This window comes from Theobroma cacao, chromosome 3 (assembly GCF_053813885.1).
Source record: "Theobroma cacao isolate CCN51 chromosome 3, ASM5381388v1, whole genome shotgun sequence".
In the NCBI taxonomy this organism is placed as follows: Eukaryota; Viridiplantae; Streptophyta; class Magnoliopsida; order Malvales; family Malvaceae; genus Theobroma; species Theobroma cacao.
The window spans coordinates 6,791,068-6,863,156 of record NC_142641.1 but is presented as its reverse complement, the minus strand read 5'-3'; the positions used below and the strand labels follow the sequence as shown (position 1 = coordinate 6,863,156).

The window sequence follows — 72,089 nt, the reverse complement described above, 5'->3', positions numbered from 1 at the left end:
AGCCCATTCTCACCGTAAGAGTTGGCCAAGCAAGAAAACAAGAGAGGAAAGAAAGAAAATAAGGAAAACAAACCCTAGCCAAGGAAAATTCAAGAGAAAGTGTGAAAATCCAAGGAATTAAGCAAGGTAAAGTGAAAATTCTTTATTTTTACTTAAGATTTACAATACCCATGCTTTATTTTGTTATTTCTATGGTTGAGAAGCATGATTTCATAGTGAATAAGTGGTAGGCCGAATGGGTATGGTGAGAGAAATGATGTTGGAATTGATTGATTTTAAGTTATGTTAGTGATTAAGGTTAGTTTAGCATATTTAGAAGCAAAACAACAAGAAAAGAATCCATTTTCCCCATGAATCTTCATTAGCCGAATCTTCCTTTATGTGTGTGGATGATGGATTGTTATTATTTCAAGAGAAATGGCTTAGAAAATGATGAATATGGTGAGAAAATTAAGTAGGAAAAATCACGGTGTTAGTGCACTGTAATGGCCGAATTTTTTCATGAAGAAATGGGAGGGGTTTAATGCTAAAATTGGTGTGATTTGAATAATGTTTGGTGAATTGAGGTATTAGAAAAGAAATGAAGTAATTTGTGGTTAAATTGGACGCGTTAGTAATTTAATCGGGTGATAGGCCGAATTAGGTCAACATCGCGTTTAAGCAGTTGACTGAGCATTCCATGCATTCATTTAGATTTAGAGAGCCTGAAATAGTTTATGACAAATTAACACAAATTATTGAATTTTGTGTCATGTGTGATGTATAGGTGGTGAGCTATTTGATAAGGATAAAGAGATTACACCAAAGACCGGGACTAAGAATATTTCTACTCCTAATACTGTGAGTAACCTTACTATCATCTTAATTATCTAGAGTGATTTTTATCCGATTTTGTGATTTTATAGGGAAATGAGTTTAAATGGTAAATCCTTATGTTTTATAAGTAAAATGTGTTTAAATAAAATGATTTTATAAATTGTTTTGAAATTGAATTATGGTTTTGAAAATAGAGTAATTGGAGACCACTTGATGTGTTGTAATTTTATGGTTTTAAATTGAATGGCTTATGACAATATATGAGCATGAATGGCTAAACTGATTTTTGGTGTTAGAATTATTTGTACTGTGTATTCAGCCTTGAGAGGCTAGGTTGCGATAAATTGCCATGTCATGCAAATAAAGATTTTATAAATCAAGTGATAGATAAAATAATCCATAATCTTTGCAGTGGAGGTTTTGTGGACCAGCCTAAGAGAGGGAGCACAGAATTAGATATACCTTACCTCGATCGGAGAGCCATGTGGAGGGTGTCTCTGGAGGTAAAGATTTGAGTGCACTTCACGTGGACCACTGCGTGAGAGTGAGACTCAGCCAACGCCAAGGCATGGCTAGATTTTTGAATGTAAAAATATGTTCATGTGTGTACTACACTGAACACTCGTGGCGGTCTCGATCAGATGCCTAGGCCAAGGCATCCCTGGGAATGATATTGGCAGGAGCCAAGTTTTGTGAAATACATAAGCCAAGTTGATTATTTGAGTAAATTGATTATTGATGTTATGAAAAACATACTGGAATGGAATATTTTACTTGTCTCTATTTACTCGACTTTAGATGGTTTAGATGGTATCTGTTTACTCACTGAGATTTTATAATCTCACCACCCTCAATTCCTCACATTTCAAGCTCGGGATAGCCGGTAGATAGCCGATTGCATCAAGGACTTCAGTTAGCCTTGCATCGACAAAATTGTAGGTTCACAAACTTGCACCTTATTGGTTAGTTGGGGGCCCACATGTCATTGTAAATTTGAATTTTATACTTCAGTTATCTACTTTAAAGTACGTATGAATATATTTAGCTTTTACACTACAAAAATTATTTATGGATTTCTCTATAAATATTATTTTTTTAGAAAATAGAATATTTTATTGAATATTATTATTTTATTCAAACAATTATAATTTCATTTCAAATAATTAGTTTAGATATCTAAATTTACTTTTAATTATGAAACATGTGTTTTTCCACCCACACACCATGTTTTTGGCGGGTTTCGGTATTTTCAAAGAAAAATGATGAAAATACCCTTGTGAGCCAGAAAATAATATTATATTATTTTGATTTGGAAACGACTTATGATTTCTTGAAATGTAAGATTTAATAATTGTCGCTCACCAGGGAGATGCGGAAGCTGATGCTAAGCCTTGCGGGGTTTCGATCGGCATTTTGGGTAATGAGTGCCTATCGAGACATCGCGACAGTTGTCATGGGCCCGATGGGAGTTTCGGGTCACGACAATAAAGATGTTCAATAAGCACATAAGCCATATTTCAACTCCAATACCAAGTGTTAAAGCTCAATAAACCAATTGATAGATGTAAGTTAAATCTCCTCATTTGTAAAAGCACAATATCAATTATGAGAGATGGAATCATTTTAAAGCTCATTATACCAATTAGTAAAGCACTAGTAGAGACTTCACGTATCACTAAGCATTCCAAGCATATCAACTTCAAGGATCAAAACATTTAAGAAAGATATGATCAATTTAAAGCTCAAGAGAGAAGAGACAATTATAAAACTTGATACTAATTTTAAAGCTAGACACTAATTGAGAAAACTTAAGGCTTGATACCAATTATGCATTTCAACATTCAAGTTTAAGTGAGAAGCAATATAAGGCACAATATCTATTTTGGTGTTTAGAAAGATGTTGCTGGTAGCGAAGAACACCAAATGTTGAATCTATCCAAACCTTGTTGTTGAAGATCTTAATTCCTTATGATATCAAGGACAATGATTGACTCCCCTTTAAGAATTCATAAGCTCAACACAAATTGTTAGAGATCCTCAATAGATCAAGTATTAGGAAAGAAATCATGAGCCTAGAATAAATGAGCATTCAAATTGATATTTCAATTTATTTTCCTAATACTCAAGTATTCATGGAACCAAAAAAAAGTACGAGCATTTGAATAGATGTTCAACATATTCATCACATACTCATATTTTCAAGAAGTATTTGCCAAGTAGTTCCTAGGCATGTCTAAGGTATCATTAGTCAAGAAGTTTCACTCAAGCATTTCCAATAAATTCCTTATTTCATATATGAAAATAGCAACTCAAGAAAAAAAATATTATCATTAATTATTTTTAGCAAGTATTTTCCCAAATCAATTTCAAGCGGTCATTTATCCAAGTCATTTTAAAGTAAGCATTACAAGATGTATTCGCCAAATTATATATGAAATTGTAAATTCAAGGAGAACTTTCACAAAAGGCATATCATTATTAATAAAGCATGACTAAAGCATTTTGCATTTATTTCAATCATGTATAAAAGTTATGATCAAATAAGCACAAACATGATTACAAGAAACAACATGGCTATCTTCCTTAATCATGATTCCAATTTTGTTCATCAAAATGCAAGCATGAGTTCAATATAGACATATACCCATTGAAAAGATATGCAACCATGGAAGTTCAAGGTACATGCAATTTCTCAATAATTCATGATTCATGAGTGATATCAATTGCTATAGAATATTGAAAGCAAAGCACTCAACTCATGAATATATTCAAAGTGAACATTCAATCATCAATGAATACCAATTATCAAGATTCAAGAAAGAGATATTTAATCAAAGCACATTAGGCATTCATTGCTAACTAAAGCTATAGGCCATATTTTATTTGACATGTCAAGTTGTTTATGGTGACCTATAACCTAAAGTTGGATGCACACAAAATCTTTAGATCATGTAAACATCAAGGCTCAATGAAGACATAGGTAACATTTAAATGCATATTCAAAATAAATTTCAACTATGTCAACTCAAACTTGACAATTAAATTCATATTCAAATGCATAGCTCAAGTCAAGTTTTAGATTTCAAACCTTAAGGTCAAGCATAAAGAAAAATCATATAAGCATGTCACGACCCGGAACTCCCATCGAGCCCGTGACAACCGCCGCGAAGCCTCGATAGACATTCTTCCCCCTAACGCCTTTCGAGACCTCGCAAGGCTTTTGTACCAGTTTTTCCATTCCTCTCTCTCTTTCCTTTTCTTTTTTTTTTTTTGAATAATAAAATAAACTAAAAATATTAATTAAAATAATCTATTTTCATGTAAAACAATATATATATATATATATGTATATTTTTGAAACATAAAAAAAAAATTAATTTTCTGCACATAAAAATAAAATAAATTTATACATACTATAATATAGAAAACTAGAGTATGCAATTTAAATTACAATGACACGTGAGCCCCCAAATAACTGAGAAGGTTTAAGTCTATAACCTTGCTTTCTAGGATGCAACTCCGAAATTTACTTCTCGATGCAATTGACAGTCTATTGCCTATTCTGAGCCTGAAAAATGTATAGGAAGAAGGGGTGAGATTATAAAATCCCAGTGAGTAGACAAACATCATCAAAATAATCTAAAGCTGAGTAATAGGAGACAATTAAAATAATTCATCTCAACCCATATAAATAATTGGATTTCATCTAATTACTCAACATGGCTTATGCACTTTTCAAAAACTTGGCTCTTGCCAAAAATCCATTCTCGGGGATACCTCGCGAAAGCATCTTACCGAGACCGCCAAGGCTGTTTATTGTCACACACACAAACACATTTCACCTCTGACAACACAGCCGTTCCTTGGCGTTGGCTGAGTCCCAACTTCACGTGGTGGCCAGCGTGAAGTGTACTCAAATCCTACCTCGGGAGTTATCCTACGCGCCTCTCCAATCGAGGTAAGCTCAATAATTGGGAACCGTGCCCCTCTAATTAGGCTGGCCCACGGAACCCCCGTCACTGCAGTGCCCACTTTATAATCCACCAACCAATAAAATCACAATAGTATGACATAGCTCACTTAACACATTCAAGGCAAATAAAGCAGTTCACATATTCTTAAAATCATAAAAATAACCAGTCATACCCACATTTGTCATAAGCCATTAATGTAAAATCATGGATAAACAACACAATCATAGTATAGGTCTCCAATTACTCTATTTTTGAAATCATTATTAAATTTTCAAAAATATTATAAAATTATTTTATAAAATCCCATTTTACCATAAAACACAATAATTTTCCAATTAAACCATTTTTCCATAAAATCACACAATTATATAAATCTACTCTAGATAATTAAGACGATAGTAAGTTTACTCACTGTACTAAGAGTAGATATACTCCTATTCTCGGTCCTCGGGTGTAGTCTTTTACCCGTATCAAATAGCTCACCACCTATCCACAATACATGACACAAAAAATTCAATAATTTGTGTCAAATCAATATATATTATTTCAGGCTCTTATCCATGCGTATGCACTAGATAGGGTGTGAAATGTTTGGACATTTGCTTAATCACAGTGTCCGACCTAACTTGCCTATATACGGTGTAAATTTCTAAAATCTCCAATTCAACTCCAATTCCATCCATTTCAATTTCAATTATCCAATTATATCCACAATACCTCAATGACTATGAATGTGGTCCAATTTATCAGTTCGGATCACAAATTACGCTTTTACCCCTAGTGGGTAGAAATTTCAATTTTTTTTTTTTTTTTTGCACCAAAAATTCCCATTTAATTTCCAACCTCATAATTCATCATTTTTCCATCTAATTCTCTTAAAATAAAGTCAACCTCATCCTCACACACCATTGGCTAGATTCAGCCTAGAGAAATTCATGGAGAAAATGAATATTTTTCTTGTTGTTTTACTCATAAACATGCTAAACTAACACTAAACACTAACATAGTTCAAAATCAAATTAATCTAACAACTTTCTCTCTCTAAACCCATATGATCAGATTTGAATCCATCATCAAAACACATAATTTAACCATAGAAAATAAGGAGAAATGCATGGAAATGATAAATCTTAAGCTAAGCTTGAAAAATCATACCTTTAAACACTTGATTCCTTGAAAAATCACACTTTTTCTTTGAATTTTCTCACTCTAGGGTTTGTTCTTATTTCTCTCTCTCTCCTGCTGGTTTTGGCTAACCCTCCCAATGAATAATTCTGGAATTTTCAAGCCTTTTAATAGGCTTAATAAAATATTATTATTTTATTTACCTTTTGAATATTTTATTATTATTTTTTTTTTCTAGCCCTCTTTTTGACTTTCTTTTTCTACCACTCAATCCTCTTCACTTATCCATGTCTTCCATGAAATTTCTAGACTTTTCCAAAGTTTTGGTGGGGTAAATTTTTAAAAATTACACTTTTACCCCCGTAAAGTGAAAAATTACATTTTTGCCCCAAAAACTGAAAAATTGCCCATAGGCATATTTTTCATCCCTTATACTCATACCATTCTCCAATTTGTCAAATGTGATCTAAATTCTCTCAAAATCTCAAAATTTATCCGTGAGTGAAAAAAATTACGATTTTGCCCCTAGATAGTGAAAACTTCGATTTGACTCCGAATTGATCCTCGAACTCCGAATTACCATTTTGAGTCATTCCTGAACTGTGAAACTCTTAATTTCACCTTAAAATTCCTATTTGAACTAGTTCGAGGCTTAATCGACTCAATGGTACCATTAAGGGCAATATCGTCTTTTAACAATTTCTCGAACTTCCTAAATATACAAACATTCTATCGAGTATGTAAATGGAATTATAATTATTTTACAAAGCAGGGTTTGACAACACTACCCCCCTTAAAATAAAATTTTGTCCTCAAAATTTCACTTATCAATTCAAAGAAAAGGTGGGGTATTATCTTTTTATTCGATGCTCAACTTCTCCTGTTATCTCCTTTATAGGGAATCTTGATTTGCTCCTCGTATTTATTCCCAACTCAACTTGAATACTTCACTTATATCTATTATTACCCTTTAGAATTTGATCAGCAATAATCCTTTCGATCATGAGTCTTTATGTCATTTAGGATTATACTAAGTGGTTTCCCAAGATAAAGAGTCTACGCAGCCTCCTGTCTATAATCGGTGCTGCAGTCACTGACTATAAACAAGACTCTACGTCAACTCCACTATTCCGCTGTTTACCACAAGAGTTGTTTCATTCAATTTACTTTTCATTCAACTGAGTTAATACAAGAATTATAAATCCTTATAGTAATCCTTTACAATACTCATTTTCTATGCCACCGTCGTAATCCTTTATTCACAAATTCGTTACTTAACATTGATGTCCCTTCTCATTAATCTCTCATCCTCTTTATTTCTTAAGATTTGACTTTGATCAATACATTATTGATCTTAATGCTCCACAAGGTAATTTATTTCAATGTAGCCGTTGGAATCTACTTAATTAAAACAAATCTTTTACTTTTGGAGTTACTACCTTAGTCATTCTCAACGGCTTGGCTCCTTTTTGAGTCCATACCACAATTAGCAAAGTAAATTTTCTATCACAGATGCATGATCGGTATACTGACCCCAACATATCTATATTATCTATGTTATATGCCACCGTCATCCCTTAGGGCATATTTCATTACCAATATTCACATATCTTTACCATGATAATTTCTCAAATAAATTAAAACTTGTGGGGGAAAACATACTTTGCAATTTATATCTCCCTCTATAAGCATCTCCAAAAATCCTCATGTCCTATGTCCCACCTTAGGACAGTCTTCCCATATGGTTCAATAGATCACAACTTCATCACACGCCTAGTGATTCATTATTGATAATATCCCACTATTCTCATAGTCGTAACCGATTATATTCCTCATCTTAAAATTTTACGGTATTACCTTCTAATTCCCTCCATACTCAAATTTATAATCTTTGACTTAACCCCGTTAACTGGTGATCAATTCATAGTACTGTAAGGTTTAATCATTATTAAATCTAATTATTGCTAGAACCATTAATGGCTTCCTATTTCAACCTTCAATACTTATTTAAAATAATCGATCTTGCTACTAAGATAATTATTCATCCTCAATACTTATATTACTAATCTACCTTTGTCATACTAAAAGATTTTTATACTCCTTCTCATACTGCATCTGCCTAGGATTACAGTATTACAAGCTTCAACAAGGCACTAAACATCTTTAGGATCATTATCATCTTGATCCTTTTTCGAGTCCGTTTCAAGTTTTTCCTTTTTCTTCTCTTGCCATTTACTTACATTGCTCCCACAGCCTGGGGGAGAATGTCTAACGACAATAACTTAATCTCTTACACACCTTGAAAACAAATAGGTCTCTATATGCAGACTCATGCATTCTATTCGACTTAATTTAACTTAATCCGGGGCCACGCAGTGTCAGTGTTGATTTCTTAAAACAACTTTAAAACCAAAAACTTTAAAATCCATATCTTTAAAACCAAAATTTTTTATCTTTAAACCATGCTCTGATACCAATCGAATTGTCACGACCCGGAACTCCCATCGAGCCCGTGACAACCGCCGCGAAGCCTCGATAGACATTCTTCCCCCTAACGCCTTTCGAGACCTCGCAAGGCTTTTGTACCAGTTTTTCCATTCCTCTCTCTCTTTCCTTTTCTTTTTTTTTTTTTGAATAATAAAATAAACTAAAAATATTAATTAAAATAATCTATTTTCATGTAAAACAATATATATATATATATATGTATATTTTTGAAACATAAAAAAAAATTAATTTTCTGCACATAAAAATAAAATAAATTTATACATACTATAATATAGAAAACTAGAGTATGCAATTTAAATTACAATGACACGTGAGCCCCCAAATAACTGAGAAGGTTTAAGTCTATAACCTTGCTTTCTAGGATGCAACTCCGAAATTTACTTCTCGATGCAATTGACAGTCTATTGCCTATTCTGAGCCTGAAAAATGTATAGGAAGAAGGGGTGAGATTATAAAATCCCAGTGAGTAGACAAACATCATCAAAATAATCTAAAGCTGAGTAATAGGAGACAATTAAAATAATTCATCTCAACCCATATAAATAATTGGATTTCATCTAATTACTCAACATGGCTTATGCACTTTTCAAAAACTTGGCTCTTGCCAAAAATCCATTCTCGGGGATACCTCGCGAAAGCATCTTACCGAGACCGCCAAGGCTGTTTATTGTCACACACACAAACACATTTCACCTCTGACAACACAGCCGTTCCTTGGCGTTGGCTGAGTCCCAACTTCACGTGGTGGCCAGCGTGAAGTGTACTCAAATCCTACCTCGGGAGTTATCCTACGCGCCTCTCCAATCGAGGTAAGCTCAATAATTGGGAACCGTGCCCCTCTAATTAGGCTGGCCCACGGAACCCCCGTCACTGCAGTGCCCACTTTATAATCCACCAACCAATAAAATCACAATAGTATGACATAGCTCACTTAACACATTCAAGGCAAATAAAGCAGTTCACATATTCTTAAAATCATAAAAATAACCAGTCATACCCACATTTGTCATAAGCCATTAATGTAAAATCATGGATAAACAACACAATCATAGTATAGGTCTCCAATTACTCTATTTTTGAAATCATTATTAAATTTTCAAAAATATTATAAAATTATTTTATAAAATCCCATTTTACCATAAAACACAATAATTTTCCAATTAAACCATTTTTCCATAAAATCACACAATTATATAAATCTACTCTAGATAATTAAGACGATAGTAAGTTTACTCACTGTACTAAGAGTAGATATACTCCTATTCTCGGTCCTCGGGTGTAGTCTTTTACCCGTATCAAATAGCTCACCACCTATCCACAATACATGACACAAAAAATTCAATAATTTGTGTCAAATCAATATATATTATTTCAGGCTCTTATCCATGCGTATGCACTAGATAGGGTGTGAAATGTTTGGACATTTGCTTAATCACAGTGTCCGACCTAACTTGCCTATATACGGTGTAAATTTCTAAAATCTCCAATTCAACTCCAATTCCATCCATTTCAATTTCAATTATCCAATTATATCCACAATACCTCAATGACTATGAATGTGGTCCAATTTATCAGTTCGGATCACAAATTACGCTTTTACCCCTAGTGGGTAGAAATTTCAATTTTTTTTTTTTTTTTTGCACCAAAAATTCCCATTTAATTTCCAACCTCATAATTCATCATTTTTCCATCTAATTCTCTTAAAATAAAGTCAACCTCATCCTCACACACCATTGGCTAGATTCAGCCTAGAGAAATTCATGGAGAAAATGAATATTTTTCTTGTTGTTTTACTCATAAACATGCTAAACTAACACTAAACACTAACATAGTTCAAAATCAAATTAATCTAACAACTTTCTCTCTCTAAACCCATATGATCAGATTTGAATCCATCATCAAAACACATAATTTAACCATAGAAAATAAGGAGAAATGCATGGAAATGATAAATCTTAAGCTAAGCTTGAAAAATCATACCTTTAAACACTTGATTCCTTGAAAAATCACACTTTTTCTTTGAATTTTCTCACTCTAGGGTTTGTTCTTATTTCTCTCTCTCTCCTGCTGGTTTTGGCTAACCCTCCCAATGAATAATTCTGGAATTTTCAAGCCTTTTAATAGGCTTAATAAAATATTATTATTTTATTTACCTTTTGAATATTTTATTATTATTTTTTTTTTCTAGCCCTCTTTTTGACTTTCTTTTTCTACCACTCAATCCTCTTCACTTATCCATGTCTTCCATGAAATTTCTAGACTTTTCCAAAGTTTTGGTGGGGTAAATTTTTAAAAATTACACTTTTACCCCCGTAAAGTGAAAAATTACATTTTTGCCCCAAAAACTGAAAAATTGCCCATAGGCATATTTTTCATCCCTTATACTCATACCATTCTCCAATTTGTCAAATGTGATCTAAATTCTCTCAAAATCTCAAAATTTATCCGTGAGTGAAAAAAATTACGATTTTGCCCCTAGATAGTGAAAACTTCGATTTGACTCCGAATTGATCCTCGAACTCCGAATTACCATTTTGAGTCATTCCTGAACTGTGAAACTCTTAATTTCACCTTAAAATTCCTATTTGAACTAGTTCGAGGCTTAATCGACTCAATGGTACCATTAAGGGCAATATCGTCTTTTAACAATTTCTCGAACTTCCTAAATATACAAACATTCTATCGAGTATGTAAATGGAATTATAATTATTTTACAAAGCAGGGTTTGACAAAGCATGTGTCTTGACCAATATAGTAGATGAACTAAGAATATTTACATTAAGTTTAATGAGTTCATCTTAATCAAGTTTGTATGCATAATCAAGAAATCAATTTTGAAACAATCATTTAAGCACAAACGTAAAATATATTTCAAGAATTGTTCCTACGTTAGCATTTGAACATTTTAATTTTCATGAGAAGATATTTTCTATATAAGCACATGAAAATCCAATCGAATTAACAAATTCAAGAATTTATGAACAATTTCTCATATTTCTATTTTGTCATTGCAACTACATGAGAATTTATGGAATCAATATGAGTGTCATGCTTAGGAATAGATAGATTTATTTCATCAAAAAGGATTTCCCATTTTCAGCAAGTTTTGCAATTTCAAGAACATGTAGTTGCACCAAATGATCATGAGAGTATTTCATGTTGCATGTTTTTAAGAGTTAATAATCATCTTTGAAAAAGGAAATATAGGGAAGAAAATATTGTAATGGACAAGATGTAAAGTAAAAAGACATTTTGGAACTCAAAACCTGTCCATTTTGGCTTTAGAGCACTCAAGAGTCAACTACATATCCTTTGGGTCCAGCAGCATTGTTTGCATTTTGTTCTACAATAGTCGACTAGCAATGCTGAAGAGTCAATTATGCTTGATTCTTGCATATTGAAAATCCAAAGAAAGGTGCAAAAAATGCAATATTCTAAGGTATAATGATCTCAAAACATGGATTTGTGTGAGAACAATTTAGAATTTCATTTCAACCATGTTAAAACATCATTTTAGACATGCATGATCAAAGATTCTTCAAGAAAAATACGTGAACTCAAATTTTGGCTTTTATTGCTCATTGGTCACAAGTGTAAAAAGTTGAAATGCTCATTTGAAGAATCATGCCTTTAATATGCTCAAACATATTCAATTTACATCATGATACATGACTATGACTTATAACATGTATAACAAGTATTTAAACAATGTTTAAGCATAATAAGCATCAAATTTAGCATTTTTTATAATTTTTTAGCATATGGACAAAAATGCCCTTGAGGTTATTCAAGCAATCATTTGTAACAAGAACAAGATATAATGGCATTTTCAACACAAGGTATGCTTGTTCAAGTTATATATCATTGAAATCATTATAATCTCAAGGATTACAAGAAAATTTGTTCCTTTGCTTGAAAAATGCCATCAATGCCAAATTACCACACTCAAAATCATGCTTAAGAAATCCTTTTCAATCAATTGCACCAATCATGAGAGAAAAACCAAGCAAAATGGGATTTATGCAATTGATGTATCAAATCAATTTTGCTCAACCATGCTATATCATCAAAAACAATGAATCAATTTCAATCAAAGAGAATAAAAAGATTTTGCAAGAAAATCAATTGATAAAGATTTAATCTTTCTTTGCAAACTTTTTAACTTGAAACATTCAAGATTAGACATGCTTTGTGAAAAATCATGAGCTTAATATCACTCAATTTTGTTCAATTATGCTTTAAATGATTTATGAAATGTGTAATGATCATAATGATTCATGTTTATGCATGTCAAGTGTCATTTGCAAATATCTCACAATTATGTTTCAAAAATGCCATTACGACTATTCAAGCTTACAAGCAAATATGCACATCCAATAAGAACAAGTCATAAGTATTTTTCATTATGAAACAAACTTGTTCAATTCATATATCATTCCAAACTTAAAGGATGGCAACATTTTTCTCATATAAGCTCATTTTGCTTTAAAAGTACCAATTCAAGTAGTCAAAACTTTCAAGCTCATTATCAATCATCTTGAACTATTCAAGAAGTTCTAGAATGTAAATCAAGATTGTTCAAATGGTCGACTTATGTTAGGTACGAGGAAATCAAGGACAATTTTTTTAACTCAATTTTCCTTGTTTTAGGCTACTTGAATAAATGTGAGTGCAAGTCATCAAGTATGCTCATATTTCTATCACATTATCCAACCTTTTATGTTTCAAAATTATGAGCAAAAATCATTTTTCCTCAAAGTAGTATGGAAACAAATTCATAAATCATGAGGAAATTGTATTGAAACAATTTTCCATAATCAATCAATCTTAATAAAACAATTTTCTCAAAATAAGGATGATGATATATTTAAGATCAAATATAAGTACATACTCAATCTTTAGATTCATACTTCCTTGCAACTTATAGCATGTATCATATCAAATCAAGTTGCATAGCCAAGATTGATCAATAAAGCTCAAAGAATTATGCACTTAATATTCAAGCAAGAATAGGCAAGTAAAATTTTCAATGTTACGAACAATTTTAGAAACCAAGCCATTCAATAAAAAAGCAATCAAGATTCTCATTAAAAAAATATTTATCATAGAGATCACCCATATTCCTTTATGTGTGACTCAAGAGCACTCATTCTTCAAGAATTGTTTCTCCTTGCTCTAGCACACCTACAAGAGACATTTTTCATTTGATCTTTGGTATCCAAATTGCTTTGGATCCTTGAAAGTTAGTCTTGTTGCATAAAGTTCCTTTTGGAACCCAAATTCTTCTAATTTTTTGCACATTTCTTTTCCCAAAGCAATCATAGGATAAATGTCCAGTTCTATCACAAACAAAGCATCTAGGGGAGAAATCATTAGCATTTCTTATGAAATTTGTGCTTTTTCTTGATGATTCATTTCTTAAATTCTTAAGAGCAGTATTTTTAGCAATTGCAGCTTGTAAAGCATCTGTTCTATTTTTCAACTCAAATTGTAGATTTTCAAAATCTGTTTTTGAATGTTCTAATTCAATTTGCAAAAACTTTCTTTGCTCAAAAACAGAGTTGAAATCATGTCTTATCTTTTCCAAATCATTTTCAAGAGATGCAGCTTTTCTTTTCAAAGTTTTATATTTTCATGGAAGCTTTTCAAACTCATCATAGAGACATTCATATTCATCTTGTAGCTCATCAATTTAAATATCACAAGAAGTAGAAGACAACTCAGATTCATCATCTCTAGCCATCAAGCACAAGTTTGATCTTTCTTCCACTTTCTCGTTTAATAAATCTTCAAATTTTATTGTCACGTCTAAATTTCCTTTTTCCAAAAAATCAATTTGCTCTTGGTAAGCTTTAAAATCCTTTTCCAAATTTTCATTTTCTTTTTCCAAATCTTCATTTTCTTTTTCCAAATCAATTTTTGTTTTCATCAAAAATTCATTTTCAACATCGAGTGTAGAAATGATTTTCTTGTTCTTTATATTCATTTTCTCAAACTCAAAAGCTAAATCCTCAAAAGCATCATGTAATTCATTGAAAGCACATGAATTAAGTTCACATGATGAAGAAGTTACCTTTAACTCTTCAAGAGCCATGAAGCATAATTCAATTCGATTTGAGGATACATCTTCACTTGATTCCTTGTCTCCATTTGTCATTTTGCTTGTTGAGCATTAATTCTCGCAAGAGTTGTCTTCCAATTCCTTTTTAATATTTGTTTCTCCATGTAACTCTCCTAATTTTTGCTAAATTTTCTTGGCACTTTTACACATGAACATTTTATCATATTCTCTATAATCAAGTGCACAAATAAAAGTAAGCATAGCCTTAAAGTTGATTTGAACTTTCCTTATTTCAGCTTCTGTCCACCTACTTCTATGTTTGGGAGTTTTCTCACCATTTACTGAATTTCTAATCATCGGAATGAAAGGATCATCGGTAATGACATCCCATATCTCATAGTCAATTGCCCTAATGTATATTGACATCTTAGTACTCCAATATGAGTAATTTGAGCCATCAAACAGAGGTGATCTGTTTGTTGATTGTCCCTCAGCAACTATGGATTTTTGGAGAGCCATTTGGATCCTCCCAAAGGGTGTTAGACCTTAAAAACAGGTAACTAGCTCTGATACCACTTGTTGGTCCCAATAATATGTGCTAGAGGGGGGCTGAATAGCACAATTTGACTCTTTCAAATATTGTCTCAAAGTCTAGATAAGGGCGAGACAAATGAAGGAAAGAAAATGAAACAAAAACAGAGTAAAGATCATAGCAGAATTTAGAGTGGTTCGGTCTAAGACCTACATCCACTACCTTAATTATCCAACCAAGGATTTTTCAAATAATCCACTAAGAATCCGATGAAATTTGCAAGCTTTCACCAAGCTTTACAATGGCTTTTACAAGGTTCAGTCAAAACCTTTTACACTAGTTTTTCACGGGCTAAACTAAAACCCAAAGTGGTTTTCCAAAGGCTTAACCACAACCTACAACAATGGTTTTTCACGGGATCAACCAAAACCCAACAACTAACTTTTCAAGGCTAAGTTAGAACCTTAACACATTCAAGCAAACCTTGCTTGAAACAAACACTTAGAGTGACTCCCTCACTCTAAGAATATAATAAGAGAAGTAAAAGAAAGTACCTATGATCACAAGTTGATCTAAATGGTACAAGGTTGAGTGCAGAATACAAGTACAAAGGATGGGCGTTTAAGTGTAGTGAGGTGAAGAGAAAATTTTCTGGTTTATTAGCTCTTAACTGCTCAAATATCTTCCAAAACTTCCAAAAACTTATTTCTAATTGTTGGAATACCCTTTTATACTTGCAGATGTAACTCTGATGGCAGTTTGGCAGTTTTATGTCCGTTGGAAACAGTTGAGGATGAGTTCTAGCCGTTAATCTGTCTTGTAGTGCTCTGGTTCAATTTACAAACATAGAGCTCTTAGTCGACTAAATTGGTTCTGTTTCAGGTTGCAAATTATGGCAAAGAGCACTTAATCGACTTACTTGGTCGACTAAGTTGGTTCTGTTTCTCAAACTCTTCAGCCCGTCGTTCCTTCAATTTGAAACTTGGTCAACCAACATTCTTCCTTATTTTACCAATAAGCTTCCTCCTTATTAGACAGTTACATCTTGTTATTTTGATCCTTCTTTTTCTTCTAATATACTCTTTGAAGAGTTAAATAATTAATTTCATATATTAATTTTCTGCACACTCAAGTAAAGATATTAGACACAAATAAATGGGAATGGTTTATTATCATCAAAAACTAATGGAGCCAACACCTTTGAAATTCACAACGGAAGGGGGGAGATTTTTTAGAGATTGAAAAACTAGCAAAAAAGCCCTTTAAAACAAAAAACCTTAGCCTAAGAACCTTAAGAAATCAACAGCGAAAAAATTTAAAAACCTTGTAAAAAGCCCTAGAAATCCCTAGAACAAAAAAACCAAAAAACCTAGCTTTGATTCTATTAACCAAAACACCTAGCCACAATAAAATCTAAACAAAAAAAATGAACAAAACAAAAACAAGAACAATGAAAAAATAGAGACATATGGGGCGGCAATAGGGTAAAATGATTTTTTTTTTTTTTTGGGTTCAAAGGAGTTTAGGTTCGGTGGTTTTTGATAGAGTTGAGAAAAAGAGAAGAGATCAAAAGCTTGGGGCTAGGGTTTCATTTGAGAGAAAAATGAGAGATTTTTTTTTTGTTTAGAGAGAAGTGAGAAGGAACCAATGGTAGAGAGAGAAAGTGAAGAAGAGAAATAGGGAGAGAAGATAGAAAAGAAAGAATTTGTACCTCGGTTACTAGTCTAAGTGGTGCTGTTTTGAAAGAGTGAAAGGAAGACAAATCTTTTGAGAAAAGAAAGGAAGTTGCGTTGTGGGCATCGGACTGTGCGTTTTGGGGTGAGGCGAAATGAGTTCGTGCAGCAGACTTGGTCGCCCCTTTTCTTAGACCGATCACCTTGGGTCGTTCCTAACCCAAGCAAAAGAAGCCCTTTTTCCTTTGTGGATTTAGTTTGGTTTGGTTGTATTCTGTTTGGCCCAATATTTTGTTGGAAGATAAATCAATTTAGAAATGTGATTAATTAAAAGGAGAGGATAAAAATATATAGAAAAATTATATAATGTTAGGGTAGGGATATTAATTAAAAAAAGGTAAAAAAACCAAAAATAGAAATTAAATAAATATTTAAGTAACAAATAAGGAATAGGTTTAGACAGATGGATGAAATAGAAATACAATAAAGAATAATAGATTTATGTAGGAAAATATATAAAAAAGTATATAAATATTTAGCTAAAAAAAACAAATTTCAATAGGAAGGAATAAAGAAATATTTAGGTATAGAGAAATAAAATTAAATAGATAAAAGGAAATAAAATATATACATATGTTTAGTCATAAGAAAAATGGACTAGGTAAGAAGTAAAAATGATAATAAAATATTTAGTCATAACAAAGTGAGTAAAGTAAATGAAAAAGATAGATTTAAAATATATTTAATCACAAGAAAATAGGTTAAGTGAGCGAGCAAAAATAAAATTTATTTGGTCTTAAAATTAAAATATATATTGAGATATTTATTCACAAAAGGGGTAGGTTAATTAAAATATACATATAGATAGTAATAGAGTGGTTAATTCTGGATTAGTTCCGATGATAGAATTTCACCCAGAAAAGCAAAGAGTTACTATTTTCGAGATGGCTTTCTTAGAAATGGAATTCAATTAGGGTTTTCTCCGAAGTGTCGTGATAAATCATAATTTTATATTCTAAAATTCCATTAATTCAAGCAATTATCTTAAATTCATATAATATTTCATCTAAAATTAAAATTTGTATGGGTATTAATTAATTCAAACAATTGGTGCAAATAAAAGACTAGTTGTTTATTCAATAAAACAATAGTTCAATAAAATAAAATAATATTAACACATAATAGTAATTAAAAATTATCAATTTAAATAAAATGTTTCATTAAAATATATATAGTAAAAATAAATGAGGTATTTAATTGTATTAAACTATTAAATATATAGAAATTTTAATGAAGAAAATTATATTCATAAATGCACTCATGTGACATCATTCATAATTTTATTTTGGCATAGCATACGATATGTTTATTTTGTTAATGGGACGAGAACTCCGATGATGGGATTTTCTCGAAGGAATTGTAGAGATGAGTTCTTCCGGAGACATCTCTAGGTGAGGAAAACTTCAAGACTTCAACAAAGCATTGGGATGGTCTACGAATAATTTTTCGATACAAGGTTTTCGCTTCCTATTGTTTGAAATTGGTAAATCATGACATCATTTCATAATTGCATAATGGGCACTCGTAAAACCAAATAAAATGTTTAAATTTGCTAATAAAATAAAAAATAAAATATACAAACAACAATTAGGGAAACATAAGAATAAAATTAAAGTTAAGGTTAATATAGGGTAACATATGATTAATCCTTCCCCGTACGTAACCTTACTCTCGAACCCACTCTAAAATTTGCAGACCAATTTATTATTCTTTCAACGAACTTAAAATCAATTTAGGAACTCGCCGACTAAAATAAAATCAATAGGTGGTCAATCGCACCTATATAAAAAAGATTGGTGGCAATTCCTAAATTTTCTCACGTCTAGCAGTCGGGTTTTTGGACCCGCATGTGGCGACACTAAGTTTTTTAGATTTTAGATTTTGAATTTCATGTTGTCATTTATTTTACTTCTTGTGTCGTTTTACAAATGCCTTTACTATTTGATTTTTTTTTATTTTTTATCTTTACTATTTCTACTTTACTCTTTAAATTGGTTAGGGATTTGTTCTCTTTCCTTTAAATCAATTACAGCATATTGCTGTACACGTGTAGTTGCCTAGGGAGCGTAGAGAATATTTCTCTTTGTGGCACGGTATTTCACTACGTAACCTTCGGTGTTTGTGCATCTTTTTTTGCTATTGGCTTAGTGTGATTTTTCCCTTGCTTGTATATATGTTGTTGGTTTTAATGAAACGGTGTATTTTGCACCATTTCCAGCTATTGCACATTTTCTCTCTCTTTTCGCTCGATTTTCTTTTCCTCTATTCTTGATGAATAAGCTTACGCTCTTCAAGTTTTCCAAAAAAAGCTCAACTATTCCCAGTGACTTAATTCCATTCACAAGAAAACCACTGGTGGAGGATGCATGAGGCTCTATCTCTTTGTTTCTTTTTTTTATTTTGTATTTTCATTTTTCATTTTTAGAGTTTAGGGTTTTTTACTTTTCATTTAACAGAAAAAACTTAGAAATTAACAGAGAATAGATCATAAAGGCAAAAAGAAAAAAGAAAAGAAAAGAGTTAAGATCGTAACTTTTCTTTTACCTTGTTTTTACAAGTTGATTGGCAATTCTTTTAGAAAAGGTGGATTCTCTAACTTCTTGATCAAGTGAAAACTTTAGAAATTAAAAAAGAATAGATCATAAAAATAAATGTTTTCTAAAAATTCTGAAAATTTTTAGAAAAAACTCAACATTAAAGACAATAATAACATCAATTGAGGAAAATAAAAATAAATACGAAATTAAGTCTTATTTATCAAGATTAAAAATAATGTAATGCATAATTAATTTGATACTATTCTTTGAATGGACATCGTGGGTGTTAATCTATTCTCAACACATAATCATTCTCTTGAATCTAATTGGTAAGTAAATATTTTTTCTTCAATGTGATTATATTATGCCTATTTTATTATGTAAATTTATTGTTTTTTTATTAATCACATAAACGATCACATGCATGTTAACAAACCTACCATGTTATGAAGAAATTAATTAAGAAACTTGTTTCATATAAAGAATAAAAATGTTTATCTACTAAACGTTATAGTCATGATTACTCATGAACCACAAAAACAATATAGTCATGTTGAAATTCTTTTAACGGATATATCTGTTTTGGTTGAAAAAGACGAAATTGTAAGAAATAACTTTTCTCGTAATCTCAATTCAAAAATATCATTTTTTATAATTTTAACTATTTTTAGCCAATTTTTTATATGAGTTGACAACAATACTTTTTAAACAATTTCAGACAAGTTATAATGATTTCAGTTTTCTCTATCCTGTCATCTAGACAAAAATTTTAAAATTAAATCTTGATTTCTCTCTCTGGTCAAATACTGTCTATCTTGCCATCTAGAGATAGATCAAGCTCTTCCTTATTTTGTTTTATTTTTTAAAATGGTGGATCTTGGGGTTTTCAAGAATGATGAATAGCGATTTTGCTCTTCATGGTGATTGTAGGCAGCATGATGAATTTGGTAATCGGATGCTTTCTGGTGATGACTTGTTTCGAAATGTGTGCTGCAATGGAGATGCCTGTGTTGATGAGTTGGATTAGATTGGTTTAGATGATGGGCTCAGGGAGAAGAAACAACTAAAGTATGTTTGATGGGTTTTATGGTGGTTCACGATTTTGTTGTGTTTGGGATTAGGATGATTGTTAAGCATGTTTGCTGGGGATTTTGATTTTTTTATGGAATTTTGAATTGAAATTGTTCAAGGAATATTTTGTAAAGGGAGTATATTTGGTTTTTACATAAGAAGAGTGAGCAAGGCCCTCCTGATAGGGGTTTATTTTGTCTTGCTTTGGAGGGTTATGGAGTTTTGTGACCTATCTTTTATGAAATGCACAATTTCATGGCTTAGCAAAAAAAAAAGTATGTGTTTTAGGTTTTTGAGTTTATTGGTTTATTCATAGAACCCCAAAGTTAAGGAGTTGAAATTGATTAGACTGGTTTTTAAGTATTACAAGACTGATTTTTAGGCATTACGTGACTTAATCAATGCATGATTGGCTTTTAGGCATTACGTGATTGGTTTTAGGCATTGCGTGACTAGTTTTTAGGCATTGCGTGACTGATTTTTAAGTAATGTCTAAATCACACAATGCCTTACTAACTAGTCACGCAATGCCTTAATAACAAGTCACGCAATGCGTATCAACTAGTCACACAATGCCTTATCAAAAATTAGTCACGCAATACCCAAAGTCAGTCACGCAATATCCAAAGTCAGTCATGCAATGCCTAAAAACTAGTCACGTAATTCTAAAAAATCACCAAAACTACTGAATTCCATTTAAAAAGATCAACAACTTCAAACGATACACCTTATTCCATTTAACAACATAATTAACGAATATGCCTACTTGACAAAGAATGCTCAAAATATTCAAAAGTTTTTCTTCATATATCAAAAATCACTCCAAAATGCTTAAAAATGCTCAAAACGCTCACATGTTTTCTTTGTGTATAAAAAACTACTCTAAAATGCTCAAAATGTTTAAACGTTTTTCTTTTTGGTAAGAAATACTCCAGAGATGAATAGTCTGGCAAGGAAAGCTCAAAGAATATAAGTCGGTTTGAGGCACAGACCTAAACATACTTGACCCATTAATAGGTTTCGGGTTGAGGCGATGAGCCAAATAAATGGATCGATTTCATTAAGGGCAATTTTATCCAAATTTTAATTCTCTTGGCTAAAAATAGTTAAAATTATAAAGAAGTCTATTGTCAGAAACACCTTAAGCATGGAGCCCATTTTAAAAAAAAACTCATTGAAAAATACGAAGTAATATATCTTTAATCTTACACACGCAAAATTCTTCATGTTTATATAGTTGACGATGAAATTGAAAATAAAGTGGCATATGAATATTTTGATTTTATGTTAAAAAATTGGAAATTAAGGTGACATTTTATTATGTAAGTTTATTATTATTTTATTTTATAAATAACACAATTGATTACGTGCAACTTACGTGTATCACTTCGTGAATTGTCATCCACACTATATGTGGAAGAAACAAGCAAAAACTAGAAATAAGACCAGGACAAACATGGTAGCACAATGTTTAATCTTGTTTTTAACAATCGTTACATAATATGTTGCTGCAAGGAAGGGAAACTGTAACATAATCTCTTACTAGTTTTCAGTTAGGAGGTTCTTGAAGATGGAGCAAAGCTAAAGAGGAAGAGGAAAGAACAGGTAAAAGAGAAAACACTCAGAGATAATGTTGCAAAAGAGAATGAAGCCTAGAAAAATAGTTCAAATTTGGTTGTTGTAACTCAAGATATACATGTTGAGGATAAGGAAGCTTCCACTCAAGTGGCTCTTGAAGATGGAGCAATGCTAAAGAGGAAAAGGAAAAAACAAGTAGAAGAGAAAACACTTAAAAACAATGTTGCTTAAAAGAATGAAGCCTAGAAAAACGGTTCAAACTTGGTACTTGTAACCCAAAATATACATGTTGAGGAAAACGAAACTTAAAGCAAGTTAACGAAAACTAACAGTTCATCGTTAGACACTTGTGAATAGCCATATCTACAATTGTAATTTTTTTCATTTTCTATCTATGGTACATCTTTCTTGAGCATATGAGTTCAATTTGCCCCCACAAAACCTTAACTTTTCTATATTATTATTATATTTTATAAAAAAACACAATTGATTACGTACATCGCTTCGTGGATTGTCATCCACGCTAGATGTGGAAGAAATGAGATGAACAAGCTTTGATTGATTATTTTTCTCTTTCAATGTTCCTTAACTTAAACGTAGAAACCTAGATTTGTTCCTAAGCTCCTTTACTACTTTTTATCCAAACTCCTTTAAATCGCAAAAAACCGAATCTTAGATCTCTTATAACCCTATACCCAAGATCATGTAGCCCCAAAACAAAAACCAAAAGAGAAAACCGAATGAATAAACCTAGATTTATTACTCTTCATGAAAGGTTTTCCTCAGTTTCCATTTTTCATTCCTATTTTTGTATTTCTTTTGCCTTTTTATATATGCTATTGATTGTGGTTTAAGGTTGGAAGAGATCCTAGGACTTAGTTTCTAGGGTTTTTTTAGAGAAGATTAGGGTTTTCCTATTTTATTTTTGTAAAAGTAGTGCTAAGTTCTTTTTTTTCGAAAATGCTTTCTGTCCTTGGTTGAGGTGGATTGTAGAAAAAAAATCAATAGGCTCAAAAGGATAGCAAGAAAATAATTTCTCATTTGTGAAGGAGGCCATTTCTCATCTCAAATATAGTTACTTATATTGAAGAGCAATCTCTAGAAGGAAGATTCTAGAATAAGTGTCTATTTTTGTTTATTATCCTTTTTTTACTTCTTTTTTGTGTTTGGCATCATTTGAACATCTCAATTGCATGATGTTATTATCAAATTTCCTTACCAATCTCTCTTTTTTTATTTTTGTTTCTTTTTTCTTTCTTCTGGTTACTCTCAAGATTACTTCTTTTTCGAAAAAGGTTAACACTAATGTGGGTACTTGATACATTGGCCCAACGCCACCCACGCTTTGATTTATTATTTTGTCCATTATTTTCAAGCTTTCATACGAGAAATCAGGATAAAGAGAATGAAAAATGTTCCTTCATATTCTTATTTGAGGGTACACTTTTCAAATAGGATGGAATGTCTCTACACAAAGGAAGGCTACTCATAGTTTTGTACATGCAAATTTTGGTTTCATGATAACACTATGATATAAAGTTATTTGGGTTTAATTTTGATAGTAATTTAGCTTAGTTCTTATGGTAATACATAGAAATTAGTAAGTTTTATTTAAATTATTTTAAGTTAATTAATTTAGGTGAGTCAATCTAATCTTAGTTAATTTTATATTTAATTTGGTGTTAATTTGATTAAGATAGATTGTTATTGATTTAGTTGTACTTTTGTAGGTGGTTAATAAAGGAAGAGTTTTAATGGAAGAAAGAGAGCGATTTTGAGGTACATATTTTCACTGTAACACCCCGTACCCCTGTATAGTAGTCCACATAACCGTATCGATAAGACGTAGGGGCAATTGATGTAAATTTAAGTATCAAAGAGCGATGATGAGTGAAAGGAATAGTTTGAAATAAAATATTTTGCACGCAAGAGAATAGTAATTAAATAATAATATTTTTATCAAAGATAAATTAGTGAGTTAAAAGGTGATTCGGAAGTAAACCGGAATAAAGTGAGACATTTTGGATCCCAAGGAAATAAGTGGAGAATTTTGAAATAAAATAATATTAAAATATTAATATTTTATCTGTTATCGAAATTAGTCATGAAGGAGGATTATATGATTAATCTAAGAGGGAGAGAAGAGATAGAAAAGAATTTCAAAACAAAAAGATGATAGTGGGGCCCACGTGTCATTATTAAATAAAGCTAGAGCGAGTAAGTAAATATTTAAATATTATTGTGATACCTTGGTGAAGTGCAAATTTTATATTTTATTTGTACACGTGTAAAGGAAGAAGGATGGAAGGAAGTTGGAATTAGATAAACATTGGAATGACCAAATTATAAAGGATGAAAGTTTGGAGGGTCACACGGTAAACAAAGAAAAGTTTGAGGACTTATGTGCAAATTTTAATATTTGGAGTTAAATGGGAATTTACTAACCAAGGAAGGTTAAATTATGTGAAATATGAGATATACATGTGAAATTCACTATTATATGCAAATCATTGCATACAAAAATGAGGAAGTTAGTGGGAAACATGTGAGACCCCACCATGTGCAAGTTGATAAAGAGAAAAAGAATAACAAAAAGTGTATTTAATTGAAGAAAACCATGGTTTGGCAAGGATAGCCCATGGTATACAAGTAAGAATGGTAATGTGAATTTAAAAGAAAAAGGCATAAACATAATATTTAATAGGAAGAAAATAAAGAAAGAGAATTGATTAGCATGACATGTAAAGAGAAAAGGAAAGAAAATAATGGAAAAAGAATGGTCAATGAAGGTGGCAGGTGGAAATGTCCAAAAGCCTTTTTGACTTGTAATTTAAACCACATAAAAGAATGAGGAATATGACAAAATGACCAAGCTTTGGGCAATCCTCCCATTAGAGAAGAAAAGAAAGAAAATTTGAGTGGTGGTGAAACTTGGGAGAATCCACCCACATCAAGGAATGGCAAAATATCTTTGCCTTGAGAAAACCCACACCTTTGGAAAGAAAAAGTGAGAGAATCAGCTTTGAAGAAAGGAGAAAGGAAGAAAGGAAGAAAGAAAGAATGGAGAAAGAAGAAAAAGACAAGGAAGGTTCGGCCTAGTGGTTCCAAGCTAAGGAAGGTAAGTAGAACTTTGATTTTAGTTGTGATTTCTTGAGGAGATGAGTTGGTAATTGTGTGAGAATGTTTGTGGCAGCAAAGGTCCTCCAAGAATTAAAAGAAATAGATGCATGCTTGTGGGTCAATCTTGGAATCCTTGGTGATTTAGCGCTAGATAAGTTATGGGTACGTATTTTGGTCTTGAAATCACAAGTAAATAAAAGAAATGAGATGTGTATTAATTGTTTATGTTTGTGGAAGCAATGGTGACCATGAGTGTGAGGAAATTGTGAGCTATATGTGTGGAATTCAAGCTAAAACATAAAGGTAAACATGTAATGTGTCTAAATTGTGTTGTGTTGATTATGGTCGGTTGATAGTATGTGCAAAGCTTTTTAAATGCTTGTGATTGAGGCTGATAAAAAATATGAAATTGGGTTAAGGATTTAATGATTGATGTGTTACCCGTACTCAAGAATAATTAAGTGTATTGAGTTCGAATTTTTGATAGGAAGCGTATAAGTAGAGAAGTTGCTGTGGTGGCGTGCTAGAGGAAGTAATGGGTGACCGGCAAGTAGAATTAGCTAGATACGCATCCGAGTCAATAACGAAGTAGTATCCCACTATTGTGAGGTGAGTAGGGGGTGTCCATTTTAAAATTCCCGTAACTATATATATACGTGTTGGTTTACTTTAAACGTAAATTGTGGAAAGCATGAGCTGATAGAAACACTAGGAAATTGTGGATGCCATGACTTTGAAAATGGCTTTGAATATATATATATAAAAGCTATATATATGTAAAAGGGTTTTTAAAAATTGGGAAACAAGCTTTTTAATACGGTTTATATTAAAATGTGCCTTATTGATTGTGTGATGTGCATTCATGAATGAATTTTACAATCACCATGCCAATTTGATATTTAAACGTCATGCAAAGGTTTTACAATGCAAAAGTCTTACATAAAAGACGTCTTATCGTGTTACCATGGTTGATACGTTTGAAATGGATTTGAAATAAACTTTTGAGAACCCCACTTGATTTTTAAATGGTTTAATCAAATCAGGAGATTTGAGAGTAGGTCGAATGTCACATCGATATAATGTGACCCTTGTGCACAAGTGAGCTCTAGCTAAAGAACCTTTGAGTCACCGACGGGCTGTTAAACATGGTTGGGGCCATGATTTGTGATATATACGTGGCTAGGCCATAAGTGATATATGTAGTTGCGACCACTTGATTCTCCAATGTCTGCCAACATCATTAAGACTGCCATGGCTATGGGATCCAGTGGAGAGAAGCTCCTGGATGTTATTACGTGGAAGTGGGTCCACGAATTTTTATTTCTATTACTTACTCGAGAGTGATATCTTTTTGGGTTTTCAAACTTATATGCTTTTTGCATGGTGAAACTATAAGATTTTCCACAGCTCCCTTTTTTATACTATGATGTTGGATTTAACTCCTCGCATACGAGATGATTTGCGAATTTGTGGTATAAGCTTAATAACACTTGATTTTACGGGAGCGTGCATGTTTACATTGAATTGCCTTGAGCAAGTTGTTAAATAATTTTGATGATAAAAATCTTTCACTCACACTGGTTTTGACTCAATGAGGGTTAAACGATTTCTTGCATAAAAATCCTTGGTTTTATGCGTAAGGCACAATGTTCCATTTGTTTTTAACTGGTTTACATGTTCTTATGTTTTTATATATTCAAATCTTCTCTGTTTTATGCTTATTTACCATCAACGCCCTACTCACAGAGTCGATGATCACTGAGTCTATGAGACTCATCCCCTTATTTCCCTTTTGTAGATAGTGATTGGCTAGCGTGCAATCATCAGCACTTATGGTTCACCACGGATAGGTAAAGGCATCTTATAGCATTTCATTCTAAGTCACTCCGCTATTAGAGGTCGAGTCATTCGTAGCATAATTTGATTGTAAATAGTATTAATGTAAAGGTATGGTTGGATATTAAAAACCTTTATGTACTTCTACAATTATGTTGAATAAAAGTTGAGTTGATTTATCATAGCTATTGTTTAAGTTATGTTACATAAACGATGTATGGGTCATGGTTATACAAGGTTTCAAATAAGGCTTGTTGAGGACTTGGCAGGTTCTCCCGCAAGACTCGGATGCCGGTAGAGATCGAGGAGCTGTCGTTACATTCACTGTACATGTTTTGGTATTTTAACCATAACTTTCTCTACAGAGCTCCAAATGAGATTATTCTTAAACCATTGGAAAGATAAAAGAAAAATCTACAACTTTTATGTTTACAACTTTACCCATTTCGGCCTGGAAGATGGTAAAACATCTTATCAAAATTGAAGCATTGTAGTAGTCATAAAGTAACTACGATTTCTACTAATTAATTGGTCGAGGCCGCTGCCCATGTGGTCTAATATGGAAATTCTAGTTGGAATTGACTCCTTTCTTCATCCAACTTGGCCTAACTTCAAAACCTTATAGAAACAACCTTTCATATCGCTTTTAAAAAGAGAGAAGAAAACATCAAATTGACAGTTAAAAATCAAACTGCAAAGTCATTGAAGTTGAGAAGAATTTGAAAAATTCAAAGAGAATTGGAAGATCAATATTAAAATTCTTGGGTTCTATCATCCTTTTGTTATTATCTTATTCTCTTAGTTTGATCTGAATGTTTAAACCTTATTTGATGATGATGTGTGACTTGATGAGGAACTAATTTATTTATCTAAGATTATGATTGAACTCAATACATAGTCCGATTTATTTATCTCTTTTTTGCTTATGTTTGATGGATTTAAGTTATTTATTCTATTATGTTCTTAATACTTCTGATTGATTGGCCACTAGTTAGATTGAATTGAAAACCTAGATTAAACCCTAACGAAAGAGATTTAGCTAGACATTGAATAGAATAACGTATGATCAAATGCACTTAGCTGATTAGGTGGTTTGATTTGCATATAGGGTAGACATACACCTATAAGTCATACGTAGCCAAAATTAGAGCACGAACTTAATGAATCTTTCTTTAATTTAATTTGCATAGACATATAATAAATTAATTTAGAGAGATATTTTTATGAGAAACTCGACAGAGACTTCTAAATAATTTAAGACTCTAGGTTAGCAACTTAATCCATTAAACTGAGTTAAGAGAGAAAGACAATAATCAGATAAAGTATTAAGAGATATCATAATCTTAGGTCTGGTAGTCCCTCAAATTTAATAAAGTAAATTTGTTAATAAATTTTAGATTAGTTTTATTTTTAGTTTATTAGTTTTAATTTTAATTGTTTAGATAAAATTAGGGTGTGTCAATTTTTAATTTTAATTTTTGTACTTAACAATAGGAATTAAAATAATTTTGTGGAAACGATACTCTACTTTGTCACTATATTACTTATTAATGATACATGCACTTACATGAGAAATCAACAACATTTCGCTTAGTGCTACAAGTTCCCAAATTGTTCTTTACTATCATCCACATAGACTACTAAAGCACTCCAGCCCTCAACTATTATAGACTTCAAACAAACTTCAATCTAAGTGGTAGTGTTTTTCTAGCTCATGCGGAGGTTATCACCTCATAAAAACATAACTACTTAACTCCCCCTAATAAAAGACAGAGCTCGAGTAAAAGGCTCATGTATGAATGTAAATGTGTCGTGTGTGTGATAGAACACACTAACCTTAGTCCTAGATACCTCACATTTATTAAAACATTAAATCGATAAATGACAATAAACAAATAACATTTAATTATAGAAAAGTGAATAAAATAATACTATTTAATATTAAAAAAATAAAACATAATCGATTAATTAAGATTTAGAATAACTGGCTAACTTAAAAGATATCGTAAGTTATAAAGTTACCACATGTATAAGGAGAGAAAAGATTTAAAATTCGATTCATGCCACATCTAATAACATGTACAAAACCTATTATTTACTAATTTTTTTTAAAAGCACTTATTATTTACTAAATGGACTACATTATAAGCCACATAACTTTTTAAATACACGTAATCAAACCGAAGATTAACCCAAATCTTCTTCTTAGCCTATTCTTTTTGTTAAGCAAAGTCGTATTTGCATAATTCTTATTTTCCTCTTCTAACAATTTCAAAGTATTTTTTCATACATACAAGTAGCGTTCCTAGTAAAAGTTAATTTGGCTAACCCCATTCAATAGCTGAACATTCCTCTCCTTAACAGGATTTGTCAAATTGAAATATTATATACCTTTAAGGGTCGATGTAACAAAGATACTATTGTTATGTTTCCTTTGAAAAGTCAAGTCCAAATTTGGTTTGGTTCGTCAATTTAACTATTAATTTACTATTAAAATAATATCCTCTTTATTTTTATATTGATATTTTCTATTTCAAATTTATTTTAAAATTAAAATTAAATAAAAATATATTATTTATTAATAATTATAATAATTTAATCAAGTTAAGCCGAGCTTGAGTCTAAGAATTCCATCCCTACTACGGTAATACCTTTAAAAAGAAAATATTTAAGTACGGTTATTTAATGCATTGGTTAGATTTCATATAATTGAGAGTGGTGTATGTGTATATATATTCAAATAATTTCAACAAATTTTAATATTCAAGTAATATTAACATTTTTCTTCATTTAATTAATATTTTAATTAAAAATTATGTCAAATTCTACCATTAAAAACAATTGTTAATTAAATTTAATGTATTGATAGCTTGTCGATTTATATTTTGTATACTATCGATATTGTCTTAATTTTGATATTAAATTCATAACGTTTTATTCGTTTTCAATTAGAACCTTGATGAACTCTACCTACTTAAATTTGGCAAACCTCAAATAATAAATTATGGAACTGTAAATTATAAACCAAAAGCTGATAGCCATAAATTATGGAAAGGCAATGAGTGGATATATTTTGTTGTTTGATTTGTTTCCTAGTAAGTTACAGGATGAATGACAATTATAAATATGTTGATTTGGATACTGGCATCGGAGTGGTGAACAGTAATGGAGAAAGAAAACAGCAATCTGCACCACTATATATTATACCAAGAAAAACATATTATTTATCCTCCTCTCTATATATATCTACGAGGCTTGAATTGGAAGCAAGTTATTGCTCTCAATATCTGTTAAGCTAAAGTTTATTACGAAAAATATATATTAAACATAAAACAAGTCTTCATGGTCACTGGTTTTGCTCGAACTAAAAGAATCAGAGAGTGTCGATCGTTGCACTAGCAACAAAAGTTTGTCATTCTATTTGACTATCGGTGATTAAATTTTGGTACTAATAGCGTCAAATTTTTATATTTTTATTTTGAATTAAATAACTCTTTGTAATTAACAATGGACTAATTGTCATTAGTCAAAATGACGTTTATCATTTTATATCTATTTGGTGTTGACATGGAGGGTGAAAAAACTACATATTCTTGTTATCATCTATTATAACATGTCAATATATGTCACCTTAACACCATGTGATATAAAATGATGAATGACATTTTAACTATCAACAATTAATCAACCATTAATACTAATGATTTATTTGATTTAAAATAAAAATATAAAAATTTAATTAAATATAATAAAAAAAAAAGAGTTTTTTTTAAATTTTTCTAAATAATTCAAGAACTCTTTTACGTATTATACTTTTATTTTATATTCTCAGAAAATTATTTCATCCTTCAATTCTATTATATGAAGCAAACATGGTGTTAAGTGAAAGATCACCTTCATTTGTCGTATTCGTTTGTTGTAGTGCTAAGCCTGGGCAACCGTAGTTAATAAGCAAAGATGGACAATTTGTTAAGCAGCTAACTAGACAGACAAAAGGGGAACAAGCTCAAGCTCAGTCAGTAGGCTGCAGAAAAGAGCAGCCCATGTGATGAAGGAAAGCGTAGGGTATGAAAATGTGGAAAAGCATCCAGCATGCACAATGTTGATAAAGTTGTTTCGAGGGTAAGCTAGCAGAGGGAGAGGGATGTCACTTTGCTTTGCATAGGTATTGTTATCCTAATAGTAATGGGAAAAAGTGGATAAAACTAGCCGCTTTTTGTCGTTGGGAAATGGGACATTGTTTTGCAAGAATTCACGTTAGAATTTGAAGACTTGTAAATTAAATTGACTTTTGCTTAGGAATTAGGATGGTAAAAAGATACAAAAGATAATATAAATTAAGGGAATATAAAATCAAAGATGCACACGTGTTTTTGAGTGGTTTGTGCCTTTCTGGTGTGCATTAATGGGCCCCCAAATTAAGGAAAAGTTAGCCTTTATCCTTTTAAGCTGAATATGTATATAACATAAGGTATAAGGTTAATTGAACAAGGTATGAAGACGTGGATGCCATCATGGATACAGTGTCTATAAATGATTTTGAAATTACAAATATATCAACTTATATATCAAGATTTAGTGATTCTAGGAAAGATATTTCGAGTGATTTCATATTAAAAGTTCAAATATAAATAAATCACAAAAAATTCTTTTGTATATACACAGTGAGATATTTAAACTACACAAGTAAGTTACATATGATATTGATGCGTGTCCGTTAAATTATAAAATTAAAATAAAATCATTAAATTGACATAATTACTTGAATGTATTTGTATCAATTATCTAAATCCGTTTATAAAATTTAAAACTCTATACAAATGTAGATGATTATTATTGCCTAAATCAATATATCAAAAGTTCTTAAAAAAATGGATGCATTATGACAGTTTTTTCTTGTTATTTGGAAAAACCTAAATTTTTAATTTCGAATTCTTTTGACATTTTTTGCTTTTAAAAATTAGAGCATTTTCTTTTTTTCTATTTTTTTTTTACTCTTTTGTTTTTATGAGTAGAAAATAGTCAGTAAAATAACAGTATAACAATGGTGAAGAGTCTAAATAAATAAATGAGTTTTTGGTCAAAAAAATCCAAAACCAAGCTTATGTTGGGCTATAACCCGCCAGGTTACGTTGGAGTTGGGCCAGGAAGCCTCTGACCAAAGCAGACTAAATTTTATCACCTTGAAGGTGATGGGCTAATAGTTGCTGGCAATGCCATTAGGTTCAGTAAATTACAAAGATCAAAGTGTAATTACTTCACTTGGTATCCATGATGAGATAAACCGAAATTTGTTCAATCCTATAGATGAGCTACAAATCCAATACTACTTGACAGATTTGTCTACACATACAACAGTTCAAAGAACAAACCAACCTCACCATGAACTCACAGGACATTCAATGGTGGAAGCTCCGGAAAGCTGCCATAAAATATACAAGACAGAAGCCAGACATAACAGCAATCATCAACTTCATAAACCTTTAGAGCCTGGAAGGTCAATCCACTGAAGTTGAATTTCTACTTCACCACACTCCACATTTCTCAATCTGAGGCAAATGTCTTGGACAACCTTCCCATCCTTCCAATCAATGGTGCTCTCTTCAGCCAGGCAGTTGTTCCTGCCTGGTTGCACTTTTGATATTATGGTTCCACTTGGGATTTCTCCCAAATTCATTTTCAAGGCTTCTATATATGTCCTGATGTCAAACTCTGCATCTCCCATTTTGTCATCCTTGCTAAACGTGTCATGGTCATACACAGTCTGGAATCATGCAGAAAAAGAAAAAAATGACTGTAAACAAACTAATACTAGAAAATGACCTCACACATCAAAATGCCACACGAACACATGATTATCACTGGAAAAGGGGGTAAAAAAAGAAAAGAGTTGCCAGTGTGTTGTTGAAATGATCAGTGAGTTTTCAACAACTTTAAGAGTAGATGTGGTTTTGCTCCAGGCAGGGATGGAGACAGAATTTTGATTCAAAAGGGCGTAATACTCTTTAGCCTACAACTTTATTTTTATATTTTTTATTTATCTTTTAAAACAACTAAGTTACTCTAGTAATTTCTTAGATTAAAATTAATGAATTTTTGAATAAATATTGTAACAATGTCAATATGTAAAAGATAACAAATATGCCGTAACAACGATGTTTATGAAAGTGAAAATTTAAAATAAGTATTTATATGTAAGGAAACCAAAAGGACTAGAGAGAGAAAGGGAAAAAAAACCTGAAGCTAACCATTTAAGCATAGAAGAAAGCAAAAAAAGGATCACATTAACGAAGTTTTGTGGAAAAGGAAAAGAATTAAACTAAAGCAAAAAGATCATGTAAGTGTACCGAACATTGACACCTATACATTTGTCTCATTAACACCAAAAACCTTCAGATCAAAATGATAATTTGATACTTATAAACTAGGAAACCAATTCTCTGTCCCTCCATCTTGCACAACTGCTTTCTATCATTCATACAATATTTCACAAATAATTACTGATAAGAAATTCCTAAGCATTCCATTGGTTTTATTCTGTTTTCCTTTCAGCACAAAATGATTATTAGTAAGAATCTAAAAAATAAATGCAGAAACGAGAAAATAATAGGAAAAGATCTGGTTGAGAAGCGGCATGTATAAAGTAGCTTCTGTCATGGTTGGTTAGGATATCAAGCTGAAAAGCAGCAATCAATTTTTTTTTTTTTAATTTTATGGATTTGGTGGTGGGGGGTGTTTATTCAGGAGTGGTTATCAGTCACCATATGCCAATTGTGATACAAGATTCAATATGATAAATAGAAATCCAATTTACACCAAACAAGAAAATTCAAAGTTTACCATCTGCCTTAATCATGGATTTAATAAGTTAAACATTGATTTAAATCATATTTGATTTACTATTGTTCTCTTTCTTTCTTGCTTTCTTTTTGTTCTTTAAGTGATGCTATGTCATCAGATCATGTACGCATTTCTTTTATGATTTGATCTTGCTTTGCTGCTTATCAGCAATGGGAAAGTAAACATCAGAAAATTAGAAATTAAGATAGAATTATAAAAGGATTTCAAATTTCAAACAAGTAATAGAATCAAAACCAACAGAACATGAGCTATCTCACAATTTAAAGATCAACGATTAGCCTATCAAGTAACGGAAAAGGCAAAATATCTACATCATCAAAAATCCTAATCACTTTCAGTCCAAATGTTTGCTTATACTTAGGGGTAACAAGCACCATTACACAATGGTGGAAATTTGATTCCCATTAAAGGGGGAAGGTGCAAAACATGGGGTGGTCTTTACTTTGGAATGAATTTGTCACTAGAAGCTGGGTGCCAAAACTTCTTCTGGCTTTCTGCTTCTGTACTACATTGATATGGGAACTAGTAATCAAAAGACTTACCAGCTTGATTGGCAGACTAGGATCTGTTATGGAAAGAGTTAAATCTTCATTCCACTCAGGATTAACATCCTTCTTTATTACACGAGTCTTCAGTTTCTGCAAGAAATATTTACAATAGAAAAAGATAAGGAACAAGTTGCTAAAAATTGACTCCACCAATAACTCGATGAAATTGAACTTAAAAATGTTTCCTTTTTTTTTTTTTTTTTGTCCTTTTTCAGTGAAATAATTCAAGTTCAAGCTATAAAATCTAAGTCCGCTTGATGCAACACCTCCTTTCATTACTTACAAAAGGCAATTAAGGTATCGAACTGATCGAGGGCTTCTCAATTATAAAATGCTAGATAAAAAAGAGTGATTATCAAGGATAATCTTAATACCACATATAATCTCACAGAGTAAGATATACATAGTCGCCTTCACTCTAATTAGTAACATCAAAATTCTCTCATTTATTTCTAACTTATTAATCAACAGAGCTTTTACTCATCTATCTCATTACTTTCTCAAGATTATGAGTGATTTTAGAGTTACTCAAAGTGGAAGTCAACTCTGATGAAATAATTCTTTGACAGAGATAAAATCTTTGAGATCCATCATTCAAAGGAACCTCTCCTTATTAATCAAATTATAGTCAGCCAAAGATGGGCATGTCTGAGAGTTAGATTCCGCTTAACATTGTTCGTGTTTCGTTTTCTTTACTTAAAGACATGGACTGGAATCTTGCCATACCAGACATTTCTAGTTGCTTTTGGATTCTCATAAGAACCCAAAATTTCAATGTTTTGAGAGGTCAATTATATGCCATCTACCACAGAAATATCATATCCCATGAATCAAAGTGACTGATCGTCATATAAATAAATAAAATATCTTTTCTTCAAAAGAAAAGTTGCATGCAAATTTGTTACTCATAGAACAAGCAGATCATTAGTAACGTGAAGGACATACTGATAAAAAAAAAAACAGAAGAAATTCCCTGAAACCGAAATTTACAACAGGGGTGTGGCCAAGGTCAAGGCCAACAGAAGGAAAGGAGCGAAGGTGAAACTGACCTGTCTGCCCATCTTAACAACAACGTAGGGATCGCTGCTTCGGACATCACGAACGGCAAGGTTAACGCCTCGTTTGATGCGAATCCGCAGCAGACCCAACAAGTTGTCCATCAACGATGTGCTTCTCTCGTTCTGTGGCGTTATTGGAGACCCTGTCATTTGTCTTTATCTCCCCCCCAACAAAAAAGTTTTCCTTCTCTGTAAATATAAACAATATATTAAATGTAGGAAATTTCTATTGAAGATAACAGACAAAGAAGGTCTCAGGTTAAACTCATCTTTCCTGGGACCCACCGGATTTCTCTTCTTCGAAAGAAACTTCTTTTGGATGAATTCGCGGGGAGCTGGAAGTTTGGAGGACGGAAAGGGGGGGGAGACGGTGGGGTCCAGAGAAGCGGATTGTGGGGTAATATCCGCGGAGGGCTGACCGGGAGACCCGGTATCCGGTAGGGAAATAATTGGAGGGGAATTGTTCGTGGAATTTTGTGGAGGTTGACTTACGAAACACACTACGACGACGGCTTAAAAGACGCTTTGATTGTCCAGAATCTTATATGATGGCGTGGCGTCAAATTACTGGTTGTTATCGTGGGACATCCTTATTGCACAATTTTTAAAGTTTTCTTGTTCAACTTTTCGTTTTTTTTTTTAATTTTTAATTTTTCTCTACCTTTTCTTGGTTCAATGAAGGGATATTGGCTTTGGGTGACGACTAACTTGTCATAAACTTCAATCAATGAATTTCTTGTAAATTTTACTACATTGACGTTAACATTATGTTTAACGAGAGTGAAACAAAAAAGAAAACATTTTATATTTTAGGATGGAAATAAAAGGAATGTAGTTATGATGAGCCTACACTTACAACTTAAATGACATATTTATTAAGTAGAGAAAAAAAAAATTTTTATATATAAATTTAAGACTTTATCTCTAATTAATATGATTTGTGATATTCTACTTCACCCACTTATGCAACGTTAGAAAAACTTATCTTGGTGGGAGTCTATCTCGACCTTGGTGGGAATTTCACAACAATAAAAAGTTAAATAAACTTTAACACCACTTGTCATCAGACTTGTACTTCTAATCCAAATATATACCTATTAAATAGAAAAAAGTTCTTACTTCTAAACTCAACTCATCACATCTCTCACTAATGTGAGAACCATAATATAGCAACATGAATAAATTTATATTTTTTATGTTTTTCTAAATTTCTTTTTTTAAAAAGTTGAAAAAACATTAATCAATTTAAATAAATAATTTTTTTATTTTCTCCCATTTTCTCTCGTCTCCTATACCAATCACAATGAAAGAGAAATAGCTTTGCTACTTTCCTTCCTCTCTTACTCTCTTACCCTTTTTCTTCTCCTCACTTTTTTTTTCCTTTCCTTCCTTATAATGAAACACACTAAAAGACAAAATAACAAAAAAAAAAGAAAAAGGTATATAAGACAAAATAACAAGAAAAAAAAAAAGAAAGGCATGTATCTTTCTTACTTTTAATGAATGAAAAACAAAAAAAAAAGTCAAAAGTAAAAAAAAATGTTAGAACTAGTTTCTACCTTTTTTTTTTTACATTTTCAATGAAAAGTTAAATAGTTAAATGATAAAAAATTGAAAGTACCGAGTAAGAAAGAAGTTGTACTAGGGGTAAGCAATCAATTGATTCGGTCAATAATTGCAATCAACCAATTTAACCGACTTCTCTTAAAACATTAACCAAACCAACCAAATTTAGGTTGGCTAAATTAGTTTTAATTGATTTAATCAAAATTTTTAACCTTTTTTATTTTTTTAAATTTATTTAATAAGTTTTTTTGAGAAATTATCAAATAAAAAGTATGCACTATAACTTTATAAGTTTATAACCAACAAAACAAAAGCTCAAGTACAACTAAAAGTCTAAAATCACCATTCACCAGACAACAAATTAATAGTTCCAAGATGTCAAGATCCATCCAACTATCCAAGTTCCAACAAGCAACATGCTAGCAACATACTACTACAAATATTTACATGTAAATTATCAAATCAATTGTCAAATATTAACAAGCACTTATAAACTGGCACTAAACAGACATCTTCTCATTTCTAAAGACAATCCCTTTTCTATGTCATCATTTATCAATCAATAACTAATTCCAAAGCAATTCTTTAAAGATCTACAAATTCATAAACAAAAATAACATAAAGTAAAGATTAAAAAATTAAACAAAATTAAGAAATATTAACTTAAAAAAAGAAAGATTAAATAATATATACGTTTAAAATATTACCTAAATCAACTTTCTCCAGCTCTATGATTTCTTCCTCAAAACCTAAATCTGAATGTGATGGATCTCATAACCAATCTTGAGCATAAATCAAAGCTTGTTCCAACTTAAGAGTTAAAGAACTCTTATATGCATAAAGAACTCGACCATTAGTATTGAAAGTAGATTCTAAAGTAACTATAGATATAAACATTACCAATACATGACAAGCCAATTAAGAAAGAATGGGAGATCTATGACTATTTGCTTTCCACCAGTCCAAAACATTGAACCCTTATCAACCTCATCATGATCATCAAGTACTTATTGATTTTGAGTTTTGCTTTACATATCCACTTTCAACCCTAAACTTTTTGAAATCTAACTTGATGGCCTTTTTTCTTTTTCTTTGATTTGAGTTACTAGTGTGTTAATTTGGTTGGCTTATTTGGCTACTCTTGCTCACATGCTCATATTGCAAGGGTTGCATCATTGTTTTATAATGATTTTGAACAATTCCAAAATTGTATCCCTCAATTTTTTTTCATAATCAAATCAACTTCACTCAACGAATACATTATTCTAAAATAGAATTCTAAAATAGAATTCTACAAAAATATTAATTATGGTAGCCAGTATGCCATTTATTGACATAAGACCAATCTATAGTTACAAGTACTAGTGATCTTGCCGGTAATGGATCTTAGTGTGGTTGTGTAGCAAGAAAATAACACCCAAATGTGATCTCAATGTGTTATATTCATTGTCGGTCCTCTTGCTAATTTCTCTAAACCTAGTGAGAAATCTATTCAGCATTAACAACATGCCTGTATGTCTCCCATTTATCCTTGAGGTTCCTCGCTGGTATCATTCATAAGACATACCAATAAAATCACTCTCGAGATAGACACCAATCTCAAGATTTCATAAAGTATATATGCAAAATAGTAATTAGATGTACATGTACAATAAATACCAAATAATAGCATGGATTACTAATTAACGATGATCATCAATAAATATAAAATCAAACATCTCATGAATATTTAGAAACAAATAGAAAAAAAGGTCTCAACACAACTAAATGTAAACCATGATGTGAGAGTTATGTAAATAACATACTCCTAATAACCAAGTACATCAAAAGGCTCCAAAATACGCATGCTTTTAACATGGCTACTAAAAACTATAGTTCTTAACCCCTTAGTCAAAGGATCAGCCAACATGTTATCTGTGTCAATGTGCTTAACAACAATGTCACCATTTTTAACAATATCCCTGACCTTCAAATATTTTATCTCCAAATGTTTAGACCCACTAGTGCTTTTGTTGTTCTTAGCGAACAACACAACAGACTTATTATCACAATAAATTTTAAGAGGTCTAGAGATTGGATCAACAACATACAGCCCATAAATAAGATTTTTAACCCAAATAGCTTGCGTGGCAACCCCATAACAAGCAACAAACTCATCTTGCATGGTAGAGGAAGTTAAGAGCGTTTGCTTAACGCTTTTCCAAGAAACAGCTCCTTTAGCCAACATAAAAATATACCTTAAGGTTGACTTCATGTCATCTTGACAACCAGCGAAGTTAGAATCTATATAACCAACAATCTCAAGGTTATCCACCTTTTTGTACACCAACATTTAATCTTTAGTCTTTTGTAAGTATCTCATAACTTTCTTAACATCTACCTAAAGATCCAAACCAAGATTAATAAGATATCTGCCAAAAATCCCCATTGCAAAAGCTATGTCTTGCCTAGTACAAGATTGTGCATACATAAAGCTTCCAATTGCACTAAAATAGGGTATTCCATTCATAGATTCTCTCTCCAAGTCATTTTTAAGACATTGATTAAGCTTAAACTTATCACATTTCACAATAGGTACATCCCCAGCCTTATAATTCTGCATGTTGAATCTGCTGAGCACACGATCAATGTATGCCCTTTAGGAAAGCCCTAATAAATTTCAGGACTTATCTCTACATATCTTAATCCCAAGTACAAATGAGGCATCACCAAGATCTTTCATGTTGAAATTCTTAGACAATAATTTCTTAGTTTCATGCAACAATCCAACATCATTACTAGATAGCAAGATATCATCTACATACAGCATAAGAAAAATGAACTTACTATCACTGATCTTAAGGTATATGCACTTATCAACCTTATTTTCCTCAGAACCCATGGAAGTAACTATCTCATCAAACTTTAAATACCATTGTCTATAAGCTTGCTTTAGACCATAAAGGGACTTCTTAAGTCTACATACCAAATTTTCACTACTTGATTCTTGAAATCCCTCAAATTGAACCATATAGTCCTCCTTATCAAGGTTACCATTCAAGAAGGTTGTCTTCATATCCATTTGATGAAATTCTAATTCAAAATGTACTACTAAGGCCATCATGATTTTAAAAGAATCTCTAAAAGACACTTGTGAAAAGTTTTCATTATAATTTACTCCCTCTCTTTGAGTAAATCCCTTTGCCACCAACCTAGCCTTAAACCTCTCAAGTTTTCCTTTGGAATCTTTCTTGGTCTTATGCACCCATTTGCAACCAATTGGCCTACATCCCTTTGGAAGTTTAACTAGCTTCTAAACACCATTCTGACTCATAGAACTCATCTCATCTTTCATTGCATCCATCCACATAGTCGAGCGGGAACTATTAATGTCATTATTAAAAGTCATTGGGTCCACCACATGACTAATATCATAACCACTCTCTCCAAGAAAAACTATGTAATCATTAGGAATAACAGACTTCTTTTATTAAGAAGATCTCCTCAAAGGCACCTCTACCTTATTTCACTGAACAGGATGAACATCAATAGGAGTAAGAGCAGGATCTTGAGGAGGAAGATTTACATCATGTTGCCTAAGATCCTCTCTCTCTCAATAGCCACAAAGGAACGGTTACATGTCTGATAGGTTCACTGCCATCAACAACTTCAGTCATAGCCTTATCAACAACATCCAACTCTAAAAATTTTTCCACTTGTGATTCTACAACTTTAGTTCCATGTGTAGAGCAAAAAAACCTTTCTCCTTTAGAATGGTCTAAGTAACTTATAAAATAACAACGAGTAGTTTTGGGTTTAGTCTTTCTTTCGAAAGGATTATAAATTCAACGTTTGTAAGACATCCTCAAACCAAAAGTGATTCAAACTAGGTTTTCTACCAGTCCACAACTTAAAAGGTGTTATAGGAACAGACTTACTAAGCACTCTATTAAGAATGTACAAAGCAGTTTTAATGGCTTCACTCCAAAAGGACTCGAGAAGGTTAGTCGTACTTATCATTTCCTTAAGGGTACGATTCCGCCTTTTAGCCACACCATTCTATTCAGGACTACCAAGCATGGTATATTGGGCAATAATTTTACACTCTTGTAAGTATTTGGCAAATGGTCCCATGTGTTGTCCAGTTGTAACATGTTTGCCATAATACTCACCTTCTTGGTGAAATTTAACAATTTTGATAACTTTCCCTAATTCTTTCTATACCTTAGATTTAAAAATTTTGAATTTTTCATAAGCATCATATTTTTCATCTATTAAGTAAAGATAACCATAATAAGAAAAGTCATCAATGAAGGTAACAAAATACTTGTTGCCACACAAGGTAGGTGTAAGAAGTCCACTTATATCAATGTGCACAATTTCCAGAAGGTTGTTACAGCGAGTTGCCCTCTTTTTCTTAGTCTTAATCATTTCACCCTTTATGCAATCTACACAAATGTCTAACTTTTCAAAATCAAGATTAGGTAAAATGCCATCTTTTATTAATCTCCCAACTCTCGTATTAGAAATGTGACCTAATCTTTTATGCCACAATAAGGAAGAGTTTTTTTTAATAAAAGATCTTTTAGACACAATGTTTTCAACATTCATGCAACTATATTCATTATTAAGGACCAAGCACAATCTATATAAATTATCAACTAGCTTAAACTCTCCAATGACTTTAGAATTCAAAAACAAGTCAACTTTTCCATCACCAATGCCAAAATAATAACTAAGTTTATCCATAACAAAAATTGAAATCAAATTTTGCCTAAATGTCGGTACATGAAAAACATTTTCCAAAACAAGTTCAAAACCAGACTCTAAATTTAAACGTATAGTTCCTACATGACTTACATCTGTTTCTACATTGTTTCCAACTCTAAGCTTGGCCTCTCTCTCACTTGGCTTTTGTTTGCTTTTGAACCCTTGCAGTGTAACTGCAACATGAATAGTTGCACCACTATTAAGCCATCACGAATTTGGTGGTGCACTAACAAAATAGGATTAAAAACAAACTAGAGCTAGTGACTTACCTTCTTGTTTCTTTTTTTTTTCTAACCAAGACTTATACTTGGGGCACTCATGTTCCATGTGACCTTTCTTTTTGCAGAAAAACACCTAACCTCTTTCCTTATGATAGCTTTAGGATCTCCTACCCCTTTAATCTGACCATTACCATGTTTTTTAATGTCCTGCTTAGGAGCATTTCTAGGCTTCTTAAAGTTCTTCCAATCAATAAGGTTTGGAATTGGTGGTAAGCAAGGCACTGTCACTCTTTTCTTTTATGAGTTTTTCTTCCTTAGAGACACATTTAGAAATAAAGTCATTAACACTTCAACCTCATTCACAGCATTATAGGCAGTTTTGATTTGGGTAAACTCAATAGCTAAGGAATTAAGGGCATGACAGACAATAAGTTTTTTAAGAAGGGTGATGTCATAAGAAGCCAATTTAGTTGAATGTGGACCATTTTCATGTTAAAATCCCTAACCCCTCCAACACTGTCATACTTCATACTCGTCAACTCACTCATAAGGTTCCCAGCCTCAAACTTACTAGATTTTTGATATCTTTCACCTATTGCTTCATAAAGTTCCTTATCAATTTTAGTCTTTTGCAACCCACTCAATAGATGCTCAAAAACAAATCTCTTAATGGCAGGCATACACATGCGATTTGCTTTATCCCATTTAGCAAAGAATTTTTTTTTCTTAGTAATGCTTTTGTTTGTAAGGGCAGTATGCTTATCAACACACAAGGCTATATCTATTTCACTGATAGCCAAGGCAAAAGACAAATCTTCATTCCATCTCTAAAAGTTAAACCCATTAAAAGTCTCAATAGTAGCTTGATTATTATTTACAGTAAATGTCACTGTTTAAGACAAGAAATGCAACTATTAGTTAATTGGGCAATAATGAAATAATTAGCGATAGTCCAAAATGTGCGAAAGAAAATAACTGAAGAGTTTAGGTGCATCATCACAGACTCCACATTAGGTAGAAAATATGACATGCTAATAGGCACTTTCCACATAAAGCAAATATAAGAATATTTTAGTTTTTGAAAAGCCTATCTCTTTTGGGCAGATAAACCTTCTAAACCGATATACTCTCAACCATGATGCTTCATGTCCCACTCTAAATTTCCTTACACAATAAACCCTTTTGGGCAAGTGATTGTATAAAACAAATTAAAAAATCATCTCGTAAGCTTTTGCTTAAGAAAATAATCAATTAATTTCAGTACATCAGCCATTTTGGCAGCCAAACACATACACCAATTAATAAAAAATTTCTTAAATCGAGAATTAATTATTTACCCAAATTCCTTAATTTGCATACTGAACCCAATGTATGCAATGAACCATTTTTGCTAAGATACTAAGCCTCGTTGTATCTCATTTGGTCCCAAATTGTATTCGTTGCAATAAAACTTAGGGTCTTGAAACCTTTTTTTTTTTAAATAAATACAATATATTCTCCAAATTATGTATATAATTTCAACTTGAAAGTATACAAATTTACAGACTAATCTTAGGAGTGTACATATAGCCATTCAACTCAAATATATGCATATTATTTTTCTATCACATGCATTCTAGAAATATGTCATCATAAATATTCAGAATAATTAATTAAATGCACATAAAAATAAATAAATATTAAATGTGCATTAAAAATTCAAAAAAATAGTTCAACATGTAAAGTTGGGTAAGTGGAGATGAACTGCCAAAAAATATTTCAAAAATCATGTGCCTAATGGGCCCCATGCACCACACACTCCATGCTTAAGAGCGGGATTCGCTGCCCCACATAATTTGCTATTTCTTCAACTTCTAATTGGGTTAGGTCAAATTCGACCCATTTGGGTTTTTATCTTTATTTCTCTCTAATTCTTAGCTTTTCAAGGATTTTTGATGAAATTGACATTTTAAAATCTTAATTAGGACTTTGTTCTATAATGCCCATGCATTAAAACTCATAAAAAAACTACAAAACCAAGATCAATTAATTAAGAAAATTAATTTTGAAAAACCATTCTTAACCCTATTTTAAGTTTTCTTCAAAATTGGTTGCAATACACGTATATTTTTATGTAATTAAACTTAGATATCAACTCTATAACACATGTAAGTTGATTTTAAGAGTCCAATTGAAATTAAAACACATAAACTATAAGTGATTAATAAAAAACTAGATTTTGGGTTTTATGTTCAAATCCCAAACTTACTATTTAATTCCTATCTCTATGGTACAAGTTAAGAGAAGAGGTTTATACAAAATTAATCTATGTATTGTGAGTAATAAAAGCCCTAACCTTATGCCCAAAAACGATAACTGGAAAATAGAAGTCTGATGATAAAAAAAATAAGTATGCCCCAACAAGCAATTTTACAAAATAAATTCATTGAGTTCCTAAATTTTATTGGGTTCTAATTTCACACATGTTGCTCTGATATCACATGTAAGTTGAATCCCTAGATCCATGTGTGAATATTAAAACACTAAAAGCATCAACTATTTATTGCATAACTATTTGATTCATAGAGGTAGCCATTGTTCATAGTGAAAAAATAGAGAATTCTTGGTAAAGGCTAAATCTTCCTCTTTGCACTTCTCTATTATTTATGGCTGCTTTCAATAGGTAGATACCGTTAGGTTAGAAGGGAAGAGGGGACCTAGCCACATATATATAATAAACAAAATCCAAGTACAAGCCTCCTTATTAAAGGTGTATTGGGCCAAGGCCTACACAACCATTACACCACACTAACCCAATTAAACGTGTAAAGCCCATCATTAACTGATCACTTTAATATTAATTGGGCTCTCATGCTTCGTCTCACAATAGGACTAATTTATCAATCTATTTTATTAAACTGAAATTACCAATTAATAGAAGCCCACATGATAGAAAATTCTAACAAAGAATCTATCTCATCAAATCTATCAAAGGCCCTTTCAAATTTTTGAGTCGTATCCAACATTAAGTACATTGAACTCCATCTAGTGGTAACATCTAATCATGACCAACTATTAGTAGGAATCTTTTCAATATGAACACACTTCTTAAATTTTTAAAACCCAAATGGTGATTACATATATCTAACTACTCCCTTCACACGAGGAACTCAATCATTAAATTCTTTCAATCCATCACTAACAACTAGGTTTATTATGCGTGCAATGTATCTTAAATTAAGAAATTTACCTTATGCAATGCTAGTTCCTAATTGGTTAGACCTTTTCTTCAACTATGTTATTGCAACATCATTTGAACTAGCATTGTCTACTATGATTGTCAAAATTTATCAATCCCCTAATCATGCAAGCATTTATCATTTACCCTACCAACACCATCACCTCTATGATTAGAAATTTGACAAAAGTTAAACAAATTTTTGTGTAAATTCCAATCTATTAGTGTAGATGTCTCAATTATTAATATACCAAGAGGGAGTGAACTGGTATATAAAGGTTCTTTTGAAAACTAAGCATAAAAATCAAGACTTTTGCAATCAAAAATTTCTTTTGTGTCAAAAACAAAGTGTGTGATTTTCCTAAGCAAATTTTCAATAATAAATTGGAAAGAACAAATAATAAATCAAGCTATAAATATTTTCCTAACATAAATGTAAGCAATAAATCACAATGCAAAAAGAATAAAAGCAAAACACAATATTTTTGTAGTGGTTCACCTTTCTCCGGTACCTACATCCATTCTCTCGTAACATCAAGAAATTTAAAATCCTTTAAGTAAAATGAGCTTTTCATGAGATCAAGTGAAACCCTTATAATGTTTTTTCATGGGATCAAGGGAAACCCTTCAACAATGGTTTTCCAAGAGCTCAACCACAAACCCACAAATAGTTTTTCAAGATTAAGCTAGAACCTTTACAATAGAGTACAAAGTTTACCAAGAAAATGCCTCTACAAAGCTAAGTGCTAGGAGTTTAAGCTGAGTGTAGTGAAAGAAGAAATTTTAGCTTGAATAAAGCAAGTATAAAACTTTTTTAAGTTTAATGGAAAACTAAAATGAAGCTAGAGAGTGAAGATAAGCCTTTAGATGTCTCTCTAGGGTTTAAAACTTTATCTTAAGTCTTTTTTTGCTTTCAAATGACTTAAAGGTGTTTATTTATAGCTGGTGTGAAGTTTGGAGCTGTTAGACACAACTTTGAATCAAATCTGGTCATTACCGAAGCCCTCAACTACAACGCTCCTAGGGTCGACTATATTTTTCAAATTTCTCAAATTTAGGTTCCATAGTTGAGTATAACCTTCCTAAACTCGATCCAAATCTAAATCCTAAGAGCATCATTTTTGCAAGTGTAGGTTAATGTAGTCGACTATGGCTTTGCTAAGGTCAACTATGTCTCTTGATTTCCCTATTTTTCACGCATCAGAGTAGCTAGGGTCAACTACCACTATTCCAGGGTCGACTATGGTTGTGTTATTCTCTAACTTTTTGAGCTTTCTACTTTAGGGTCAACGATAGCCACTCCAAGGTCGATTATGGCTTTGTATACTTCAAGTTTTTCACTCTTTCTACCTTTAGGTCAACTTGAACATCTCTAAGATTGACTCTTGACTTGGGTTTTGAGGTTTCCTTAGCTTTTTGGTGCCTCTCTTTAGCTATTTCTTCTTTTTCTTGTTCCTACAATCCAATAATAATTCAAGGCATGTTTGCTTTTTGTTTTCTTAGCTGATAATGCATTGTTTGAAAGTTTTAATGATATTTTCTAATGATACATTGCTTTTCAAACAATTGTATGACCTTAGAGGTTTAAAAATATATTTGAGACAATTTCAAATGCTTGACATTAAATTCAAGGTAATATGTAATTTTTGTCAAATTAAAACATGATGTAACATAAGGCTAACACAATCATCATCAATAAAATGGGTTGAAAAACATATGTAGTTCACTCTTTGCAATGAGGTTCAAGTGTTTGTGGTAAGGGATACCTTATATGAAGAATCCAATTTTTTTTTTCAAACTATTCTTTCCTTATATATTCAATTGAAAACAGTCTTTAGTGACAGTCTGAAATACCCCATACTTTGATATGGTGATAAATAAAGTTGATCGAATGCAAATTGAGGTCAATTAAAATGTTTAGAAGTGATAAAAGACTAAAGGAGTAGTTTAAGATAAAATATTTCGCAAGTGAGAAAATAATAATAATTTTATTGAAGGAGAATTTGTGAGATAAAAGGCGATTTGGAAGTCAAGTGAGGCATAATAAGGTATTTTGGGTACCAAGGAGACAAGATAAAATTTTTAGAATAAAATAATATTTTATTAATAAAATAATATTAAAATATTAATATTTAGCTGAATGTCGAAGTCAATCAAGAAGAAAAATCATATGGTTGATCCAAGTGGGGGAGAAGATGACAAGCCCGACTCTATAAAAATATTTATCATGATATACATGTGATGGATAACATGTTTGCATGCTAGGAGAGTCCCGAAAAATTTACAAAAGTCGGTATTGTACCTAAAAGTACAATAAAGTTGATTTAAGCCTCGAACTAAATCAAATAGAGAATTTACGATGAAATTAATAATTTTAAAGTCCCAGAATGGTCTAATATGGTAATTCGGAGTTCGAGGATCAATTTCAAGTCAAACCTAAATTTTCGCTATCTAGGGGCAAAATGGTCATTTGCCACCTGGGGACAAAATGGAAATTTTAAAAAAGATTTTTTTGGCCTCATTTGACTTATTGGAGTATATTTTGACTTATTGGAGTAAGATTTGAGGTTTAAAAGTGAAAAATTTTAATTTCGGTATAATTTGGAGTAAAAGGGTAAAATGGTAATTTTGCCACCCTAGGGGCAAAATTATAATTTTCCACCACCAGGACATTTTTCCAGCACATGGTCTTCCTTTATCCTCATTTTGACCATTGACTAATTGTGTGGTGGAGATAAAAAGGATTAAAATTTTTAAAATTTTAAAAACGGGCCAATGACATGATGCCACATGTCATGCCTTTATTAATTTATTATTTTTCTTTTTAAAAGGCACAAAAATCAGCTCATCTTCCACCCCATGGTCGGCCAAACCAGCAAGAAGAGAGAGAAAACAAAAACAAAACCCTAGAGAGAGAAAATCAAAGAAAAACTGTGAATTTTCAAGGAAATTAAGTGAAAAATGTGAGATTTTTTCTATTAAGCTTGAGTTTTCTTATTCCCAAGCATTTCTCTTTATTTTCCATGATTAAATTACATGTTTTCATTATGAATTCAATTCTGAAAAAATGGGTTAGGAGAGAGAAACTTGCTAGATTAATTTGATTTTAAATTATGTTAGTGTTTTAAGTTAGTTTAGAATATTTAGAAACAAAACAATAAGAAAAGAACTTATTTTCTCCCACAATCATTAATGGCCGAATTTATCATGTGTTGAGTGAGGATAAATTTGATTTTCATTTTAGGAGAATTGGTTAAGAAATGATGAATTATGAGCCTAGAAAAATAATAGAAATTTTCGGAGCAAAAATACGATTTTTACCCACTAGGGGTATTTTCGTAATTTGCTATCGAGACTGATAAATTGAATCTCATTCACAGTCATAGAGGTAATTTAGTTATAATTGGAGTGTAGAAAGTGAGAAGAATTGATTTGGAGTTAAATTGGAGATAATAGGCCGAATTAGGTCAACACCGCATTTAAGCGGTAGTCGGATAAGTTGTATATCCTATCATGCATATATACCGAGCCTGAATTGATTTTATAATGGTCAAGCATTGATGTGATGAATTATGTATTGCACATTGTGGATAGGTGGTGAGCAAAGTACACTGGTAAAAGTACAGAAATTGCGCTTGGAGACTAAGATTAGGAGTACATCGACTCCTAGAACTGTAAGTGAACTTATTATCATCTTAATTATCTAGAGTAGTTTTATACAACTGTGTGATTTTATGGAAAATGGGTTTAAATGGTAAATTACTATGTTTTAAGAGAAATTGTGATTTTATAAAATGATTTTATAAATTTTCTGAAAATCGAATATTGGTTTTGAAAATAGAGTAATTGGAGACTACTAGTTTGTGTTGCAAATTTATGGTTTTGAATTAAATGACTTATGATAATAAATGAGCATGAATGGCTAAACTGATTTTGGTGTTAGAATTATTTATACTGTGTATTCAGCCTTAAGAGGCTAGGTTGCGATAAATTGCCATGTCATGCTAGAATGAATTTTATTGATTGGTGGATTATATATTAATTATTTACTGCAGAGGGGGTTCCGTGGACCAGCCTATTAGAGGGGCACGGTAAACTCCATTATATTATTACCTCGAACGGAGAGGCACATAGGGTATCTCCTGGGGTAAAGCTTAGGGTTCACTTCACGCCAAACCACCACGTGAAGGAGAACTTAGCCAACGCCAAGGAACGGCTGTATTTTTCTCAAACTAAAAATATAATTTAAGTGTATACAAATTTTTAACAGCCTTGGCGGACTCGGTTGGATGCCCTGCGCAAGGTATCACCGAGTATGAGTTTTGGCACGAGCCCAAGTTTTAAGAAATTCATAAGCCAAGTTGATTTCTCGATTTTTATGGATTGATTTTATTTGGTTGAAATGAGTTGAAAGGTAATGAAATTACAGTATGATGATTTATTTTAATTGTCTCCATTTACTCAACTTTAGATAGTTTAGATGGTATCTGTTTTCTCACTGGGATTTTATTATCTCACCACCCTCATTTCCTCACATTTCAGGCTCGGGGAATTCCATAGTTAGCTGACTTTGACAAGGATCTTCATTTGGACTCGAATCGGTAAAAGCTGTAAGTTTCCAACTTCCGATGCATTTTAGATAGATGTGGGGCCACGTGTCACTGTAAAAGAAATTTTATGCTTTGGTTATTTGCTTTATAGTATATATGAATATAATTAACGTTTACGCTATAAGAATTATGTACCGATAGTTTTATGAAAATTATTTTACAAGAAAATAGTTTATTTTTTTGAATATTTTTATTATATTCAAATGGTCAAATTTTCACTTCAAATGAACGTTTTAGATACTTAATTTGTTTTTAAATTATTAAATATATATTTTCGGCTTACCTACTACATTTTTAGTAAGTTTCGAGATTTTCGACAAAAATGACGAAAATGCCCCTGTGAGCCAAAAAAAACAAAACAATATGTTATGTTATGATTTGGAAATGATTTGTAATCCTTCATATTTTGATTATTTGATAACTATTGCTCACCGGGGAAGTGCGAAAGCTGATACGAGAGCCTTCTGAGGTTTCGATCGACATTCGGGGTGAAGAATGTTTGTCGAGGCTTCGCGGTAGTTGTCACGGGCTCGATGGGGAGTCTTGGGTCGTGACAATTTAGATTGGTATCAGAGCATGGTTTAAAGATCAAAGATTTTGGTTTTAAAGCTTTGGATTTTAAAGTTTTTGATTTTAAGGTTGTTTTAAGAAATCCACACTGACACTGCGTGGCCCCAAGTCTAGTTAAGTTAAGTTAAGTTAGGTTAGATTGAATAGAATATATGCATCTACATATAGAAATCTACCTACTTTTGAGATGCATAAATAATTAAACAATTACTATTTGATTGCATATAGGTTTTGAGGTGCGCTGGTGACGCACACACCATGTCTAGGAGAGATGGTAGTCTCGACGCCTCTCACAGTATTAGCGAGGGATCGTTAGATTCTACTGCTAGGAGTCGATAACAGCCCGAACCGAGTTGTCCAAAAAGTGCAGATAGCAATAATATTAATGTAAGCATGAGAGGTTCCCTTTTGAGAGAATCTAAGGAACATGTTAAAGAAAGGGGGAAATTAAGGATAGCCGAAGGAGGTATTCGTTCTAGGAAGAGCGTGACAGTAGTCCGACACTTTCCACCAGGCTGTGGGAGAAATGTAAGGGGACAACCAGAAAAGGATAAGGAGAAAGTAACAGTGACGAGTAAACCCCTTAGAAAAGTGTCAGGTGTACGACATTTTCCTCCCGGTTGTGGAGGAAATGTTGCACCGGTGAGTGATGAAGAATATAGGAGAATACAACAAGCCTGGATTGAGGAGCAAAGGAAAAAAAAATCTCAGGAGGAGAAAAACCCGGAAGAGAATCTTCAGAAGGACTCGAAGTAGAATCTTCCGATAAGATCAGATTAAGATGATGATCCCAAAGACATGTAATATTTTCGTAGGATTTTACACTACCTTAACTCTAAGTAGATGTTGTGTAAAAGAGATAATAATTATTTGTACAAAGAATTAAAAATAGTTTGGCTTTTAAAGTATAGGACTAGAATGTATTATAAAATGGCTATTTAAGTAACTGAAGGTATATGGGAATCTTTAGTATAACAGAGATAAATTGGTAATATAATTATTGAGGAAGGTTATAGAAGGAAGCAATAAGGTTATAAATGACATTCGAAATGGGTAATGTGATTAAGTTAATGATTGTAATTTAAGCATGAAGGGGATTATTCAGTGATGTTATGATACTATGAGGTAATAATTGGGCACAAATATACCCCAATAAAGTTAAATTATGGAATATGGGGAATATAAAATTTTGATTCAGTAAGGATTGTGAGAATAAAGTAAGGAGGAAGCTGAGCTGTTTTCGTAGTTAATTATACCGAAAGTCAATAAGATTATTGGAGTATAAGACAAAGAAGATAAATGGGATAGGGATGACAATAAATTTGAGGAAAGTTGTAGATAGTAAGCAACTTATGTGTGGAGTGGTATATTTATCATGAATTTATTACACTGTATGGAAAGGATGTTTTGAGGTGGAATTTTATGAATGTTGATAAACATCAAAAGATGACATGAGATGGAAGTATTAATCTGGCTTAGTGTGTATGACAAGAAAATAGAAGGTACCTATACTTATGGAACTCATGATATATATCTAAAAAGGAAACCACTAGTTGAGAATGATTGATGTGGTGACTTTGAATGCAAACAAATAGCTTTGATGAGAAAATTTCTAATAGCTACAGTACTTCAACATTGACTGTTCAACGTTGTAATGCTCCGAATACTTCACGCCTATGATGCATGAGTAAGATGGGAGTGACATGATAATGAGCTTACAAATTGAATTTTGGTTATTGGTCATTGTGTTTTGTTATCTGAGAGTGTTGAATATTCTGGAGAATGTTTACCCAAATGAATTGAAAAACTTATTTATTGCCTTGTATATAGGCATATAATTAAAAGAAAAAAATTAAAAGATTCTTGAGATGACTATATTGAGATGAGATACCAAGTAATGAAAGTGTGAAGGAAGAATTACGAGACTGGTATAGAAAATCAGTTTATATAGAATATCATTACGAGAATTTGTAATATCTGTTTTGATACAGTAAAATGACAAGAGTTAGGAACAACATGAGGCTAATTGTGTGACACCCTAGAAACCTATGAAGATGAGTTAGGGATTGAATGGATGAGTACGTATTTATATATCTTTAAGACTAAGTGTTTTAGGAATACATAAACATCTTTGAGAAGAGATTCTAATCATACACAGCAAGTATGAAATGTAAAGTTTTTAAAACTTGTTGAGAAGCCTAACGACTAAATCACAAGTTAAGGGATCACATGCTGTGAGACATAAGTTTAAGATAGATATTCCCAAGGAAATACTCAAGAGAAGTTTTACTCTGGATCTCGTTAAAGCTAGCACTAAGTTATGTGATTATAAAAAGGAAGCTGTAAGTTGAGAGTGATATTAGTATTAGTATTGAAAAATACTTGAGGAGAATCTAGTTTAAAGTTTTACAATTTCAAGTACAATTTATAAATTAGTTAAGGAAGAATGATGTTATGTTCATATGAAGGAGTGGAACAAAGGATGATAGAAGTTGACCCTAAAAATGAAGTCAGATAATGAAACTTTCCTAATATATATTACGAAAATTGGAATTCGAAAATGCTTAAGGCATACATGATTCAAATGAGTTTAAGTCTTAAGTGACAAATCAATATCGTAATGCAAGAAAGATACAAGGTAATATAGAGGCATGAAAGATGATTAAGGACAAAAAGGATGACTCTTAGGAATTGTGGTATTACATGAGATGCAATGATCAAGTTGAGATAAATCTTTGAGGCATCAATAGGATTATAAAGCATACACGCATAATAGATTATAATTCAATGGAGATGACATTGTGATGAATGATATGAAGTTATACACAAGTATCATAAGAAGGTTGACATGCACTATAAGCATTATTATATTGAAACTAGGATTGGGATACGGATGTATAATGGGGGAATGTAGTCCAAGGCATGTGAACACATGGATTCCTATATATAAAGAGAGAGGTTGACATTTGAAAATGCATGTATATATGTATATATGAAATTGATAATTTTACTAACTGAAGTGAAGAATGGTTCTCGGTAATTGGGAGATTTTGAAATAGTGTCCAGAGAGGTTAGTGAGCTAAAGTGTTAACGGACATGTAATAAACGATTAAAGTTATGAATGACTTTGAAAGTAAACCTTGAATTGTTTAAGTTCTTAATGGAACTCTATTAAATGAAGGGTTTGGACCAGTATAAGACAGATGAATCAAGGTTGAGAAATTTGGTATGGAGCAAATTAATAAAATGATGATTAAGTATACATAAGTAAGTATGATATGTGATCAAAATCAGTATAATTGAGGTGAAGTTATGGTTCAAATTTAATAATGGTGATAAAGGCATGCTTAGTGTCTTGATATAAGAGATCATGGTTGAGAAATGTATTACTAATCCGGTTCCAAAGGATGATAATTGTCATAAATAAAGCATTTAATTGAACTGAAGGTGAACGAGGTAAATAAATTGAATGTCCCTATAAAAGGAACAATGAGTAGGATTATAGAAGGAGATTGATAACGCAACATCGACGGAAATTCGAGGACGAATTCTATTTAAGTGGGGGAGATTGAAATACCCCATACTTTGATATGGTAATAAATAAAGTTGATCGAATGCAAATTGAGGTCAATTAAAATGTTTAAAAGTGATAAAAGACGAAAGGAGTAGTTTAGGATAAAATATTTCGCAAGTGAGAAAATAATAATAATTTTATCGAAGGCGATTTGGAAGTCAAGTGAGGCATAATAAGGTATTTTGGGTACCAAGGAGACAAGATAAAATTTTTAGAATAAAATAATATTTTATTAATAAAATAATATTAAAATATTAATATTTAGCCAGATGTCGAAGTCAATCAAGAAGAAAGATCATATGGTTGATCCAAGTGGGGGAGAAGATGACAAGTCCGACTCTATAAAAATATTTATCATGATATACATGTGATGGATAGCATGTTTGCATGCTAGGAGAGTCCCGAAAAATTTACAAAAGTCGGTATTGTACCTAAAGGTACAATAAAGTTGATTTAAGCCTCGAACTAGATCAAATAAAGAATTTACGATGAAATTAAGAATTTTAAAGTCTCAAAATGGTTTAATATGGTGATTCGGAGTTCGAGGATCAATTTGGAGTCAAACTGAAATTTTCGCTATCTAGGGGCAAAATGGTCATTTGCCACCTAGGGACAAAATGAGAATTTTAGAAAAGATTTTTTTGGCCCCATTTGACTTATTGGAGTATAATTTGACTTATTGGAGTAAGATTTGAGGTTTAGAAGTGAAAAATTTTAATTTCGGTATAATTTAGAGTAAAAGGGTAAAATGGTAATTTTGCCACCGCAAGGGCAAAATTGTAATTTTCCACCACCAGGACATTTTTCCAGCACATGGTCTTCCTTTATCCTCATTTTGACCATTGACTAATTGTGTGGTGGAGATAAAAAGGATTAAAATTTTAAAAATTTTAAAAACGGGCCAATGACATGATGCCACATGTCATGCCTTTATTAATTTATTATTTTCCTTTTTAAAAGGCACAAAAATCAGCTCATCTTCCACCCCATGGCAGGCCAAACCAGCAAGAAGAGATTGAAAACAAAAACAAAACACTAGAGAGAGAAAATCAAAGAAAAAGTGTGAATTTTCAAGGAAATTAAGTGAAAAAGGTGAGATTTTTTCTATTAAGCTTGAGTTTTCTTATTCCCAAGCATTTCTCTTTATTTTCTATGATTAAATTACATGTTTTCATTATGAATTCAATTCTGAAAAAATGGGTTAGGAGAGAGAAACTTGCTAGATTAATTTGATTTTAAATTATGTTAGTGTTTTAAGTTAGTTTAGTATATTTAGAAACAAAACAACAAGAAAAGAACTTATTTTCTCCCACAATCATTAATGGCCGAATTTATCATGTGTTGAGTGAGGATAAATTTGATTTTCATTTTAGGAGAATTGGTTAAGAAATGATGAATTATGAGCCTAGAAAAATAATGGAAATTTTCGGAGCAAAAATACGATTTTTACCCACTAGGGGTATTTTCGTAATTTGCTATCGAGACTGATAAATTGAATCTCATTCACAGTCATGGAGGTAATTTAGTTATAATTGGAGTGTAGAAAGTGAAAAAAATTGATTTGGAGTTAAATTGGAGATAATAGGCCGAATTAGGTCAACACCGCATTTAAGCCGTAGTCGAATAAGTTGTATATCCTATCATGCATATATACCGAGCTTGAATTGATTTTATAATGGTCAAGCATTGATGTGATGAATTATGTATTATACATTGTGGATAGGTGGTGAGCAAAGTACACTGGTAAAAGTATAGAAATTGTGCTTGGAGACTGAGATTAGGAGTACATCGACTCCTAGAACTGTGAATGAACTTATTATCGTCTTAATTATTTAGAGTAGTTTTATACAACTGTGTGATTTTATGAAAAATGGGTTTAAATGGTAAATTACTATGTTTTAAGAGAAATTGTGATTTTATAAAATGATTTTATAAATTTTCTGAAAAATCGAATATTGGTTTTGAAAATAGAGCAATTGAAGACTGCTAGTTTGTGTTGCAAATTTATGGTTTTGAATTAAATGACTTATGATAATAAATGAGCATGAATGGCTAAACTGATTTTGGTGTTAGAATTATTTATACTGTGTATTCAGCGTTGAGAGGCTAGGTTGCGATAAATTGCCATGTCATGCTAGAATGAATTTTATTGATTGGTGGATTATATATTAATTATTTACTGCAGAGGGGGTTCCGTGGACCAGCCTATTAGAGGGGCACGGTAAACTCCATTATATTATTACCTCGAACGGAGAGGCACATAGGGTATCTCCTGGGGTAAAGCTTAGGGTTCACTTCACGCCAAACCACCACGTGAATGGGAACTCAGCCAACGCCAAGGAACGGCTGTATTTTTCTCAAACTAAAAATATAATTTAAGTGTATACAAATTTTTAACAACCTTGGCAGACTCGGTTGGATGCCCTGCGTAAGGTATCACCGAGTATAAGTTTTGGCACGAGCCCAAGTTTTAAGAAATTCATAAGCCAAGTTGATTTCTCGATTTTTATGGATTGATTTTATTTGGTTGAAATGAGTTGAAAGGTAATGAAATTACAGTATGATGATTTATTTTAATTGTCTCAATTTACTCGACTTTAGATAGTTTAGATGGTATCTGTTTACTCACTGGGATTTTATAATCTCACCACCCTCATTTCCTCACATTCAGGCTCGGGGAATTCCATAGTTAGCTGACTTTGACAAGGATCTTCATTTGGACTCGAATCGGTAAAAGCTGTATGTTTCCAACTTCCGATGCATTTTAGATAGATGTGGGCCCACGTGTCACTGTAAAAGAAATTTTATGCTTTGGTTATTTGCTTTATAGTATATATGAATATAATTAACTTTTACGCTATAAGAATTATGTACCGATAGTTTTATGAAAATTATTTTACAAGAAAATAGTTTATTTTATTGAATATTTTTATTATATTCAAATGGTCAAATTTTCACTTCAAATGAACGTTTTAGATACTTAATTTGTTTTTAAATTATTAAATATATATTTTCGGATTACCTACTACATTTTTAGCAAGTTGCAAGGTTTTCGACAAAAATGACGAAAATGCCCCTGTGAGCCAAAAAAAAAAAATGTTATGTTATGATTTGGAAATGATTTGTAATCCTTCGTATTTTGATTATTTGATAACTATTGCTCACCGGGGAAGTGCGAAAGCTGATACGAGAGCCTTCTGAGGTTTCGATCAACATTCGGGGTGAAGAATGTTTGTCGAGGCTTCGCGGCGGTTGTCACAGGCTCGATGGGGAGTTTTGGGTCGTGACACAGTCCATCTAGATGAAACTTGAATTCTTGGACATGAAATTGCCATGTGTCTCCTATACCCTTTTTTTCCATAAACTTAAAGGGCAGCTCATTTAAAACAATCATTTAAGCCAAAATCTTCATATTTGACTTTTGATTAAACTTCTAATTAGTTAGAGACCTATCTACATTAAAAACTATATCCAATTGGGTACAACCAGTAGATTTAGAAGCTTTTTTGCCTACTCGTCTATGATAATTCATAGAAGTAGTTCCATTTCTCTTCGAACTACGCATAATACTCTCTACTATAGTAATTGCATCTAGCTTTGGACTAACTTTTCTCATCTATGAACTTGGTGAAATGAGTCCATATTTCTAACCATGTCTTCATCACCTTTCTTTTAGCTTTAGATGTCACTACAAATAGAATAGAGCTATGGTGTGGAGTAGATGCAACCGTAACATTTGCTATTATTTTCTTTGTTGTCCTACACCTTGGTGTTGGTCTAGTTCTTAGTGTAAGTGCTTCTATCCATGTTTATTTGCAGAAGATCTTTAATGAAATCACTAAAAAATTAAATACAATCTAACAAACAATTTCGACATTTCCAAATAAACCAATTTCATTGGCAAAATAAATCACTAGGAGCACAAAAAAAATACCCAAATGGCAAATCATGAAACTACCTACATTATACCTTTAATTTTTATCATTAGAAAAGGGATTTAGGGTCAAAGACAACAACTGGACTCGAGACCATTGGCAAAAGGCAAAGTGTAAGATTAGATCGCCATAAAAATAAGTAATAGCAAAAAGAGAAACCCATGAAGGTCATGGCTAACCTAATATCTAAGACTAAGAGAGTGAGAGTGGAGTTTGAAATGATAACGTGAGAACTGAAGAAAGAGTTATAGGTGTAGGTGATAACTCTATTTTATAGAGTTATTTGGTCACAATTTTGGTTGTATTTTGTTTAAGTTCTTGAGATTTAGTTTAAGTATTAGTTATTTTTAGTCATTTATTTTATTTAATTTAATTATATTGGGTTCAATTGCTTTAAGTTATTTTATGATATTTTGCTTTAATTTTAGTTATTATTTAAGTTAGTTTATTGTTTTTACAGGTGTGCTATGAAAAGGGTGATATTTTGTGAAGAAGAATGCATTTAAGGTGCAGACTTCCACTGCACATGTTTTGGTATTTTAAGTATATCTTCCACTAAATAAGTCCAATTGATGTGATTCTTGAACCATTGGAAATTTAAGAGGTAGAGCTATAACTTTTATGTTTATCAGTTTTCCTAGTTCAGCCTTGAAGAAGGAGAAACTCGAGTCATAATGCGAAGTAGTGCAATAAAACCTAAAATTTCAATACCGAGCATAAAAGTCTGAGGCCATGGAAGGAATGAGTGTCGCGGCACCCTGACAAGGCAAGGACACTTCGTTAAAATGGAGGACTTGGTGCCACAGCCACCAAGGAGACAACAACATGGCTCTTGAAGAGAAAATTAGAAAAAAAAAATATATTGAAAGTGTGGCACCGTGGTGCCCAGGAAAGAAGGTCACGGTGCGCACATGTTGAAGAGAGTTTTGGTGCATTCTGTAAAACTTGACACTATAAACACATGTCATGGCGTACATGCACTGAGTAGCATGTTATTATGCTAGGAGAAGCACCTAAGAATAGACGAAACTCAGTATTGTACCTAATAGTACACTTGAGTTGATTTAACCTCGAACTAGTTCAAATAGGAATTGTAGGATGAAATTTAATATTTTATAGTCAAGGAATGACTAAAAATGATTGTTCGGAGTTCGAGGGTTCATTTGGGGTAAAATAGAAAATTTTGATGTTCAAGGGCAAAAGTCGTCATTTTACCACCTAAGATAATAATTTGATCAGAGAGTGAAATTTTTGACCAAGATTAACTATTTGGAGTATAATTTAATGATAGGAAGTGGAAAAGTTTAATTCTGGTGATTTTTGGAGTGTAGGGGTAAAATCGTAATTTTACCACTCGCGGACAAAATTTGAGATTTTGAGAGAATTTAGATAAAATTTGACAAATTTGAGAATGGTATGAGTATAAGGGATGAAAAATATGTCTATGGGCAATTTTTTAGTTTTTTGGACAAAAATGTAATTTTTCACTTTTACGAGGGCAAAAGTGTAAATTTCAAAAAATTACTCCACCGAGACTTTGGATAAGTCTGAGAATTTTATCTAAGCTATGGATATGTGGGACAAGTGTATGGTGAAAATTTGGAAACAAATGGATGAAATTTTAAAAATAGGCCAATGGGAAAGTGACACGTGGCATTTGTTAATGAAATAATATTATTTTAATGAAAAGTCAGCCCATTTAAACCCCATTTTAAGTGCTGGCCGGCCATAAGGAAGAACAAGAGAGGAAATAGAGAGGAAAGGAAGAAAAAAAGAAAAACCAAAGAGAAACAAGAAAATTCAAAGGGGAATTTGCGTTTTTGGCCCGTTTACGCGTCTAACGGTAAGATTTTTTTATTTTAGCTTGATTTCTACCTTTCCTATGCCTTTATTTCCATTTAGCATGCTTGAGGAAAGAGATCAAAAAGTGATATCAAGGGCTGGACGAAATTCTAGGGGAGAGAAATTGAAATTTTTAGGTTTTGATTTTTAGTTAAATTGATAGTTTTAGTTAGTTAAATGTGTTTAGAAATTAAATTGGGCAAGAAATCATTAAATTTTCACAATACCCACCCTTGGCTGAATCTGCAATGAGGTACAATGATGATGATCTGAAATTTATTCTAAGAGAAATGAAGAGAAAATGATGAAAAATGATTAAATGTGATAGAAAAACAAAGTAAAAAATTTACCGAGTTAATATCCCATTTTTGGCCGAATTTTCCAAGGAAAGGAGTGAGCTGATTTTGTTGTTTTTAGAAGGTTATTGGCTGATATTTAATGGTTAGAAATGTTGGAGAGAGAATGGGATGATTTAGAGTTAAAATGGAGCACGTTAGCAATTTATCGGGCAAAATGCCAAAAATAGGTTAATACCGCGTTTAAGCCGTTTTAGGCTATTGCATTTCATACAATGCATTAGTATAGGATTTAAGTTAATTATATAGTGATTTAGCATCAATGTGATGAATTGTGTAAATTTTTGTAATGTGTCTAGGAGGAGAGCCTTCCGGAAAAGGCAAAGAAGTCGTACCCGACGAGTACTGATCGGGGCGCTTAGAAAGCTTTTAGTTTGTACAAACGGTGAGTAAACTTATTATTATTGTGAATTATCTAGAGTTTATTTTTAAATGCCCTTTATGTATTTTATGAAATGAGAACGAGATTAAAATGGGATTTTTGATGTTTTAGGAATAAATGTGACAAATAAAAATATATTGTATTGATTATGAAATTGAGTAATTGGAGGCTGCAAATTGACTTGAAAAATATATATTTTCCTAGGAATGACTTATGAGAAATGAGTATATGTGGCTATATTTTGTGAGTGCATTGGGAAATTTATGTAAGTTGTTTTTACTATGCAGGCTGGATAAATAAATAAAAGCCACGTTATACTGTCGAAATTTTATTAAAATTGGTGGGTTAGTCACTGCAATGACGGGTTTTCGTGGACTGCCTATTAGAGGGGCACGGTAAACCTAGTTATGTAGTTACTCCAGTTGTAGAGGTGAGGAGGGTAACTCCTGGGGTAGTATTAGAGCTCACTTCACGTCGAACCCCCATGTGAATGTGTAACTCGATCAACGCCAAGGAACGACTTGTTTTAAAAATAAAAATGTGTTTCACGTGTGAATATTTTGACACCCTTGGCGGACTCGGCTCGATGCCTCAGCCAAGGTATCCTTGAGGATTAGTTTTGGCTTGAGCCTTGTTTTAATAAAAGACATAAGCCTTAACAAATGTTTTGGTAAATTACAAATATTTTATGGTTTAAGAAATAAATTGGAAACATTATGAAATGGGTTGAAATTTGTTGTTTAAACTTGCCTCCATTTTACTCGCCTTTAGATATTTATGATAATATCTGTTTACTCATTGGGATTGCAAAATCTCACCCAACTCCTTTCCACCCCATTTCAGGTTTAGTATAGACTGTAGATAGCTGATATCATCGAGGACTACCATTGGATCTGCATTTTCCAAACCGTAGGTTCACAGTCCTCTTTACTTTTGTTTATTCGGGGGCCCTCTTGTTATTGTAAATTAAATTAAATATTTTGGCTTACTGTATTTCAGTATGTATAAATTTATTTAGCTTTTACACTATAAAAATTATTCACGTATAACTCTATAAATATTGTTTTATAAGAAAATAGAATATTTCCCTTAATATTTCTTTTACTTTCTTATTATATTCAAACAACCGTAATTTCATTTTAAATGAAGATTTTAGACTTTTAAACTCATTTTGAAAATGAATTATGTGTTTTGTACTTGTATATTACGTTTTAGCCAATTTCGAAATTTTTGAGAAAAAAATGACCAAAATACCCCTGTGTGGCGAAAAATTTATTTTGATTGTTTTTGATCTAAAATAGTGTATATTCTCTAAAAACTCGAAATTTAACAACGATTGCTCACAGGAAAGGAAAAAAACCGATATGTAAGCCTTGCGGGGTTTCGGTTGGCATTCCGGATAATGAGTGTCAATCGGGACGTCGAGGCAATTGTCATGGACCTGAGGGAGGTTTCGGGTCGTGATACATTCAGACTTCAATTTTGACATGAGCTTGAGCTCTATTTAATCCTTATTTTAGAAGCACATTTAGAAAAGGATCATGATTTTTTTGAAGAAAAAGAGGCATTGAAGTTAGTAAGAAACCAAGGAAAATAAAAAGATTGTGGATCAAAGACTTGACAAATCTTAGAGTTCTTTCTTCTTTTGTTATCTTTATACTTTCTTTGTTTAGTTTTGATGGTTAAATTTCTCTTTTGGATGATGTTTTTAGTAGTTATGTGGAACTAAATTTTTAATCTAGAATCACAATTGAACCCAATGCGTAATTTGAATTTTTAATATTCTTTCTTGCTTATAATTGACAGTGTTTGAGTTGTTTATTTCAATCCTATTCTTAATGCATCTAATTGTTTGATCATCAATTAGATTAATTTGGAAACTTAAACGGAACTAGAAGAGGGAGTTTAGAGTAAGCCATGGATGAAATAGCATATGTTCAACATTAATTGCATAAGATGATTGATTTGATTTTCGTGTAAAGTAAGAATACACTTACATGTCATATGTAGCCATAATTACAATCTAAACTTAATGAGTCTTTCTTAATTTCAATTTGCATAGGAATATAGTAAATTGGTTAAGGAAGATATTTTTATAAGAACATTGGAAGGGACTTATAAATATATTAGAACTCTAGGTTAGCAACTAGAGCCTATCTAGTAAGGAAAGAGAGAGTAGAAAAAATTCAGATAAAACATTGAAAGGATATTATGGTTCTAGACTTTTGGTTGATTGATTCTAGTTAAATTATTATTTTTGCTTTCAATTTTAGTTTTAGTTTTAGTTTCTTTAATTTTAAGTAGTTTTAAATTTACTTGTTTGGATAAGATTAAATTGTGTTAATTTTAGTACTTAGCAAAAAGATTTGGGCAATTCGCCATGGGAACAAACTTTACTTTCTATTATATTACTTGTTAATGATACATGCACTTGCATGGTAAATTCGACAATAGTAAGTCTAGTCAACTAGGGGTAAATGATGATTACTGGTCATAATTCGAGAAAATGAAAAAAGAAGACAGTGGAGAGAAGTAAAGGTGAGCAATCTGTTAATTCAGTCAAGAAATACAATTAATTGACTTACAAACTTCAATAAACTATTAATCGAACCGATTGAATTTAAGGCTTTAATCAACTTTAAAATTAATTGAATTTAGTAGATTAAATCGGTTAAAACCAATTAAATCAAAATTTTTAGCTTTTTTTATTTTTTTAATTTATTTAATAAGTTTTCTTGAGAAATTATTAAATAAAAATGTCACGACCCGGCATTCCCATCGAACCCGTGACAACTGCCGCAATGTCTCGATTGACATTCATTACCCGAAATGCCATCCATAACCTTGCAAGGTTTTCGCATCAGTTTTACTTCTCCCCTATGAGCAACGGTTATTAAATACCATGTTTTAAAGAAATTTAGACTAATTTCAAATAAAAAACAATCAATAAGTAATTTCTACTACATAGGGGTATTTTGGTCATTTAACCCAAAATTTTCGAACCCTGGTAAAAATATGATATACGAGTAATAAGCATCGATTTCATGTCTAAAAATAAGTTTCGTTGTCTAATTCATCAATTTAAAGTGAAATTATAGCTATTCAAATTAAATAAAAATATTAAATAAAATATTTTATTTTCTTATAAAACAATATTTATAGAACTTTGTGTAAACAATTTTTGTAGCGTAAAAGCAAAATAAATTCATACATACAGTGGTACACGCAGCCAGGTATATAAAATATTCTACAATGACATGTAGGCCCCCAAAATAACCAAAATAAACACGATTGTAAACCTGCGATTTCTAAGGGTGTGAATCCAACAGCAAACCCTCGACAAAATCGATGGTCTACAGACTGCCCTAAGCTTGAAATGGTTGAAAGAAGGGGTGAGTTTTTATAAACCCAGTGAGTAAGCAAAGTTCATCTACAACATCTAAAGCCGAGTAAATAGAGACAATTAAAACATCTCTTCATAATATGATTCATAACATTAAAACTCATTTCAACCTTATAAAACAATTTACATTTCATCAAAAATAATCAAGAAGGCTTATGACTCTCTTAAAACTTGGCTCGTACCAAACTTATACTCGATGACACCTTGGCCCAGGGTATCCAACCGAGTCTGCCAAGGCTGTTAAAATAACATATGAGTATAAAACTCATTTTTTTTTTACATTTAAAAGCACAGCCCTTCCTTGGCGTTGGCTGAGTTTCACCTTCACGTGGTGGTTCGATGTGAAGTGAACTCTAATATTACCTTAGGAGATACCCTCCACGCCTCTCGTACCAAGGTAAAATATAACGGGATTTATTGTGCCCCTCTCATAGGCTGGTCCACGAAAACTCACCCACTGTAGTAAGCTAATCAAATAATCCACCAATACAATAAAATTTTCGACAGCATGACATGGCTAATATAATATTACCAGCCTGTCAAGGCAAAGCAAAACAGTTCATATATTCCACACAAACACAAATCTAGCCATGTTTGCCATCACATTGTCATAAGCCATCAATACAAACCATATGTCAAAACATATATATAACACAAGTATACAATCTCCACTTACTCAATTTCCAAAACCAGTATTCAATTTCAAAACAAGTTATAAATCTCATTTCGTTTAATCAACACTTCAATTATAAAACATATAAGTTTGCAATTTAAATTCATTTTTCTTTAAAACATAAAAACGAGTATAAACTACTTTAGATAGTTAACATGAAAGTCTGATTACTCACAATAGCAGGAGTTTGGAGTGGTAGGAGTACTCCTATTCTCGGTCCTCGGGTACGATATCTTTACCCTTATCAGAGGGCTCACCACCTATACATAATACACGACACGTAATTCAATATATTGGTGTCAAACTGTTACAAAACTATTTCAGGCTCTATATGAATGCATGACATTGAATGAGAATTGTCCGAATAATCACTTAAACACGATGTTCTATGCGGGTTCAATTATGATCGAACTGAACTTGTATTCGACCTACTTCGAACTATACACCATTGATTTAACCAAAACATCCGATTCAACTCCAAATATATTCATTACACTTCCAATAATCTAATAAACCAAAGCATTACAAGGAACTTGATTTTTAACTAACTTCACCATTTTTCGAAATTCATTCCGTGTCACGACCCAGATCTCCCATCGAGACCGTGACAACCGTCGCCATGTCCCGATAGGCACTCATTACCCCGAATGCCGATCGAAACCCCGCAAGGCTTAGCATCAGCTTCTGCATCTCCCCAGTGAGCGACAATTATTAAATCTCACATTTCAAAAAAAATCATAAGTCATTTCCAAATCAAAACAATAAAATATTACTTTCTGGCTCACATGGGCATTTTCGTCATTTTTCTTCGAAAATACCGAAACTCGCCAAAAACATGGTGTAAAAGCTAAATATATTCATACATATTTTAAATTAAATAACTGAAGAATAAAATTACTTTTACAGTGACACGTGGGCTCCTAACTGACTAATAAAATGTAGGGTTACGAACCCTTACTTTCTAAGATGCAACTCCGAGATTAATTCTTGTCTTAATCAACTATCAACAAATTGTCCTGAGCCTGAAAAATGGATAGGAAGAAGGGGTGACATTATAAAATCCCAGTGAGTAGACAGACATCATCAAAATAATCTAAAGTCGAGTAATAGGAGACAATTAAAATAATTCATCTCAACCCATATAAATAATTGGATTTCATCCAACTACTCAACATGGCTTATGCACTTTTCAAAAACTTAGCCCTTACCAAAAATCCATTCTCGGGGATACCCCGCGAAGGTATCTTACCGAGACCGCCAAGGCTGTTTATTGTCACACACACAAACACATTTCACCTCTGACAACACAGTCGTTCCTTGGCGTTGGCTGAGTCCTAGTTTCACGTGGTGGCCAGCGTGAAGTGTACTCAAATCCTACCTCGAGAGTTATCCTACGCGCCTTTCCAATAGAGGTAAGCTCAATAATTGGGAACCGTGCCCCTCTAATTAGGTTGGCCCACGGAACCCCCGTCACTGCAGTGCCCACTTTATAATCCACCAACCAATAAAATCACAATAGTATGACATGGCTCACTTAACACATTCAAGGCAAATCAAAGCAGTTCACATATTCTTGAAATCATAAAAATAACCAGTCATACCCACATTTATCATAAGCCATTTAATGTAAAATCATAGATAAACAACACAATCATAGTATAGGTCTCCAATTACTCTATTTTTGAAATCATTATTAAATTTGCAAAAATTTTATAAAATCTCATTTTCCCATAAACACAATAATTTTCCAATTAAACCATTTTTCCATAAAATCACACAATTAAATAAATCTACTCTAGATAATTAAGACGATAGTAAGTTTACTCACTGTACTAGGAGTAGATATACTTCTATTCTCAATCCTCGGGTGTAGTCTTTTACCCGTATCTAATGGCTCACCACCTAGCCATAATCTATGGCACATATTTCAATTAAATTGTGTCTAACAGTCATACGCTATTTCAGGCTCGATATATATGCATGATATGAAATAAAAAATGCACAGGTAGCCATCTAGACCCGGTATTGACCTAAGTCGATTTTTCATCCAATAAATTGGCTAATGCGTCCAATTTCACTCCAACTTTCTCCAATTCTTTTCCAATCCCTCAATTCACCAAGCACAACTAATTAACACACAATTAGGCAAATTTATCTTTACTTTTCTTCTTGGAACTTACGGCCATTGAAGGTTCATGGGGAAAATGGATTCTTTTCTTGTTGTTTTGTTTCTAAACATGTTTAACTAACTCTAAACACCAACATAACTCAAAATCAAACAATTCCAACATCTTTCCCTCTCCATACCCATTTTGACCAGCCATAATTTCATCATGAAAACATGTAATTTAACCATGGAAATTAAGGAAAAATGCATGGGTAAGGTAAATCACTAGCAAAATCAAAGAAATTTTACCTTTGCTTGATCAAATCCTTGAATTCCAACACTTTCTCTTTGATTTTTCCCACCTAGGGTTTGTTCTTCCTTGGTTTCTCTTCTCTTTTGGTTTGGCTGATTACTATGGGAGAAATGGGCTGATTTTTTGCCTTTTTATAAAGAAATAATAAAATAATAAAAACATGACACATGGCATTTCCTTATTGGCTCAAATTTTAAATATTTGACTTTTAATTCTTTAATTCTCCACCACACATTTCTCATGTTTATCCATTTCCATGATGAATAAAATCCCTTGGTCTTGACAAGTGTCGGGGGTGAAAATTTACCGATTTGCCCCCGGGGTGGCAAAATTACCATTTCACCCTTATACTCCAAATTATACCAGAATTAAAATTTTTCACTTCTAAACTTCAAATCATACTCCAATACTTAAATCATACTCCAATAAGTCAAATGGACCAAAAAAAATCTTTTCTAAAAATTTTCATTTTGTCTCCAAGTGGCAAATGACCATTTTACCCCTAGATAGTGAAAATTTCGGTTTGACTCCAAATTGATCCTCGAACTCCGAATTACTATTTTGAGTCATCCATGAACTGTGAAACTCTTAATTTTACCTTAAAATTCCTATTTGAACTAGTTCGAGGCTTATTCGACTCAATGTTACCATTAGGGGCAATATCGTCTTTTAACGATTCCTCGAACTTTCTAAATCTGCAAACATTCTATTGAGCATGTAAATGACGTCGTAATTATTTTATAGAACAGGGTTTGACATTCTGATTCCGAACTAACATACTAATCAATGTCTACACAGTCTTGTAAATCCATATATATATCATTAGGAATCAAATCCAAGTCCATTTATTATGATTTTCTCGTTTTCCACCTAGCCATTTTCTAAAGGAACTATATTTTTCAATAACCGGTTTCGATATCCAACATCATAATTCATCAATTCCTAGCTAAATAATATGAATTACAACCAAATCCATCATTAACATGCCATATAAACAATTCGGACAAATGAGGGTGGTTGAAGAACATGTGATTTTCTTGCTTATTTTTCCTTCCAAACATCATCAAACAACTAAAAACACTAAGATATCATGAAATCTAGCCAAATTCATCACCAAAACTTCTCTCTCTAGATTTGGCCAGCAAAGGTTCCCTCTTGAAAACTTGAATTTTAGCCATGGAAAATGAAAAGAATGCATGGGAAAGGTAGATCACAAGCTAAAATTAAAAAATCTTACCTTTACTTGCTTGATTCCTTGAAATCCAACAATTTCTCTTGAATTTTTCCTTTCTAGGGTTCGTTCTTCTCTTTTTCTCTTTGTTCCCTTGCTTGGCCAGCCATAAGAGTGAAATGGGAGGGTTTTTAGTGAGTTTATATAGGAAATTAAAATAATATTAAAGCTTGACACTTGTCACCATGTGATTGGTCCATGGTTAACTTAATCATTAAGCATTCTCTTACCACCACATATAATACCATAATTATCCAAAGTATAAAATGATAATTGGTGAAATTTATGGGCTTGACAAGTGTCATGGTGGTGTAAAATTTCAATTACGTCCTCATGGACACATGAAATGACCGTTTTACCTTTATACTTGAAAAATGTCGAAATTGAAATTTTTCACTCCACATTTTCAAATTATGCTCCAAATAGTCAAACTTGGTCAAAAATTTTGTCCAACATTTCGATTTTACCCTCGGGTGATAAAATGACCATTTTGCCCTTACGTTATAAAAATTCTCAATTGAACTCCAAATCAATTTTCAAACTCTAAATCACCATATTAAGACATTCTAAGGTTCAATAACTCTCAAATACATCGTAAAATCTTTATTTGGCCTAGTTCGAGGCTTTAATCAACTTAATTGTACCATTAGGTACAATACAGACTTTTAACGATTTTTTCGATACATTCACTAATGCAAACATTCTATCAAGCACATAAATGACATGACAAGTATATTATAGAGTTGGGCTTGACAAAAAAACTACACATTAAAACTTTATAAGTTTATAACCAGTAAAACAAAATTTCGAGTACAATTCAAACTTTGAAATCACCATTCACCAAGCAACAACTTAATAGTTCTCACATGGCAAGATCCATCCAACTACCTAAATTCCAACAAGCAATAAGCCAACAACATGTTAAGACAAATATTCACATGTCAATTGTCAATTGTCAAATATTTACAAGTATTGATAGACAAACACTAAACAAAACATCTTCTCATTTATGAAGACAACCACTTTTCTTTGTCATCATTCATCAATTAATAACTAGCTCCAAAGCAATTCTTAAAAGTTCTACAAATGCATCAATAATAATAGTATAACGTACAGTAAAGATAAACAAAAAGGAAACAAAATTAAGAAATAATAACACAAAACAAAAAAAATTAAATAAGATGTACGTGTAAACTATTATCCAAATAGACTTTTTTTATCTCCCAATTTCTTCCTCAAAACTTGAATTTGAATGTGATGGATCTCGTAACCAATCTTTAGCCCAAATAAGAGCTTGTACCAACTTAAGAGTTAAAGAACTCCTATACACATCAAGAACTCGACCAGTAACTTTGAAAATAGATTCTAAAGCAACCATGGATATAGGCATTGCCGAAACATGACAAGCCAATTAAGAAAGAATGGGAAATCTAAGACTATTTACTTTCCACCAATCCAAAACATTGAAATCCTTAACATTTTTATCATGATCATCAAGTGCTTCACTCAAGTACTTATCAAATTCCATTTTTTGCTCCATACATCCACTTTCAACCTTAAACTTCTTAAAATATGAGTTAATGGCCTTTTTCTTTTTTTGATTTGGATCACTAATGGCCTTTTTCTTTTTTTGATTTGGATCAGTAGAGTGCTTAGTTGGTTGGCTTATTTGGCTACTCTAACTCACATGCTCAAATTGCAAAGGCTACATTATTTTCTTCTAATGATTGAACAATTCCAACATTGTATCCCTTAATTTTGTCATCATTAAATAAACTTCACTCAGTGAATACATTCTTCTAAAATAGAATTATGCAAAAACATATTTATGTCTAGGATCAAGAACAATCGCAACATACAACAAAATATTCATTTCGTCTATATTCTCCTAATACATATCCTATTTTTCTTTCATTCTTTTAGCCTTTAAACTGAATTCAACATCACCACTCAACTACCAATCATGCAACAAACAATACATTTCATAATTTTCCTCAAAGTAACATATGAGGAACTTGAAACTTTCAAAGTAAGATCATAAAAATGCTACAAAAAAGTGATTAATCTCCCAACATTTTGCCAAATCATCACTATCATGATACCCTTCTCCCAACAATAGGTCACTTTTATACGAAGAATCAATCTTATCAAATTTCTCAAAAGCCCTTTCTAATTTTTGAACCACATCTAACATTAAGTATGTTGAATTTCTCTTAGTGCTAACATCTAAGAACAACTAACTCTTTGTAAGAATCTTTTCAATGTGAACACAATTATTATATTTTTGCAACCTAAATGGTGATTGTCTCACATATCTAGCTACTCCCCTTACACGAGGAATTGAATCGGTAAATTCCTTCAATCCATCACTAACAATAAGGTTGATTATGTGTGCAATGCATCTTAAATGAAGAAATTTATCTTGTACAATACTAGTTTCTAATTGGTTGAACCTTTTCTTTAAGTATGTTATTGCAACATCATTTAAGCTATAGCATTGTCTACTATGATAGTCAAAATTTTATCAAAGCTCCAATCATGCAAGAATCTATCAATTTCCTTACCAACATCATCAACTCTATGACTAGAAATTGGACAAAAGTTTAAAATGTTTTTGCGTAAATTCTAATCATCATTAATAAAATGGGATGTAAAACACATGTAATTCCCTCTTTATAATGAGGTCTGAATGTTTGTGGTTAGGGATACCTTATATGAAGAACCCAAAGATTTTTCAAACTATTCTTCTCATCTACATCTAGCTAAAAACAATCTCTAACAATAGTTCATCTAGATTGAGTGTGAAATCTTGGACATAAAATTGCCATGTATCTTTTAAACCATTTTCCTTTGACGAACTTAAAGCAACTTATCTAAAACAATCATTTCTGCCAAACTTTTCCTAATGGACTCTTGGCCAAATCTCCAATTAGTTAAAGACCCATCTACATTTAAAACTATTTTCGATTAAGTACAACCAGTAGATTAAGAAGCTTTTACATGCTCTTTTATGATAATTCATAAAAACAGTTCCATTTCTCTTTGAATCAACATAAAATTATTTAATACAATAATTGCATCTAGATTTAAACTCACATTTCTCATCTGTGAACTTGGTGAAATAAGTCCACATTTCTGACCATGTCTTCGTCACATTTCTCTTAGCTCTAGATGTTGCTCCATATTGAATAAAGTTATGGAGTTGAGTAGATGCAACCACAACAACTATTGTCGTTGTCTTTGTTATCCTACTCCTTAGTGTTAATGTAGTCCTTAGGGTAAGTGCCTTTGTCTATGTCTCTTCAAACAACATCTTTAAAGAAATCACTTGAAAAGTATATACAATCTAGCAAACAATTCAATATTTCAAAATTACTCCATATCATTTGCACAAATAAATCACTAGGTGTAGCAAAAGAGAATACTTAAATGGCAAATCATGAAACCAGAAACCTTAAAATTATACTTTTAATTTTATGTCACTTGAAAAAGGGATTCAAGGTTGATAGTAGCAATTGGACTTGAGATCGATTGTAGAATACATAGACTAAGACCAAACCATTGCACTAGTAAGTAACAGCGAACAAGGGAAACCCACAAGGGTCCTAAGTAGTCTAACTTCTACAACTAAGAGAGTAAGAGTGGAGTGAGAAATGTGAATGTGAAGACTGTGAGAGTCATCATTATAGATCTAGTCAACTAGGGACTGTGACTTGTCGATATTAAGGAAAGTGAAAAATCAAGATAGTGGAGAGGAGTATGGAAGAGCAATTAGTTAAATCAGTTAACTTGGTCCAAATAAACCATTAATTGACTTGACTAACTTCCCCTATACTATTAATCGAACCAATCAAATTTAAGGTCTTTAATTGACTTTAAAATTAACTAACTTTAGTCGGTTAAATTAGTTAAAACTTACTTAGTCAATTTTTATAGCTTTTTCTATTTATTTTAATTTATTTAATAAGTTTTCTTGAGAAAT

General features: G+C 32.0%; 1 protein-coding gene across 1 annotated transcript; it reads right to left on the bottom strand.

Moving 5' to 3' along the window:
* Positions 1-32,124: 32,124 nt before the first annotated feature.
* Positions 32,125-35,547, bottom strand: LOC18604358 (protein C2-DOMAIN ABA-RELATED 4-like). Its single transcript, XM_007036782.3, has 3 exons — positions 35,350-35,547; positions 34,295-34,390; positions 32,125-32,655 (listed from the first exon to the last, which is right to left on the bottom strand). The coding sequence occupies exons 1-3, from the start codon at positions 35,506-35,508 to the stop codon at positions 32,365-32,367; spliced, it is 546 nt and encodes a 181-aa protein (XP_007036844.1). The 5' UTR covers positions 35,509-35,547; the 3' UTR covers positions 32,125-32,364.
* Positions 35,548-72,089: the final 36,542 nt, after the last annotated feature.

Excerpts from the sequence above, each read along its gene's own strand:
- LOC18604358 (XM_007036782.3), bottom strand. The coding sequence starts at position 35,508 with ATGACAGGGTCTCCAATAACGCCACAGAACGAGAGAAGCACATCGTTG. Across the intron at positions 34,391-35,349 it reads TTGTTAAGATGGGCAGACAG|AAACTGAAGACTCGTGTAAT; the intron begins GTCAGTTTCACC and ends TATTTCTTGCAG. Across the intron at positions 32,656-34,294 it reads CTAGTCTGCCAATCAAGCTG|ACTGTGTATGACCATGACAC; the intron begins GTAAGTCTTTTG and ends GCATGATTCCAG.